Source organism: Haliotis cracherodii, unplaced genomic scaffold (genome assembly GCF_022045235.1).
Source record: "Haliotis cracherodii isolate W230 unplaced genomic scaffold, xgHalCrac1.p SCAF_12, whole genome shotgun sequence".
NCBI lineage: Eukaryota > Metazoa > Mollusca > Gastropoda > Lepetellida > Haliotidae > Haliotis > Haliotis cracherodii.
The window spans coordinates 2,504,035-2,576,123 of record NW_027266267.1 but is presented as its reverse complement, the minus strand read 5'-3'; the positions used below and the strand labels follow the sequence as shown (position 1 = coordinate 2,576,123).

The 72,089-nt window shown below is 39.3% G+C and overlaps 2 protein-coding genes across 2 annotated transcripts in view; both read left to right on the top strand.

Annotated features, from left to right (window-relative positions):
• The first annotated feature begins 40,228 nt into the window (after window positions 1–40,228).
• On the top strand, window positions 40,229–47,535 carry LOC139458122 (uncharacterized). Its single transcript, XM_071239430.1, has 6 exons — window positions 40,229–40,294; window positions 42,089–42,310; window positions 42,890–42,964; window positions 44,205–44,276; window positions 46,183–46,255; window positions 47,468–47,535. The coding sequence occupies exons 1-6, from the start codon at window positions 40,229–40,231 to the stop codon at window positions 47,533–47,535; spliced, it is 576 nt and encodes a 191-aa protein (XP_071095531.1).
• Window positions 47,536–69,915: 22,380 nt separating this feature from the next.
• LOC139458113 (zinc finger protein 646-like) overlaps window positions 69,916–72,089 on the top strand; it is a 4,170-nt gene continuing 1,996 nt past the window's right edge. The window contains exon 1 of the mRNA XM_071239421.1: window positions 69,916–72,089. This exon is cut by the window's right edge and continues 1,996 nt beyond it. Coding sequence (XP_071095522.1) covers window positions 69,916–72,089 — 2,174 coding nt within the window.

Genomic DNA, 72,089 nt, shown 5'->3' with positions numbered 1-72,089 from the left:
CTGGGCGGACCGCTGACAGGCCAAGAACAGGCACACAAGGGGAAATTCCAATATATACAAAATATACAATTTGTATATATGGTATATCCAAAAATATACAATTTTGTATATATGGTGTATCCAAAAATATACAATTGTGTATATATGGATAGATTTTACCACTGCTTCACTAAGTTTCGTCTTACTGGATTCTCACAATATGTGGTTGATGTTGAAAATATTACTAATAATACCGGACAGTATTATTGCATGTGACAAATATACTTTAAAACTATGTTCATTATGACAACTATATTTGGAGTGTTATGAAATAATTGGCATTTATTCATGTTGACAGCATTTTACATAATAAAGAAATGGAAGATTTCAGCAGACTTTTGTAACAGTTAGATATATAATACGTCCGCCTACTGTTTACAAATAAGATGATCAATACATACAAGTAGTTCAGAGTAGTTTTAAATAGTGACGGTAAAATAAATTTATCGTGAATAGCGGCAAATATGAATATATACAATTTAATATATATGTTTCTGTTATGTCATGGTATGTTGATTCTGAATTTAAAATATTGCTTGATATTGTTTGCCAAACAGTTGTATGCACTGTCCATCGTGATACTTCTACTTAAGGATATAAAAAAGGATGTTTGTTTAGACATGCGTCCATTGCACAAGGCGAAATTCCAATATATACAAAATATACAATTTTGTATATGTGGTATATCCAATAATACACAATTTTGTATATTTGGTATTTCCAAAAATATACAATTTTGTATATATGGATTGATTTTGCCTCTGCTTCATTCAGTTTCTTTACATTGCAGACATTAATGCTAACAATATGTGGTTGCTATTGAAAATATTACTAAGAATACCGGACAGTATTACTGTATGCGACAAGTGTATATTATTGTCATTATGACAACTCTATTTGGAGTGTTATGAAATAATTTGTATTTATTTATGTTGACAGCATTTTACGTAATAAAGAAATAAAACACTTGAGCAGACAGTTATATCAATAATATATATAATAAGTGCGCCATCTGTTTACAAATAAGAAGATCTATACATACAAGTCGTTCAGAGTAGTTTCAAACAATGACGGTAAAATAAATATATCATGAATATCGGCAAATATGAATATATACAATTTAATATATATGTTTCTGTTATGTCATGGTATGGTGATTCTAAATCTAAAATGTTGCTTGATATTGTTTTGACAAACAGTTGTATGCACTGTCCAATGTGATACTCCTACGTAAGTATATAAAAAAGGATGTTCGTTTAGTCAATTGACATATTAGTGGAATTAGTGTGACAGGATAACTAAGTTTGTCATCTGGTATAATGCACTTCCTCGATTAGCATAATTAGAACAGAGTTTGTAATTAGTTATATGCGGACTCCAGTTAGCTAAGGCAGCCAGCATCAGTCGAGAGTGTGAGCAGCTCGAGAAGAGGCGAGCAACTCAATGTGATTTATGAATTTGTGGAATTTTAATAAATAAACGAACGCCTGTCACAAAAATGTAGTTGAACATAGAACACACAGAATCGCAGATGTTTCTATCGTACATTTGAGGGTGAACGTGAACGAAGCCGTACAGGGTGCCCTACATCGATTTTACTTCAGAACACACAGTGAGCTCAGGTAAATTTATTAATGATATTTTCATTCATTCGTGCAATAGATATGGCAATCCTGAGCGCTGACTCTGTATGTGTTTGCAGTAGAACATTTGGAAGAAATAAAAACATGACTTACAAGTCTAGTACACAACAAAGCCATTAAGAGAATGAATTGATTCACAATGAGACAACATCTTATCCAAAATTTGTTTAATGCAACAGGTTTAAAGCATTCAGAATTGTACAATCATTATTATAAAAAACAGCATCTTTATATATATATGTGTCGCTACCTCTCTCATGTTAAATACATAAATGTATAAAAATGTTTTAATATAGTTTAATATTACTATTAGTTTTACATTATAAGTAACATTATGGACCCTAGCATGTCGAGCCAAGAAACAATTGTATATATTATTCACCTTGGAATGTCTGTTTACTGTGTTTGCGGCGGGGTCCAGGCAATTCCCTAAGTGGACAATTCTAACTACCACTGCGTAAAATATTAATGGCGATTTGGAGAAAATTACCAAATGGATGAAAGCAAGTAAAGTATAATCCAAAGAAAACAGAAACTATTCAATTTCACGTTAAAGTCAATTTAAATGCAATACCTAACCGTAAAATGAAAAGCTTTTTTATCAATGACTTTTGGTTAAATGTTTCAGTCAGATTGTTAATAGCATTCTGATATTGTGGATTAGTTAAAAAGATTGTGGGTATATGTGTAGGTAATTCTCTCACGCTAGTGGCAGAATGTCACTCAACCAGTTCATGTATTCTACGTCAAAGAAGATCAGAACCCGTGTATAATTACAACATCCTCAGAATACCAATAACAACGAAATGTAGAAAGTAACAAACATGACCAACATTATTATTTTATGTTAATCTTTGTGCCATGCATGTAGCTAGATAAACATATGTATACTTTTTCAGTCTGTGTGAAGTCGTGCATAAATACAGTTGATTTTTTAGGGTGTGTTTTTGTACTGTCATCCCTAAACAAAAGTTTCACTTTTATCCTCAAAAGCGCAATAATATTCATGTTATAACCTTTTAACTTTTGATTTAATACGAATTACGTAACATTCATGTTACTTTGATTTTATAATGTTGTTACAGACCCATGGACTGACGGTTACAGGCCGGCAAAGCCACATTTCGAAAATAGATAGCCCAAATTGATGTGGCTCTCGCGGCAATGGTTATGGTTGCGTGATTGTATAATGTGGCTCTCGCGGCTATGCTGTCAAAACATGCTTTGTGATTCTAACAGGTTACCGTATATAACAAAACAAGTCTTGTTTTCTCATTTATCATTCAACAAGGATAACATATTCATCAAAACTTTACATTGATGAATATGAATAGCATATGAATATCACAATGGATTTAATGCCATTACTGCATTACTGCAATACCTGCATCGATTGCCTTGTACTTCTTTCTTCGTGAAGGTTCTCACCGCTGGTGAGAGAGTCTCAGGACTGCAACCTCTTTGAGTGACTGCTCTCGCTGAAATAGCTTCACTACCTCGTAGATGTTCGGGTGGCACTTCCTGGCAAGTTTCTTTATCTTGTTGTGCCACCCTTCCATGGGATTGTTGGTACGGTGGCCTTGGTTTTCGAAATGGTTCCAAATCTCTGGCATGAAGGCCCCTCCTTGAACCCAACTGGTTGTCACGTAGTCGATGAAGGCAGTCACTTTAGGGCCTGCAGGAGAGTCAGCAATGGCATCAAGCCACACATCATCCACTTTGTCACGAGGTACTAGAGGGAGGGCAGCAGTTCTTCTCACCAGCTTCTTCACCTCCTCATCTTCCTTATAGTCCATCACCAGACCTTCTTTCTACACCCTCCTCCAGATACATTGGGTGAAGTGAAAGAAACACCCTCTAACTAATGTCCCAGGAAATACATCAGTCACGTGAGCTGCACGTTCAAAGTCCAACTGAATTGTAAGTGGGGCAAACTCTAGACCTCCTCTACTAGCAAAATCGCATAGGTACTGAAACATGTTGACATAACACTATTTTGTTCGATTGGACAACAAACAGTAAACTAATGGAAACATATGGCCAAACACCTCAGCATGTAAACAATAAATCTGATCAAACAACTTGGGACAGGCATAAAATATACCATCACAAAATACAATGTCTGCAGTACACAAATGTTCAATGTTCTTGCCTGTAGTGAAGATGAGGATGTCGTCACTAACACGGTGTAGGAACTGGTCGCCTCCCTCAGTCTGGGAGTATTAAATTAGGAGTATAATTAAAATGTGGGACACTCATATACAGGTATCGGTAATCGGATTAATTAATTACCCGCTAGAATAGGTGAAATGCACTCAACTGAAAATGTGGCTCTACCGGCAATAGCCATTTCTGAAATGTGGCTCTCCCGGCTAGACACCGAATTAAGGTTCATTAAGTATCATAAAATTGCCGGGACATAATATGGTGGCGATACATTCTCTAATTAACACCTGTCAAAAAGGGACAGGTCATTTGGGTTTGTGCTCTGTGTTACGCAATATGTGTATTCACGAAATAACATTCAACGAACTATGTACTCAGTCCTGTGATGTTGGTGTCTTTTGACATTAATGAACATGTAAGTAGATACAACGCGGGCGGATTGATGCATTCGTACTTGGTATGAATAAATGAATTACACTTCGTTCTTAATTGTGTGCGAAATACGCATAATGTCTGAAAGCGCAAGTTAAATTCCCAATTACTGACTTCGTTCTTAAATAAATCACAACCATTTATAGTTGTATCACTGTGTAGATTCTATTTTAACGATGTAAATCACGCCACATTTAATGTAAAATACGTCAACCAGTCCATGTACTCAACCATTTCCACTAGTATTTTCACAAAAGATCAAAGCTTAAAAACAGTTATCAAGATATATTGTACAAATCTTTAGAAATACATAATCTTTAAAAGGAAACTGCCATCTTGATCTACTATTCTGTATTGTATGACATTGGATATATGCTCATGTACCGCCGCTGGTGGTTTAATGTATGACAAATAAACATAATTTGGTTTGAACCCAACCATGCGTGTGCTGAATTATACAGCGCCAAGCGTTCTGAGCGCCAACGAAGTTTTTCAAAGTAGAAATTAAGCAAAACGAATATTTATCAAACTTCTTATTGCTAGATCATATGTATGAACAACAAGTACTATAATCGGAAATATATTACATGTTATATAGGCACCCGGATGCTCAAAATCACAATACATTGCTAATATCCAATATTTGTGTTCCAGCGAGTGAATACCAAATAGACAAGGACCAAACCAGCTCTACAGACACAAACTCTCTCAAAGGCAGCAAGGTGCATTATACAGTTAAATGAAAATTGGTCTGTATCGCATCCGCTCGTGACTTGATAAAAATGTCAGATAACTATAACATACATAAAGGTGTCTCGTCTGTTATTTCAAAAGACATGATTTTATTCTACCAAAACGTAATATGTCAGTTGTGATGCATCTTATTCGTGGCAGGCTATATAATGCAGGCACGCTTTAAGGCCCTTTATGTATTATTCCATCTTTAAAAGAGGCGATTAATAAAATACGAAACGAGCCATAATACCATGTTTTATGAACCTAGCAAAACCAAACAGTTGATACCAAACTGTTCACTCGTTTCCTAGAAATGGTACGGCACGGGGGATCATTTAGTATCCTATTTACGAAATGAGCGATACTGTTGTTCTCTCATCTTTTTTAATCATACACAATATATTTCATTTAATATCTTGAAGCTGCCAATGAAAGCATGAACTCAATTGTAAGAACACCTGTATGTATTTGGGAAACAAAAACACGAGTTTTGAGCAAAGGAAAATAATTTGCCCATGGGCCAAACCTTTTTCTCGCCCATGGGCGAAACATTTCAATATCGCTATCAAATCGTTGATGGGCCATGGGCCACACTTCGCCCATAGTGGAAATATTGAGTTTTTGAACAATTTCTTTTTCATTTTTTCTTCCGTTGTATGTTCCCATGAAAACAGCATGTTTAATTTTGTAAATACCTTCGACCGAGACTGGGTAAAGACCGTAGAGTTTCTGGACTATTGGGTTTCCAGAATTAAAATGGGACGTGTTATTATATTAAGGGCTTGGCGGAAGGGAAGACATTATGGTTCAAGGACTGTGAGGGGCGGTCGGGTAGCCTAGTGGTTAAAGCGTTCGCTCGTCACGCCGAAGACCCGGGTTCGATTCCCGACATGGGTACAATGTGTGAAGCCCATTTCTGGTGTCCCCCGCCGTGATATTGCTGGAATATTGCTAAAAGCGGCGTAAAACCATACTCACTCACTCACTCAAGGACTGTGAGACAGAAACGTTGCGAGTTTTGTTTCTTTGCTACCTTGCATGAGAAATGTTTTTTTATTTGATATATTTTGTTTTACGATTATTGAAGAGTTTGATTTGATGAAGTAAAAATCGCCGATTATGCCCCATATTTTCCCATTGTGAAATGGTGGTTTAGCGGAATTATTGAACGCCCGGTATCCTTAACAATGGTGTTTAATGATAGGGTCTGTCATTGGTTCCGATATTTGGCCTCTGGATTTTATTCACATGAAAATCCATTTATTTGACATTTGTTTTCTTATTACACAATGAAATTAATCATAAATATATCTAATAATTTTAGGGGGCACGGGTGGCCCAGTCGTCTAAGGCGCCGCGATTCGCGTCCCTTGGGCACGCCAGAAACCTATGATTGTGGGTTCGAATCCCGGTTCGCCCCGATTATGTTTCTAGGTTTGTCAGCACCATACCCGTGCTCGTGGGTTTCACCGAAGTGGTAAACGTCTTAGACCTGCATCACTTCGGGCTTTCCTCCCACATTAAGCTGACACGGCGTGATATAACTGGAATACTGTTAAAAGCGGCGTTAAACCCAACTCACTCACTCACTCTAATAATTTTGGAATCATATTGGATTAATTTCAGTCTAGTGTTTCTGAACTAGATCTATGTGTGTTCTTGTTAAAATGTCTGGTCTGAATGGGATAATAATAAATAATATGATCATAATTGATTTGGTACAATGGCATACACATCCATGAGTATTCTATATGATGCAATATAGCCACTGGGGAATCCGTGTACAGAACAACATAAAGAACTGTTCATACCATTATTATTGAAAAATAGTTATGATTATAATCAGCATGTTAGATGAAATATCTGTGTACGAAATTATCTACAAATAAACGACTCAATAAAAAAAGTTAAGTTACATTATTGTTCAAGCTAAGGACAAAAACCCACTATGATCATAAAGGACCACTCGCTAATTAGGTTCTTGTTTACTTAAGAGCAGAGTTGGCCTTGTTAGATGATTAAACCAAAATCCAGGCGCTCCGGCGGGGGACTAACTGGTCTTGTTATTGTGTGGTATGAGCTGTGACGTAGACCCAAGAGAATAATGTAAAAAATGAGACCAACTCAAGTCTATAATGATTGGGAAAGTCTAGATTTCAACAGCTCAAGTCTGAAATTAAGAATGGTTCTGGGCTCCTTTTTAATTGCATCATTTTCATTTTGTAGACATGGATAGACCAACCAGGAAAGAAATTGATGGAATATTAATATAACATGTACATTACGTACAGCATCTTTAAGGGTGTTAAATTAGGAAAAAGTACACTCTTTAAAATATTTACCGTACTTAAATAATGATGACTCCTTGAATAGAATCCGACCGCGGCCATGTCAGATAAATCTATTTTATGAACAGGAGGGTTTGGTCTTTCCCGCATATTCTCACAATTTGCTCGTCGATCATCTGTACCTTTTCTCCCAATACCGATTGTCATATCGCTCTCACTTTCGAATGTGATTGTTTGGGCACTGCGTTTGTCTACCTTCACCAGTTACATCTATTGTAAACAACTCACTAGATTTATACCTTTCAAAAAAAGGTCAAATTTACGCTCAAATTTAGTCGGCGCTGTCTGAGGCTCCAGGTAAATAAACATCGTGGTTTTATGACGGGAGATCAGACGAACCGTGAACCAGGGGCATGCGACGTAATTACACCTAAAGGTGGTAGAACCAGGGTATTGTCTCTTAACTGACTAATTGACCGTATTCGTTTTGACCCCCGTGTTTTATACGCACCCCGGCTCATAAGCAGAATACAGACAAATGAGGCCCCGTGATCAGCGGAGCGTGAACAAAATGGATGCCGCCCTTCGGCCGTACCGAACAGTCAAGCTGCGATCTCGGAACTGCTCGCCCGATTGAATCATATTGCAAGCGGAGACAAGATTTCTTCCCTTACCCGAACATGATCGTTGCTCAAATCTATCTTCAGTAAATCATGAAATTAATGCGAGCATGACATTTATGCGAAAAATGCGATCGTCAGTCCCTCTGATTATTTTAATATGTTTCATTTCATCATGATAAAAAAGTTAGTCACTTATAAGGTTACCACGTTGAAAATGGAAACGATCGTTAACAAAAACAACAAAATGTATTCTCTCATCACTCAGACTAACAGTGATATAACTGCAAATTAAACAATCAAGAGCGCTAAAGTATTACACATGGTGGGTGGAGGACCAGGGGCACTTTGAATTTGACAGGTGTCATCAACTGGTCAAGTAACATCACGGTTTGTATATTCACGTTGATTGGACAGTCTAGACTGGCGCCAACTAATCATGACGGCGTCTTTAGAACAGAACAGAACTTTATTTCTCCCAGGTTTAGGCTTTTAGTGATGGCACATTTGTAATTCAATCTAATATACTTTTCTTGATTGATTATATGACTGCGGTCGTAGATCCGGATGTATCTAAATATGCTCAGTAAATACACAGGATTTATTGTGATACTATTAGGATTAATAGATACAATTGAGTATTTATACCCTTGATCATAAAGTTAGTCACTACTTTTATTTTCACATTTTCGATTTGTATGATTTGGGTTATGATTAAATTGACAAAATAAGAAATCATTCCGTGTATATGGGTATTATATACTGTACCCCAATACGTAATTTAATTGTGTATAAATAAGGACACTAGGTTAATCACTGTAACTGATTATTTGATAAACATATTCACCTTTAGTTGAGTAATATGTCACAGAGGTAAAGCTAATTCACAACAACTAATTGCCCTATTTATTTGGCTTCTATCTTTTATGGTGATAAACTTCATTGGCAATAGACGTAGCATATAATTGTCCGCATGAACAGTCTACTCTGTTCCAGATATGTTTATTCATTTTGTCAGCATTTAAATCGTTGCATTCCTGGCTCAATGATTCATTTGACGAAATCTTGTTCCCTGTTTTGAATTACCGTCAGATAGTTCCAGACGAATTATAAAATTTCCAGCCCTATGTGTTGCGCATAATTCCGAGATAATTCGAAGTTCATATTCTTGTACGAACACTTATCAAAATTCATTTATACCTAGTACTATTATGTACATATGCATATTAGTTCAACTTATAATAATGAGGCTTCTATTCTCGAAACGGTCTTTGTTCTACGACAACCGTAAGTCGGTATGGGAAAACAAAATATTTGTATAATTGTTCAAAGTTCATAGTCCATGTCATATGATTATAGACAAGGAAGATAAGAAATTAAATATAAAGAGTAGCCACTTTAAATTACGGAAATTCTTTTAGTTAAATTTGCTCATGATTTGGTCTTTTCGTGGTAAATAGTGCCAAAATACTCTTAATTATTTACTTTCATGTCATTACTAATCTCACATAAGGTCAAAAGTTGTACAACGTTTAACAGATATGATTATGACATGTTGTATCCAAACATATCCAAACATATCCAAACAAATCCAAACAAATCCAAGCTTGGAAATGTGACCTTGACAAATTGTGGAATGGTCACATTTCCATTTGGAATGATTGTATTTCCAAGTTTTGGATTGTTTGGAATGGATCATATTTTGTCCAGTGCTTGCAAGTCTAAGGGTCCAACAGGAGTTATTTCTGCGACACGCTATTTCAAAACCCAAAATTCAGAGTGATATTTATGATTTTAGTCAGTGACACATCTCTTGGGGTAGAAGTTCATCTGTCACCATTCTATGGTATTTCTGGAAAGGAAAGTTAACTTACAAAGTTGTAATATACGTGAAAGGCTTAATGTTGCTGATTAAGCACAAAGATATAAACTCTAACTGACTGCTCAGTAACATTCATGTAATATTAGTAATATTCAAATAAGTGTACTTGTTCTAGGTGTGTGTGTGTGTGACGTGGATACACATATCTAAGCGTATAGAAGAAACGTCAACAAACTTGTAACTCTGTATAAAATAATAAATAAGCCATGTCCTTCATATGTAACTGATCTTATACCACCAGCTGTGTCACAGAAGGTCAATTATAATCTCAGAAACCGCCATGATTTTGTAGTCCCATTTGCACGGGCATCTCCGTTTAAAAGGTCTTATATTATAGATACATTAGGCCAATGGAATAATCTATCATCAGGAATCAGGGATAGTCCGTCAATATCTTATTTTAAAGCTGTCGCATCTGAGCAGCGTACATCACCACCTATGCACTATAATTGCGGTGAGAGATCTACAAACATATTGCACACTAGATTAAGACACAATTGTAGCACACTAAATTCCAACCTGTTTCGTGTTAATTTATCTGATACTATTTCCTGTAAATGCGGAGCTCCTTGTGAAAATTCATTCCATTTCTTCTTCGAATGTACCTTATATGATGATATTAGGGAGACATTACTGACAGCTATCGATAATCTTGGAGGACAAAAAACTCTACACAGTATTCTTTTTGGTGATCCAAACTTAGATGTTTTCCTGAATACAAAAATATTCTTGTCTGTACACAAATTTATAGAAACGACTAACAGATTCAGTAGCTAGCATATTATTGTTTCCAAGCTGTTAATCATTAATATTGTTAAATCTATATACAACACTAACATGTACATGTATAATATTAGCATATGTATGAGATGCACACTGTCTTCACTTTCCAGCACATTGTGCATATCCTTCATATGAGCACTGTATATAAATTTATATTGCGCACTATGTTTCCACAATGTGATGCTTCAACTGTAAATTGTTTATTTTCAAGACTTCAAGAGTTTAAGACTCTTTTATTGTGTAATAAAGGCCTCCAGCCCAGAGTACATGTGTATATAATCAAGTCACAACAATTTTAAGTTACAAACAACAATTACAATCATTAAGAAGAGATCTACTATAATCAAGAGGAGGTGAAGCATTCGTAAACTGTATATAGAGTTGTCTCCCTTTAACCTATGAGATAAACTTGCCTTGCCTGCGTGCATTTAACAATATAAAGTGCTAAAGATTCTGACAAAGAATTATCTGTCATAACTTTCTCAAATTTGTCGAGAGTACAAAGATTACTAGTACAAATACTTGGCAAAAGCATATTTCTGAATTTGTTATACAAGTAACATGATGTAATAAAATGAACTTCATCCTCCACAATTGATACACTCAGATTATCAAAACAATATTTACATACTCTATCCTCTCTAGCAACACCTCCCCACCGCCCGATTTCAACAGCCAGTTTGTGGTTACCACATCTGAATCGACTAAGAACAATTCTTAATTTTTTACTCTCCATATTGTGCAAATACCTTTCAGGCTCCAACACTGATTTGATAATAGAATAATTATAAAGCTTACTTGTTTCACTTATAGATAGTGCCCATGTTTGTTTCCAACAATCCTGCAACCTTTCCCTACAAATTCTAAGGAAATGGGTTATGTCACCAACACCCTTTTCAAACCAAACTAGACCAAATCCAAGTCTGTTCAACAGATATTTTATTCTAGTTGCCCTTGTGGCTCTACCAGCCCCATCTAACTGATATAACATCAGATAGCATGCCTTAGGATACCTATTTGTGGACATGTTTAATATTTTTAGATAATACTTAATTGAATTGAACATGGTTGTTACATGTAATGGATACCGTCCTAGCTCCCCATACAAGACTGCTGCTGGAGTGTTTGAATTAACATGGAGAACTTTTCTAAGAAATTTGCAGTGCACATTTTCTATAACTTGGACACTTTCAAATCCCCAAACACATTATGCATAACATAAGACTGGAGAAACCATCCTATCAAATAGAAACAAGGACTCTTTAATGTTAAGCTTAGACTTTTTCAAGAATCCAAACAAAATAAACAGAGCTTTTTCTCCTTGTTGTGCCAGGGTACTTCTTGCCAAACTCCATGAGAGCTTAGGGGTGAAAAACACACCAAGATACTTATAAGCGGATACTGCTTCCAGAGGAATACCATCACAGTGCCACTTTTCCTTTTTTGTTACTATACCACCTCTTCGGAATACCATGACTTTCGTTTTCTCCAAATTAACCCTCATCCCATACTGATTGCAAAATCCTGCTAAACAATCTATCTGGTGCTGTAACCTTCTAACAGAATCTTCAACATTAGCAATATCATCTGCAAACATTATCAAAGTGATGTTTTCAGCATACTCAATGACAAAAATACCCTTGCAATCATTAAACCTGTAATTATCTACTAGCTCATTCAAAAACAGGGTGAATAACAGTGGGCTTATCATACACCCTTGCCTGGTTCCTAGTGTACACTCAAAGAACTCAGACAGTGAGGACTTGTTAACTAGAACACATGATTTTAGCTGACTATACAGAGATGGAATAACTGTGAAAAATTTACTTTTAACACCTTTTTGTAAAAGTACATATTTCAATAAATGGTGCTAGACGCTGTCGAATGCCTTCGAAAAGTCTATGAATAAACAATAGCAGCGCCCTTTTGACTTGGAGAGGTATTTCTGAATAACCGATTGTAATACAAATATATTGTCTATGGTGCTATATCCATTTTCATTATGCAATATTATGTATAACTGTATATAGGGAGAAGGCGGTAATAAGTGCTGCCCAAACCCTTTGTCTTTTTGGACAATACAATATGTTTAATAATAATAATAATAATAAGCAACCAATGTATTATGATCAGGGTCCATTAGTATCCCTTCAGCAAGTGCGAATCAGGTCCTAACACATCTGTTTTGTCATGCATCACGCGCTATACAGTCGAACCTCGCTTATGCGGACAATTGCTTTTTCTAAAATGTTGTCCGGATAAACGAGTTTCTGGATATCTGAATACCTTGTTAACTGACAAGAAGTCCTTACCCTACCTCAATTCTACCGAGGCATATGTGAAATGAATGGCAAAAATATGATTTATGAAGGATCGACCAATTACTAATAAAATAAATTGTGCTGTACACTAAGACAAATATTGTTATGGATGAGCAACTTCTTTATTACAATTGGGCGACGTTTCGGTGTAGATTCTAACACCGTTATCAAGCAAATGATGTTAGAATCTACACCGAAACGTCGCCCAATTGTAATAAAGCAGTTGCTCATCCTTAACAATTTTGACTTAGTTACCATTCCAACTTATAAATGCCACTCAAAGAAGTTGTGCTGTACAGACCTACGCAGCATGCTGTGACAGCGCACTGCATTATTGAAACAGTTGAAGAAATGCATATGTAGCCTAGTTTAGACTATGCACTTGTTTTGTGTACAGATGTGACGGCGGGGTTGGGGCAACCTGACACACATGAGCATTTAATAGACATGTTTACCTGTACTAGTTGAAAGCAAAGGTTGAAGTCATTCATCTGTGAAAAATGTTGTCGCGGTATCTGTACATGTTCTTTGTCGAATTGCATATTAAAGTACATCAAGATGAGACATCATATACATTCATATATATTTATTGAGCTCGAAACCTTGAAGTGTAGCCCGGACACTTCCTCGAAACTATGGGCGGCCATGTAGCTTTAATATCTTACTAAATTATATCACTGAACATAGGTCAAGGTGTATCAGTAAACAAAGATCTGAGGGGCTGTATTTCCTTCATCGAACACACGCTGCGTTCATCACAGTTTGTGACGGATTACGGGTACAAACGAACTAGCACTTGTTTGGCAGGTAGGTTTTGCTAAGGTTTGTTATCTTGTTCTCTCTCTACCCTCTACTTCCTTAATCACAATTTAAATCCCAAATAGACTTTCGGGCCTAACACTGTGGCAATTTTAGACCCTCTGTTTCTGTATTTACTTGAGCTCATTTCCCCTAATGTTTACATCATCTCATAAGACTAAGTCATCAATGATGTCAAAGCTGTCTGACATGTTTCTTTTGAAGCGTTTATGAAGCTAAACAATATCCAAGTGACTTAAGCACAAAAATACGCGCTTTCCATTTGATCGAGGTTTGTATGTGATTTTTTCCCACTCATGTATGCCCTTGTTGTTACTGTTAATCCTCTATTGTTATCATCCACTTGCTATATATATTCTACACTATGTCCCTCATTCAGTCTTGCTTGACAACGGTATAAGGATCTCTACCGAAACGTCGCCTTTTACAGTATTAAAGAAGTTGTTATCCATAAAAAATTGTGTCTATCAAGGCTCAGGTTATGAAACAATCTGAACTCACAGTCTTGAATTACTACACAATACACTGCCTGGGACCCCAGCTTCAATGGCTACACTCAATATATGCTATTTCAGTATCCAAGTATCTAAGTGGCAATAAGTATGGCACTTGTGCCCCATCCCTTTGTCTCCTTGGACAATAAAATATATTTGGAACAAATAAAAAACAACACACACATCATACCATATTGCATGTCTCTCATTCCTGTGTGTAGTATATTAGATACACTGCAAAATACACTTGTTCTGTGAACAAGTATGTGTGTAGACTTTATGGTCAAGTGCACAGAGCAGATTAATAGTGACAGTGACAAGTGGCAAGTAACAAATTCTTTATTTTTGTCTCATCGGAGATACAGGTTGTAGGCATATACGTTATTATAAAGGTACACTATAAAGTATCTCTGCCACCCACGATGTGGGTAATAAGAGACCATACATAATGCATAGTGAAAAAATTGAGTTAAAACATATAAAAAGCAGTAACATTTGTTGATGTGCACTCATGTCCTCCATTACTGAGTATCATAAGCAGCATGTAGTTGTCGTATTATAATTATCCTGATAGCCAATATGCACTTATTGTAAGGTGATATGACGTCAAACCAATGGGGCGACTACAACAGACGTCATGTTTGGCTTATTCATCATATATTTTTAAAACAAATGATATTTCATCTTTATCTGGTTATAAAATTACATAAACTCTCGACTTTATTTTTTACCGAAAACAAACCTCAAAAAGTATTCGAATAATTAAAATAGTGGCATAGATCCACATCTGATACCAAAACAAGTATTGTTGATAAATAGTGTGGGGCGGTCCGGTGGCCTAGTGGTTAAAGCGTTCGCTCGTCACGCCGAAAACCCGGGTTCGATTCCCGACATGGGAACATGTGTGAAGCCCATTTCTCGTGTCCCTCGCCGTGATATTGCTGGAATATTGCTAAAAGCGGCGTAAAACCATACTCACTCGCTATTCATGGACAACGCGTCTGTTAAAATAATATTATGTATGTCCGTTTATATACAGGATTTCTCTTTTACGATTCGTTGTCGGAAGTGACAAGATCAAAGTGGAAGCTTGCAGTCAATACATTTACTTGGTTCTCTAAAGTACAAGTAGATATCTTCAAAAAGCACTATGTACTATGGGGAACAGCGTAAAATAAATTCTCAACAGTGAGCGGGCTGTTTTTCTTTCAAACTCTTTCTCTTTCATGTTTTATTTCCTGAATGATGAGAATACTTCTCCTGCCTTTTGATTTCATAGAAGTAAGATCAACAGTTACACATGTTGTATGTAGTCTAGCATTGTCGTGTTGAAGGATAACTTGATGGAAACAACATGCGGCTGAAGAGTTACATCACAATAGCGTATGGTCGTTCAGTTGCCTGGCACTAGGTATATTCTACCTGTGTGAGAGAAATTTGCCTACATTATTTTGCTGCCAAAGCCAAATCTGTCGATCTGCCGATGTCGGTGCAACCCAGCTAACCCATATTCTCAGTGCGGCATAAATCGCTTACCCAAATGTCGCTGAACAATGTTCCATCGCTGTTTGGGACATATACTGCTTGCGGCTCAGTTGAGAATTTGAGAATTGCAAATAATGTAGCCGTATGAAGCGGACCTTGGAAGCCATTGTAACACGGGGACGCCTCGACCTGGGTCAGTCAATTGACGTGCCATGCTTTTCGTATCGATACCAGAGGAATTGATGGTGTCTTGGCACACATTTCAATATCCTGGCTACAACTGACTGCAAGTCTCCTGTTTCCAATCGACCTACAACGTTGCTCCGTTGAGCTTAGGTGAGACGTGGCACGACGTCACAGGTAAAACAGTTGGTACCAGTCAAAACCACCCCACCATGAACGTGCAGTGATCCTATTGTAATGCGGTGTTACCATTCTTACTTTTGCAATATGCATGTGGTCGTTGTTGCGCTTTGAACGATTAAAACAATGACAATTTAAATATTAAGTATGTATATGAAGACAACAAGGTATGAAATATATCATGTATATGCGGCAGAGTAATATTTTGTACAAACAAGTTAGGTTTTAATTCTATTTTAGCTATAGTTTTATACACATTCTATTTCATATTTGAATTAAGTACATAGTTTATTTACTATGTCTTACTTTTGCTATATAATTGTATTTCAACTTAAATATTAATACCATAGCTTATCTGTTTCATTCAGTCTATTATTTATCCAGCCTTGAATAACCATACCACTCCATACCATACCCCAGTACCATACCCCAGTCGCAGTTTGTACTCCAAGCTAGCAACACCTCTCCAGCCTACCAAGCCACCCAAGCCAACCAGCCACCAAGCCAACCTCACCCAGCAAAGCCTCCCAAACCAGCACAGTTTCACTGATAGCCAACGAAGGAGGTAATTATCAAAACACACACCCACATTCTCTCTTAAATCTACTCAAACCCAAGCCCGCAAATCCACAAAATCACTAAAAATCCTCATAGGTAAACAATAGGATAATCCACAACCCCTAAATAACAATCTCAAAAACCTAAACACATCTCAACAAACCTGCTCAACCAGTACCCACCACCTACTACCTAAAAACACACCTCTCACTACCAACTCACTCCACACAAACCCACTCACCACATCCACTCACCTCACCCCACTAGCCGCAAAACATGTCCGACTCCCGCAACACTACCCAGGCAGACATCCAACAAACAGAATCACCCACACCTTCGGAAGCCCACAACACTTCCGGGAGGACATCAATCCCACTCATACCTGACGGTTTCGGCTCCAAATCACCAGTAGCTTCACCCACCAATACAGCCGTATCGCCGATCCCCACAACAAACACCAAATAAAGGAAGCTGGACAGTTCCAACACGCAACCACCACCAAACATGTCGCCCGCATCCATCATCACCACATTCGCCCTTTACTTTTGCGCTACAGGCCCCATAAACGTCCTTTCTAAATGTCTCACAGCCAATAAAGTAGGAATCTGGTTCAAACAGCACAAAATTCACTACGACAAAATCAAAGAGGCTAACAAAGGTTTCCAAATAATTTTCCCACACCAGAACTCCCTAAACGCAGCCAAAAAAATCACCCAAATCTTCCAATACACAGTAACTCATCAAACCCCAAACTGGCAGCTATTCACTAGGGGCGTAATCAGAGTAAATCCTAAAGAAAAAAACGAAGACTTAGACATGTACGCACAAGACGCTAACGATAACCAAGATATGTACCCCCAACCTAAAATAACTAGCACCCGAAGAATAACTTCAAACAGAAACGGTAAAATCTCAAACACACCAATAGTCATAATCAATTTTCAAAAATCAGCTAAATATCCAGAAGCACCTAAATTTATCTCCTTCGGAGCAACCACTAAATTAGAAGTCAAACCATACATAAAACAAGTTAAACAATGCTCTAACTGTCTCCAATACAACCACACAGCCAATCAATGCAAATTCCAAAAAACTAAATGCAGGAAATGCGCCCAAACTGACTGCCCAGGGACATGCACACCTTGGTGCATACACTGTAAAAGCATACAACATTCCTCACTATCCAACCACTGCCCTCATAGACACACCCTCACACAACAGGCCAACAAACACATCAATATCGACACAGCCAAACTCCAAACAAAAAGACAACCACAGCATACAAAACAACCTCTGCTACCCACACCACAACCAAACAACACCCCACACTTGAACTCGGCATGGGATGGCATCCTGCAAAGAGTGCACCCAAAACACACATCAACAATACGTCCATCCCACAACCCTCCACCTCCACTAGCACATTCACAACATCCACACCTGCAGGCAAAACAAGCAACAATACGCCCGCCACAACCCAACCATGCAAACCACAGCCGCTATGGCAACAACAACCGATCCCAATAAACCTAAAACCGCTAGAGCCGCAGGAGGATTAATAATACTAATCAGAGAAGACATTAACTATGAAGAAATCAAAATAAACACACCAAACCTAGAATCAAATGGCATCCAAATAACTCTCAAAAACCAAAAAAATAAACATCATTAACATATACCACTGGACAGAACAAAAAATTCAAGCTGAGGACCTAAAAAATTACTCCAAATAAGCAATAAATCAATTATATTCCTAGGAGACTTTAACGCTCACCACCCCACCTGGAGCATAGATGAAAAAATAGATAATCATGGCAAACTAATCTCTGAATGGATAGAAACAAATAACCTTGTACTCTTAAACAATAACCAACCAACTAGATACGATAAGAAAACCATATGCACCCCAGATCTGGCCCAAAGTACTCAATGGGAAGTTCACGACGCCCCACTAGGTAGTGACCACTTCCCTATAAACATTACCATAGGCAATACAAACGTTCCTACCCAAACAGAAAACCTAGAACCAAAATTCAACTATAACAAAGCTAACTGGGACAAATTTCAGGATATCTGCAACCAAGCCAACCTAACCAAACTAGAAAATAAGGACCCAGAAATCTACTGCAAAAACCTAACAGACTACATAATCAACGCAGCCAAAGTATCAATACCTTATAAAACAAATAACGTAGGCAAACCCTCGGTACCATGGTGGAACGAGGAAATAGAACAAACTAGACGCAAACGTAAAACAGCATTCAATAGAGCCAAACGCGACCATAACCATATAACGGTAGCTCACGAACTAAACCACAAGGTCCAAAAACTAGTCAAAATAGCTAAAACCAAAGATTGGAAATTATTTTGTGAAGGAGTAAATAATTGCACAGATGCCAGAACAGTCTGGCGAAAAATCCACGCCATTAGAGGCTTAAAACGTCACAAAAAAAAACACCCAACATAAACAATTCAACCAACCCTACCGAAAAGGCAAATAACCTAGCAAACCACTTCTCGGCCATAAGCAGCAACAATAACTTCAGCGAAAAATTCCAACAAAAACTTAAAGCAGAAGCCAAACCTACTAAAGAACCAAATAATGATAACCTCGAAATAAACCAACTTTACTCAATGAAAGAACTCCAGTACGTACTCCAAAATAGGAAAAAGGGAACTGCCCCAGGACTAGACCTAACATCCTACCAAATAATACCCCCCCCCCCCCCCCCCATGGGGCTTCTCCCTTAACTCAGAAAAAACAACAGGAATAGTATTCAAACATAAAAACATGAAACCCGCCTCCCCAAGCCTCCAGCTAAACAACCAAACAATCAAATTTCAAAAACAAACCAAATTCTTAGGACTTATTTTCGATGAACATCTCACCTGGGATGCTCACATCCAAAACCTTACAACTAAATGCAGTAAAGACCTAAACACCCTAAGATGCCTAACTGGCTCAAACTGGGGAGCCTCCAAAGATACCCTCCTCTCACTCTACATATCACTAATTAGATCAAAACTAGACTACGGCTGCGCCATATACAACACCCTAAACAACTCTCTAACTAAAAAACTTGACTCAATACAATATCAGGCTCTCAAACTAATTACACGCACCCAACATGGCACCTCCTACACTTCACTTCAGGCCTCAACAGGAGAAATGCCACTAAGTCTACGCAGGGAACAGCTAAGCTTAAATTTCTGGGCCGCATCACAATCAAACCCTCTAATCCAAAACTTAATAAACCAAAATATCAGCCCCAAAAACCAAGCTCTAGCTCGTAAACACCCCTTACTTACCCCAATATCCCAAAGAATAACAAACTACCTAAAGGAACACCAAATTAAAAATCTTAAACAAAACTGCAAACAATCAAATATCTTCACCCCTAAACTTAAAATACCCAAAATAGACACAACTCTAGCTAGCCAAATAAATAAACAAACCGACCCAAACATAGCTAAAACCACCACACTAGCATACATACACGAAAATTGGCCAAATTGGTGTCACATTTACACGGACGGATCTTCAGATCCGACCTCCAAACACACAGGTTTCGGAGTCCATACCACACAACCAACTAAAACCACACAATCCTTCCGACTCCCAAACAACCAATCAATATTCACGGCAGAACTAATGGGCATGGCCTCAGCCCTCGATAGTCAAGAATCCAAAAACCACAATAAAATCCTAATACTTACCGACTCCCTAAGTGGACTGCAAGCCCTCCAAAATAAAAATACCAAAAACCGACCTAAATTAATAAATCTAATACTTAAAAGCTCCAACGACCTAACTAACGCAGGCAAACAAATAACCTTCTTGTGGATACCCGCCCACGTTGGAATATACGGTAATGAAAACGCCGATAAGGCAGCCAAACTATCCCTCAAAATCCCAGAAATATGCTTAAACTTACCCATCTCAAAATCAGAAATTAAAAGTGTAAATAAGCAAACAATCACAAAAAATGGCATAACCTATATCTAAACTCAAATAGCCAAATCAAAAAAAGTACTCAGCAAACCACTAACCAAACCAAAAATTATCCATCCATCAAAAGAAAATCGACAGAGTAATCACTAAACTCCAAACAGGACACACCAACCTAAATAACCACCTAAAAAAAAATTTAAAAAAACATACTACAGGTAACTGCCCACACTGCAAACAACTAGAAACCCCAGAACACGCACTCATCTACTGCACACACTACCTAACACATCGAACCGCATTACAAACCACCCTCAATCTAAACAAGGCTCTCACTCTAGAAGCAATACTAAACCCACAAAATAAACTAGAAAACTTCAAGGCCTTAGGCGTATTCTTAATCAAAACGGAACTAATAAAACGCATCTAAAAACACTATAATCCACCAAATCAAAATTACATAAACACACAAATATCCACCATACCCAGCTCCCTTAGTTCTCCTCCCCTACCCCATCGGCATCCATTCCAAATCTCAAAATTCCCAAATTCTATATAAGCAACCCCTAAAGCCCCCTCTTGGGTTGCACAGACCACTTTCGCCCCTTTCGGAAACACTGTAGCGATCAGAACTGGGATACGGCCAGAACTGGGATAAACACCGTAGAGAATTATATCTCTGGCATGCAACTATGTGTTTAATTGACAAACATTTAATAAGAGCAAAATCATCTGTACTTCTTGTGTTTTGTATTTTTACTCCGTTCTGCAAAGTGCGCCAATGGCAATGCTACTGACTCGATGTCCGACATTTGCAGCTAAATATAGCAGCGTATAAAAGTGGTAATGCGAAACTAAAGCGGAATACAATTTCTTCTTTTTATGCATATCGCTCATGACAAAATGCAATTCCTATTAAAATGGTCGTGTTGCTTATTATCTGTAATTACTGCCCATTGCCATGTTTAATTTCTAACCATGATATCACTCCCAAAAGTATTATTTAATTGTCTATCATATCATAACCTTTGTGAGGTGGTGACATGTTTAATAACAGAGTAAATTTTCTGTTAAATAGCTATCTTGGCCACTTCTGAACACAGTGTTTCCTACAAAATAGCAAAAGCCAAATGAAAATAAAATTATTCTCTAATTTATGTATTTTAAAGTTGTTATGCCACTCATTGGTGGGGATACAAGCATAATGATTACAAGTGGTAACAATTATTCAAAATCACTCGATTTGATTATTGTGTACATGATGATAAAAGCAACTATTTTCTTATATTAATGGTGGAGGTACATGTTACTGCTTCCATGCATAGCAGATGCAGGATGTGAGAAGTTTGTGCTTCATCTTAGAAGTCTGACTTAAAAAATAAAAGAAACTAATTACATATAGAAATATTAGAGTAGAAATTGTTGAAAAAGATTTCTCTTGTTAAAAAAAAGATTTCTTTAATGTTCCTTTGATCCACCCACCACCCTATTCTTTTTCTCATTGTTTTAAAGGAAAAAATACATATGTAATACCCGGTAGGACAAAATCTCCTTCCTGGTCAGTATTAAAATAACTGGGAAACTCATTGAACCATTCCTGGTAGCTTATTGACATAAACACGTTGAAGCTTTCATAACCGTTTTGCCAGCAAAATGTCCTCATATTTCTGGGGAGACCATATGGAATCTAAATGATATTATTTAATATGATTGAAATATTTAGAAAGGTTTCAAAATTACCAACTTAAGACAGATAACATATATTTAATAAACCCATTACTAATGGAGAACTGAACTTGTTATCTCATGCTCTGTCATCATTGACATTAATATTTGCAAGACAAAGCAACAGTAAGAGTTATCCTCCCTTTACAACTTGATCAAAATGGTCGTCTGGTCCTTGCTGTTGAAGGCCAAGTGGCTGAAGTTTCTAAAATAATATTTCTTTGAAAGACGAGAATGTGTAGGTAAGTCATTATACCTTTACTTTTTACCTTTTTTTTCTGTGTTTTCTATCAAGGCAGGTACAGACCTAGCACAATGTCATACATTGTGCAGTCAGTCCCTCCATGATGATCAGTTAGCCTATTACAGATGTGAAGGGGACGAAGCTTTTTTTAAAACTATGTAGTTTCATATGCAAAGCTTATTGTCAAAGCACATGTTTCACAAAGGTTGTAAATGTGAATGACAATGTTCAGAAAACAAAACTCTCAAGATTCCTTCATTCTTGAAAGCATAACATTTATGCCACTTCTGGTTGAGGGGATGTGAGTAATAATATAGTCAACAATCTCTTAACATTAGCAATATTGACCCATAGTATTCAGATTCTCCTCACAAATTTGAAATGTTATTTATTATCATCAGTGAAGAAGAAATCTTAAGCTTTCATTAATTGTAGATTTTAAAGGTGTTATCCCATTTCTGGTCAAGGTAATATGAATAATAATATAGTAAAAAAAATCTTTTAAAATTAGAAATCTTGACTCAAAGTGTTCAGGCTTTGCTCACAGGTTTAAAATGTTATTTACTGTCATCAGCCAAGAAGAAATCTTAAGATTTCATTAATTGTAGATTTTAAAGGTGTTATCCCATTTCTGGTCAAGGACAGATGAGTGATGATATAGTAATAAATCTCTTTTAAAATTAGAGGGGGCACAGGTCTATGGCGCCGCGATTCACTGTGCAGAGTTGCGTCCCTTGGATCCGCCAGCAACCTATAATGGTTGGTTCGAATTAAGACACAACGTGATATAACTGGAATAATGTTAAAAGCGGTGTTAAACCCAACTCACTTAAAAATTAGAAATATTGACCCATTGCATTCAGATTCTGCTCACAAGCTAGAAATGGGCTTTGCTATCAGCAGCCAAGAGAAAATCTTAAGATTCCATTAATTGTAGATTTTAAAGGTGTTATCCCATTTCTGGTCAAGGTTATATGAATAATAATATGGTAGAAAATCTCTTAGAATTAGAAATATTGACCCATTGCATTCAGATTCTGCAAGTTTCAAATGTTATTTACTAGTCATGAAGAAATCTTCAGATTCCGTTAACTGTAGATTTTATAGGTGTTATCTTATTTCTGGTCTAGGGGATATGAGTAATAAAATAGCAAAAAATCTTTTAAAATTAAAAATATTGGTCAATAGCATTCAGATTCTGCTCACAAATTAGAAATGTGATTTACCATCAGTAGCCAAAAGAAAATCTTAAGATTACCTTAATTGTAGAGTTTAAAGGTGTTATCCCATTTCTGGTCAAGGCAAGATAAGTAAGGATATAGTCAAAAATCTCTTAAAATTAGAAATATTGACCCAAAGCACTCAAAATCTGCTCATAAGTTTGAAATATGATTTACTATCATCAGCCAAAAGAAAATCTTAAGATTCTATTATTTGTCGAGTTTGTAGGTTTTATCCCATTTCTGGTCAAGGTTATATGAATGATAATATAAATTTTAGTAAAAAAATATCTTAAAATTAGAAATCTTGACTCATAGCCTTCAGGCTTTGCTCACAGGTTTGAAATGTGATTTACTATCATCAGCCAAGAAGTAATCTTAAGATTCCATTAATTGTAGATTTTATAGGTGTTATCCCATTTCTGGTCAAGGTCATATGAGTATTAATATAGCAGAAAATCTCTTAAACTTAGAAATATTGACCCATAGCATTCAGAATCTGCTCACAAGCTAGAAATGGGATTTACTATCCGCAGCCAAAAGAAAATCTTCAGATTCCGTTAACTGTAGATTTATAGGTGTTATCCCATTTCTGGTCGAGGGGATATGAGTAATAAAATAACAAAAAATCTCTTAAAATTAGAAATATTGACCCACAGCACTCAGGTTCTGCTCACAAGTTTGAAATGTGATTTGCTATCATCAGCCAAGAAGAAATCTTAACATTCCATTAAGTGTAGATTGTATGATGATATTGTGTATAAAATGTCCTAGGTTGATTATGACCTGTGAACATCTGTATAGATTGATGTATTACCACCTTCCATGGAAATGTGTATTTGTCTATTTCTAGACTTGCTAAAGCCAAACTGGGGAAAGTGGAAATTGATACTTTATACTGAAGGGTTCATTGGTCTGTTGAGGGCTCAAACAACTGAATACAGGCGAGCTACTGCTAGCACTGACCTGACACACTAGCCATAAACATGTCACAAGATGATTCCCTAATTACTACTGACTAGTTGTCTGTTCAGATCTCTTACTGCTCAGGAGATTGTTGATACTTGAATTCCAAGGAGGAACTATCTCTATGAAGGGTGTGAGAACCTCAGTGTAAATTTAAGCAAGGTCATTATCTCATATTGTTAATGTTGTAGCAGAAAAAAATAATTTTACTTTACTGGAATTATTTGAATTATACCTTGCTTCAAACCATCCATTCTGTCATTAGCCTTAGATATGTACGAACCCATGTAATCCTGTGACACATTAAAAGCTGCTTCTTCAGCTCTCATTCTGTTTGATAAGATATTGATATGTTGTCGTATTATGTTCACGTCACTGTCAGGGCGGCACCAAATAAATTGTGTGAGAATTCACCAATAAAAGGTAGCAATGCTGTCTTGGAGCGAGTTTGAGAACCAACAATTTGACCTTGAAGAATAATGTTTCTGATCAAAGTAACCCCTGCTAACTTGTCTTTGAAAGTGTCGTCATGTACGCGATAAGTAAAATTCAATATAGCCCTCATATTTTCATCACAGGACATATGAATCGCCTGAAGACTAATTCTTACTAATACTTTGTGCACCATGTCTGAACTCCTGAAGCAAAGACAAAAAGAAACTATTCTGCCTGACATAGATTATCAATATGTACATTTTACCTCAACATTCCAGTATATCTCTATACATTAACTATGGTAATAAGCAGTACTTCTTTGTTCTTGTTTCATTTGCCAGGTACTATACTCAACAACAAAAGTTCCTGTGACACCAATATTTTAGTGTATTTTTCAAACAAGTAAAGTTTGGTTTTCAATATTGTAGTACATGTATGGAATCTAGTCACAAAAACGCAACTGCTACAGAAAAGCATGCATTCGATGCACAAGTTGACTTTTATGCAAGCCCCATGCATTTCACTACCCAAGAATGGGTATAAAAACATGTGTGTTAACTGGATTCCATGTGCATTGTTTAGCATCGTTCTGACAACAACTACTCAGAAAAATAACATAATTACGCAATTATTCCACATTTCGAAATGCCACGCTTGTCCGAAAATGAGCGCCTGTGAGCAATTTGGTGTTTATGGCAACATTGGCAACAGGCGAATGCAGTCAGAGACCATCCTCAGAGTGGCAGGCCATGCGTAACCAATAATCGTCAAGACAACTTGATTCGAACAACACACCCACGAAATCGATTCCAGCCAGCAACAGTGACTGCAAGAAGCATCCCTGGCCTTTGACGAATATCTTCACAAACCGTACGTCACCACCTCAGATGTGCAGGGATTGTCGCCAGAAGACCCGCCAGACGTCCAATTTTGACAGGAAACCACCGTCAAGCACGTCTACAGTGGGGCAGACAGCGTCTACGCTGGACGGCCATGCAGTGGGGACAAGTTCTATTCACTGACGAGTCTCGTTTTCACCTCAGCCAAAGCGATGGACGGATTCGTGTGTACCTACGTCGAGGTGAATGTTACTTCAATCGTTGTTTTATGGAAGAAGATTGGTTCGGGGGCGGCAGCGTTATGGTATGGGGTGGGATTACAGCAAGACAGAGGACCTTTTTGATACTGGTAGAGGGAAATCTCAATGGACAGCGCTACCGCGCCGAGATCACTGGCCCTGTTGTTCTACCGTTTTGTCGTCGTCATGGCCCAGGCATTACCTTTCAACATGACAATACCCGGTCTCATATTGTTCGACTTGTTCAGGATTCTCTTCAACAAACCAACGTAATTGTCATCCCCTGGCCGGCTCGCTCCCCTGATCTCTCACCAATCAAGCACATATGGGATGAGATGGATCGACGCCTTCGACGTCAACCACATGTTCCACAGACACAGAAGGAACTTCAAACATGCTCCAGCAGATATGGACAGATATCCCACAGGACTTTGTGCGACGCCTGGTTTATTCCATGAGACGAAGACGCGTTGCTTGCATTGCAGCCAGAGGTGGACACACACACTATTCATGTGTAAATTGACATTTTGGCATGTTCATGTTTTTTTTATGAAATCCCGCATTTTCTGAAGTCAATCAATCAATCTTTATTGTATGAAGGGCCATTCGCCCATATACACATACAGATAAACAATATCATTTACAGCTGTACAGCGCATTATATAATTATTGGATAACTAATATGATGCTTGACATGTAATAGAGGTATTGTAATAACAGTGGTAATAACCACAGTGGCAGCAGTAGTTGTATAAAATACAAAAGGAATGGAATGGAAATATGAAGTTTTACGTCGTAAAGGCTTTCAGCCATAGCACGACGTTCAATACAAAAGGATCTATCAGTAATATACTCATCATGTCAAGACAGTTTGACAATTTAAATATATATGCATTTCTAGTAGAAACAAACAGACAAAAATGAAATGTAGATACTCCTGATCTAGATGCGAAAGTTTCAAAAACAACTAATTATTTCTGGACATATCGGATTTACTAAGTAATTTACTACGCACTCGTAGACTTTGATAGATGTATTGTAATATCTTAGTTAATTTTTTACTAGGGATACCATTAAAAGATAATATTTTGTTCATGGAATAGTGGTTCTTAGTGATATCAGGCATATATTTCAATCTTAGGTTGTCGTAAATTGGACATATAAACAAAAAGTGTAATTCGTTTTCAATATGGTTTTCGCAGAATGGACAAAAACGCATATCCTAAGGAATAGAGGAGAAGCGACCCCTGTTGCACATCAAACCCTAGCCTGAGTTTAATAAATGTGTCTCTAATTTTTCTCTCTGGTATAGTGTGCAGGTAAACCTCTGGTGTTAGACAATATTTAAAGGTTTTATAGACGTCGTAGCGTGTACTGTTATCTAGTGACGACCTCCAGTTTTGAGTAAACATATCAATTGCTACCTGCTTAAAAGAGCTAAGAAAATACATTTTGTCTCCAACGCTTTGATTTAGCCAAACATATCCAAATCCGTGAGAGAAGAGTAAATGCTTAATGTTTGATGCCCAGGTTACGTAACCAACACTATCACGATGGACAAGCATTTCGTAGCATTTTCTTGGGATTCGTTCCTGCGACATCTCTGTTATTTTGAGCCAGTATCTGAGTAAACGTAAATATGAACAAATATATTATGGGTATCCACCACATTCGCCATAGACCATATGACTTGGAGCTGATTCAGAAACATTTAGTATGACAAATTAAACCATTTGAACATTTACAGGAGTCTTTTATCTGTTGCAAACGGAAATTGTTTCAGATTTGGTAAAAAAACATAACTTTGCATTAAATCTTATTTAATGTCACAGGAACTTTTGTTGTTCAGTATATATTATTACTTATATGGCCTCGACCAGAAAAAGGGAGAACACCTGTAAAATGTACAGTTAATGGAATCTTAAGATTTTCTTTCACCTGATGATAGTAAATAACATTTCAAACTTGTGGACAGAATCTGAATGTAATAGGTCAATATTTCTAATTTTATGAGATTGTATACTGTATTATCATATAATGGGCAGGTTTCTCGGCAGGATAAAGCCAATGGATAAAAACAATATCCGTTGGGGTCATATGCGGATAGAGATGCAAATATCAAAGTTCAAGTTGGGACTACTTTCACTGTTTATAAACAAACATGGCATCGCCCTTGTCATTCGGCGATCAAGTCAGAATTAACCATCGGGAATCTGGAGAAATATCAATTACTATGTATCTAACAAGCCAAGGCTTGCTAAATACAATGTTTATTCCTAATACAGGATATTTACCATCCCAAAACACACTCGCGTGATAACCTCTATTTATCACTCATATCACCTCAACCATAAGTGGGAGGGATCGGGTAGCCTAGTGGTTAAAACATTGGCTTGTGACGCCGAAGACCAGGGGTTGATTCCCAATATGGGTACAATGAGTGAAGCCCATTTCTGGTGTCCCCAAATGATATTGCTGGAATATTGCTAAAAGCAGCATAAAACCATAGTCACTTACTCGCTCAACCATAAATAGAATAACACCTTTATTAAGATTTGTTCTCGGCTGATGATAATAAATAACATTTCGCACTTGTGAGCAGAATGTGAATGCAATGGGTTAATACTGTTAATTTTACAAGATTTTTGACTATATTAAGATTCATATTGCCTCGACCAAAAATGGAATAATGCCTTTAAAATCTACAATTAATGGAATCTTAAGATTTCTTCAAGACTACTGATAGTAAATTCTTGTGAGCAGAATCTGAATGCAATGGGTCAATATTTCTTATTTTAAGAGATTTTTTACTATATTATGACTCGTATCACCTTGACCAGAAATGGGATAATGCCTTTAAAATCTTCAGTTAATGGAATCTTAAGATTTCTTGTTGGCTGCAGAAAGTAAATAATAGTTCACACTTGTGAGCAGAATGTGAATGCAATTGGTCAATATTTCTAATTGTAAGAGATTTTTGACTATTTTATGATTCATATCACCTTGACCAGAAGTGGGATAATGCCTTTAAAATCTACAATTAATGGAATCTTAAGATTTCTTGTCGGTTGATGATAGTAAATAATATTTTGCTCTTGTGGACAGAATCAATGTAATGGGTCAATATTTCTAATTTTAAGAGATTTTTGACTATATCATAACTCGTATCAACTTGACCAGAAGTGGGATAATGCCTTTAAAATCTACAATTAATGGAATCTTAAGATTTCTTGTCGGTTGATGTTAGTAAATAACATTTCAAACCTATGAACAAAGGTCTAAATGTAATGGGTCAGTATTTCTAATTTAAGAGAATGTTTTGACTATATTATGACTCGTATCACCTTGACCAGAAGTGGGATAATGCCTTTAAAATCTACAATTAATGGAATCTTAAGTTTTCTTGTCGGTTGATGATAGTAAATAATATTTTGCTCTTGTGGACAGAATCAATGTAATGGGTCAATATTTCTAATTTTAAGAGATTTTTGACTATATTATAACTCGTATCAACTTGACCAGAAGTGGGATAATGCCTTTAAAATCTACAATTAATGGAATCTTAAGATTTCTTGTTGGTTGATGATAGTAAATAATATTTCGCACTTATGAGCAGAATCTTAATGTAATGGGTCAATACTGCTATTTATAAGAGACCTTTTACTATATTATCACTCATGTCCCTTTGACCAGAAATGGGATAGCCCTTTCACATGTACAAATAATGGAATACTTGTAGCTGATTTTTATTAATTATTGATTAGATATTTACCCTTGTGTTACTGTAATCAAACCGTGCAGAAACGGCATAACACCTTTAAAAATTATTAACTGTTGAATATTTATAATTAATTCTAGCTTTTGAAAGTGATTAGGACCACAAACTTAGCAAATATTGAGGGAGGCCATGATTGGTACTTTTATAGGGAATATTATACCAGTAAGTGTGTTACACAAGGAGTGTCAGAATTCAGAAATTCTTGTATTTACCCAGTGAGGGTGAAGGTAATACATGGATTCTTACATGAGTTTTGTAAAACAGAATATGTACTGTGTTTATCCACGTTTATCCATGTAATGCCAATCGCCAAGCACGGGTACTATCTTATTCTGTGTATTTTACCTTCCGCTGTCAGGGGTGCGATTGGTTAGCCTATTGGTCAAAGCGTTCGCTCGTCACGTCATGATACTCCAGGAATGCTGCTACAAGCAGTGTAAATACATATTCACCCACTTACTCACTCCTTCTGCAGACGTCTATCCACTAGACCACTAAGGCAGTTGATTTCGTGTAGAAGGGGTCCCCAGCAACACATGCTTAATTTTAATTGTCTTACTAGGTGACTTCATGGATCGGAGGTTCAGCGTCCTCCGACGTGCTGGATGTTTGCTTATAATATCAATCACTATTTTGCTCTCTGCCCATGTGGACCAACATTTTACTGCAAGAACCAGTAACAGCAAAGCTGACCATGCAGGTAACAATCCCTTGATCGGATGGGGAGTCCGGCTTAGAATCGTATAATGAGAGGCGACTAACGAGCCTCGGGTAGTCAGGTTCGTTATTTGGTTGATTGCGAGACATCGTACATGTCGGCGTGGGACGTTGTTCATACTTAAACCAATCGTTTATTTACATGTATTGATATCGGGGTACATGACACACAATTAACGAAGTCACTATACAAGCATGCCCACCCGGTCCATCGATTGTGGTGCCCGTGAAGACCCGGGGTAAAATAGGTCTTGTCAGCAATCCATGCTTGCCCTAAAAGGCGACTATGCTTTTCGTAAAAGGCAACTAACGGGATCGGGTGGTCTGGCTCACTGACTTGGTTGATGCATGTCATCGTATCCTAAATGCATGGATCGATGCTCATGATGTCTATCACTGGATTGTCCGTGTTGTCTGGTCCAGACTCGATTATTTACAGACCGCCGTCATATAGCTGGAATATTGCTCAGTGCGGCGTTAAACAACCAACCAACCAACCATCGATTGTCGCCTAACATGACAAGCGAAGCGGTGGGTATATTTTAAGCAATGCCCAACATAGACATACACAATGCACTGTCGATGGATCATCGTGATTTTAGGCTAGATATATAAATATATAATTTCGACTTGCTTCAATATATCTTTCCTTTATTTCAAATTGAAGCTGCCTGGTTCCTAAAACACTATGGAGTAACTATATACTCCTTTCTGTTAGGTCTGGTTTACCGGTGCATGCATGCATGCATGAGGAGTCATATCCGTCTTACCGCTTATATCTGTTAGTTATACATTTATATTTATACATTTATTATAAATTTGCACACCAAACTTCTGAGCTTGCATTACCTGCATCATGTATATGTGATAGGGTTAAGTTAAGGAGGTATTTGAGGTTATCACTAACTTGTATATGTGGGTAGAATGCCATTCTGAAACAATCGTCAATATCCAGCTTGGATACTTCTTAGCATGTTTCAAAGCTCACATTGGTCTGCATCTACAGCATTCTGAAGTATGTATAATATAATACATCTGATACAAACCGTCTATCGTTATCTATCGTTCTGAGTGACGTATAGTTTATATCCGATATACATACTCCCCTGCGTCTTTCATTTATAATGATGTATATAACATGTCTGATATACAACACCCCGCGTTTCATTCTGAGTAATGTATATTTTATGTCCGATGTACCTGTGTACTTCCCCGTAACTTTGTAAAGAAGAATTATAAAACACTTTCATCTTGTGTAATTTTCGCCTCAATCTTCTGGCAAACCATATACAATTAACCCATCGAACTAATTAAAAGAAATGGAAAGAGCTTGTCTAAATGCAGAGGCAAGTGAAATCATTGTTTTGAAATTATATAAATATGATTTCTCACATCTACTCATGTGTGAATTACAAGGATTCCCTTCAGCACAGTTACATTAGATAAATTAGTGAGGATACATGTTTTGCATTTCTATTCACATCGTGTGATTGGAGGAGACCACACGTTAAATTGGGCCACAAACAACAGAATACGGAAAATTGTTTACAGTTACAAACAAAACAAAATCTAAATGGAATGCATAATGTGTCGGGGCTCTTTTATTTAACGGCCACAATCCGAAATATTTCAGAGACCCCTCGAGTTACCGCTTTTACTTTTGTAATATGACCGATTCCATTACATTCTATACACTATTGTGACCACAATGTGATGTAGAAACACATCCTTGATTTCAATTATTGATCTAATTATAACATAATTTGTTAAAAGAAATATCGCACAGACACTGTGACATTTGTGCATAAATGTGAATTGCCGCACAGAAAGGCGTGTGAATATTTGTCAAGTACAAAATAACAAAATAATAATAATTACTAAAGATGTTTCCAATTTATAGTGAAGAATTTAATGTGCGTTATTTATTTGGAATGGGACATGGAAATATACAAAAGATCATATTCAGTACGGTCAGTTAGAGGGTTAGTCGTAGTATTTTTCTTGTGTGATACTTTTTATGTATTTGTGTATTTCTAATTCTTAAAGTTAGAAATAAGTTGTGCTTGTTTTATTGCTAATCAGGTTGTGTATTGAATCCACAGTTCAGTGTATTCTGGTTACGATTATTTTATATGATAAAGTATTATAAAGCAGTTTCTTTAATTGATAAATAGCTAATTTATCCTAGGCTATTATCATCTTAACTTGAACATTAACTAAATAAAACTAAACCCTAAATAAACTGTAGTAATTCTATACCTCATATCACATTAAGGTAATCGTGTTAATTGTGTATAAGAATGTATGCATATGTGTGAAAGTGCATTATTTAAGTAATTTGAACAATCCTTATTTTAAATACCTATTTTACTTATGTGTTGTGTATAATTATAGTGTAAATAGTATCTGCATTAGTTTATACTTTGTCAATGCAGATGCAACTATTACAATCGTGGAAGCCTTGGTGACACGGCACAAGTTTCATCAATGTATTGTTTATGTGTTATTCATGAATGTATAAATGTATGTATCTATATATATGCTGACGTATATCTTTTTAATTATCATGTAGTATTATACTTGTCTAGTGTTATGACAGTAGACATGGTTTATGTTTAGTTTAAACTGATTATAGGGTCATAAGCAGATATGATATATATATCATTGTGCAGGTTACCTCCTACATGAGTAACATAGGTTTCTCGCTATTTTAAGTTCATATAATTGAATGTCCATTAGATTTAAGGCCATTATGTATATTATAACAATTTCAATGTTCTATGTCTTGTATGCAGTATGTCTTATTATTTATACATTGTTGCAGGCCGTATTTATTCGCCTTTCTCTTCTGAGAGAATAAACAGCCATCAGCTCACACCCTGTAGCCGTTTGTTGTGTGTTAACCACCCCGACAACTAGATGCTACTACATATATTGTTATGGTTTGGGTAATGATGTCGCTCTGCCACTACTTTGGGTCATTTCCATAATATTATGCTCCTTGCATTTGCAATTGGCCAATCAGCCTCAGTTTCAGTTAAAAGTGTTGTCATGTCGTCACAATGTCATAACGCAATTACACAATATCGGTCTGTTGTCATACCATCATATTGTCATATGAAAATATTACTCTGTTACCATGTTGTTCTTTTGCCGTATCATCGTATCGCATGACCATATCGCTTTATGGCTTTTTGCTTCGAATTCATCGTGATAACATGTCATGTTATCACCATTACATGTCGTTCTATCCCTATGTCGTGTCACGCTATCAACTTGTCGTGTCGTACTATCGCTGCATCGTCTAATTCTTTTGTTTTGTCATTGTGTTTCGTAATATCGCTTTGTCGCGCGATATTGTGTGGACTTCTTGGAGTGATAAGGCAAGGACCCCTCTCAGTGACCATCTTCTTATAACATGTTGAACAAAATGCAGGAGTGCAAGAGAACTACCACAACAGGAATACTTCTGTCACACTTTTACGATTCGATTCCTGATCTGGCTTGAACGTTGTTGACTGCGTCGTCAAAACACTCACTCGCAGGGATGAAAAAGAACTTCCTTGAAGCCATCTGACACAAACATGAACTTTGAAACATTCTTTCTGATATATTCTCACTAACAAAACAAGGATCCTGTAAAACAAGGATGTAAAATCTTGCTGTACATGTATATGTAGGCCTTATCAGTGACGGGATGTTCTCTCCCTCAGATGCGGAATGATTTTCCCGCCAGCCATCTCTATAGACATTTAGGATCTTCATCCTTTGTTGTGATAGGAACCAGGAACAGACTATGGAGAGGATGATTTACAAGTGCTTCAGTTTGGTGGTTCTTTTGACGGTACTGCAGAGTGGCATGGGGAAGTATCTCTGTTGTGCTTTTATTACCCCAGTATCTGCAATAAAAAAACATCCTTTACCAGAGTAAATATCGTTTTGGAATTTATAGATTAACTGTATTAGTACAAAAAATGACATGCCCTTTAAATCGTCTTTTCACTCAGCATCGAATTCCACACAGTGGGGGATGTCAAGTGAGTGAGTGAGTATGGTTTTACGCCGCTTTTAGCAATATTCCAGCAATATCACGACGGGGGACACCAGAAATGGGCTCCATACATTATACCCAGTTCGGGAATCGAACCCGGATCTTCGGCGTGACGAGCCACCAGGCTACCCGACCGCCTCAGGGGACGTCAAGAAACATACGTTGGAGTTACTGTTATTAAATAAAATGGAGATGACCAGATAATTGTCAATGTAATATTTCTAACACATAACTGAATGATACGCGAATCTGCATAACTCGATTAGACTTGATTATTTGTGATTAGTATTTAATATGCATATCTTGAATCGTAACAAGTTTGCTCTCTATCTTGAAACACATTACATGTTTCTAAAAGCCGGATTTTACACCATTGAAACAAACGCAAATACAACAGGAAATGTATGCTGTGACCGGCTTTATGTGGTGTTTTAACTTTGGGCTTTTATTTGATATGGAGCTTCAACTTTGAGACATATGATCACCGTGTATTGTTGTATGCACAAGCACCATTGTCCTGAATGCTCTGACCGGATTTTCTGACATTTCCAAGGCATTAAATAAAAAGTTGATACCCCAGTAAATACTTGATCATAGAGTATTCGAATGCATTCCTTTTTATTGTAATAGGTGCTGAGCTTTCCCAGTCCTTTCTAAGTGTACTAGGGTTTGAAATATGAACGTTTCCTAAGGTGGGGAACATTTGTAAATATATAATTTGCAAATGTTTTCAAGCCTTAGAAAGTTATGTATCATTCAGGATATCAAAGGTATGTATTTGAATAGTTTATGCTCATATTCTCGGTACTAAATTAAAATGATGATACGTTTCCAACATTTTAGATATTGAGTTTACTATAATTTCACTTATACTGAAACCTTTGCCATCAAGGTTCATTAACCTTTCTGTGAAGGTTCTTGTTTAAAAAACCACTATTATGCAAGCTGAAACGTTCCCATTAGGTCATCAATTTAATCGCTTCCCTTCACCAGGTTGCCAGTTCTGTTTGACAATTGAGTGGGAGTGTGGGAGACCAGGGCTTCCGATAAATGACTGGGCCATTGAGCGTTCACTCACATGTTATAATTCACATTGGGTATCGATAGTTTGTTGCGGTATTCAGTGTATTATTACTCTCGTCCCGTCTATAGGATAATTATTAAATTTTTGCTGTGTTCATTGAAATTCCTGCATCCGATTAGCTAAATTGTTCACATGTTATTGCATTCCTTTCCCAATGAATGTACAGACTTAAGCCATGCCCACCGAGGCGGACTACTTTTATTAGTACGGAATGTCGGGGAATCCGTATATAACCGTCGAGGGAATTCCCTTTCTGCTCACGTGTATCGTCATGCACAGGACATTTAGCGACATTCATGCATATTCATTGTCCAAACTACCCTTTGAAACCGAAGGCCGAGAAGGAATGAAACAGCAAACGTGCAGGCTCGCTCGCCTGTTTTTTTTATCCCCACTGGCTTCGGTTCCACAACTTTCATGTCTTCGGGTTTCATTTCTAACTAGCATTTTTCCAACTGTGTTTTCCCGTTTTCAGGGAACATATCTATTTCTTTTGAGTGATTGAGTGATTATTGTTTAACGCCGCATCAACAATCGGCTAGCTATTTGCGTTGATTGTTCCCAAGAATTATGGCTCACATTTTACCGTACCGTTATTTTGCTGTTATGTTCACTGCAATGAAAATATCACCTTTCTCAACCTCAGAAAACTCGTTCTTGCACACTGAAGGACACTCTTCAAAAAAAAAAGAAAACGCACAGGTAGATTTTTAGTAAATTTATTGTTAAAAGAAAGTCAATATATATACTGAACCAAATTAAAAACTTCACAATCCTAAAATTTTAACATTTTGACCAGTTATCATTGTGGGCCCTTATTGTGTATTTAAACAGTAATGGCCACGTATTGTCATCAGATAACACCCGTTTTTGTGCAGGTGAATCGATCAAAATCATGTGCACAGCACTATAGTGGCAAAAGTGTTTTTTCACGTGCTACTGCACGACACAAGATAGATGCTGTAGTCCATAATTCCACACCTACTGCACGACACAAGACAGATGCTATAGTCCTATAATCTCACACCTACTGCACGACACAAGATAGATGCTATAGTCCTATAATCCCACACCTACTTCACGACACAAGATAGATGCTATAGTCCTATAATTCCACACCTACTGCACGACACAAGATAGATGCTATAGTCCTATAATCCCACACCTACTGCACGACACAAGATAGATGCTATAGTCCTATAATCTCACACCTACTGCACGACACAAGACAGATGCTATAGTCCTATAATCCCACACCTACTGCACGACACAAGATAGATGCTATAGTCCTATAATCCCACACCTACTGCACGACACAAGATAGATGCTATAGTCCTATAATCCCACACCTACTGCACGACACAAGATAGATGATATAGTCCTATAATCTCACACCTACTGCACGACACAAGACAGATGCTATAGTCCTATAATCCCACACCTACTGCACGACACAAGATAGATGCTATAGTCCTATAATCCCACACCTACTGCACGACACAAGATAGATGCTATAGTCCTATAATCCCACACCTACTTCACGACACAAGATAGATGCTATTGTCCTATAATCCCACACCTACTGCACGACACAAGATAAATGCTATAGTCCTATAATCCCACACCTACTGCACGACACATGATAGATGATATAGTCCTTTATTCCTACACCAACTGTACGACACAGCGTACATAATATTATCCTACACCTCCTGCTCGACACGCAGCTATGTTGCTACAACACCACATCTTGTACTACATTCACACATCTTGTACTACATTCACACATCTTGTACTACATTCACACGAAGTGGTGGCACGTGGTCCTATGCACAGCACACAGGTCACAAATCAGGTGAAGTTAAGCAACGTCGATCGCGGAGAGTCCTTGGTTGGATGACCACGTTTCGGCAGCTGAGCTTCGGACTTCCACACTGAAGCACACGTAACGCGTGTGGTGTCTTCTTGGGCAGGTGACTTCATTCGACATGTGCCTCTGTTCACACAGCAGTGGATGGGTACCCGGTAGGATGACACGACAACGTGGTTGTTAACCTTCTAGCACCTGTGGGCAGCATGGGTTGTATACTCCCCAGGGAGTTGAACATGATTGTTGAGTGCACATTGATCCAATGCCCGGAGTCATAACAGGGTTGTGAGCATGCCGTATCATTATAGTAACGGCCGATGGACCAATCTCTCCCAAGCTTAGATGACCGACTCCTGACCAGGCGTGTTGTAGACTCATGGCTTATATTGACCACGGAACGGCAATACGTTTAAGTAACTGTTATAGGTCCCTTTAAGCCCAATACGCAGTTATGCCAATATTTTATCAATCAATATCTCTCCTACAGAGTTGATAAGCAAAAGCTAAATCGTATACTCCGTGACAATGCAAACCCCCGTCTGACAGCGGGCAGTAGATATATAGAGATTATAGACAGTATCGCCTGCAGCAGGGTATCTACATTCCCTCGCTGCCCTGGTCCACAAGAACATAATTAAAGTCTTCCCACCAATGGAAATATTTCACCATACATCAAAGGCGTATGCCCCCCACAACCCCCCCCCCCCCCACCCCCCCACCCCCCAAACACCCCACACCCCACCCCCACCCCACCCCACCCCCCCTCCGTCGCTGTGCTTCCTATTCAAGTCTAGATATCTTTATTCTTTTATCATTGCTTCAGCTCAGGTGGTCGACAGCAAGGCAAGTCAAGATAGAGGTTTAACGTGTTTAACGGTTTAACGTTTCATTCATGCACGTGGCGACTATGCTTGTCGTAAGAGGCGACTAACGGGGTCGGGTGGTTATGCTCGCTGACTTGGTTTCTGTCTTGCGGGCATGTAATATATTACGATGAATGACATTGTCCAACTGGGTTATCGGGGTATCGTAGACTCCCCGCGTGCAGACGATTTGACTTGTCGAGTTAAAGGTCGTAAACTTGACAGCTCAGATTGATGCATGAGCTGTCCAAATTACAGTTATCATCTCGGCCGTTTTCCCCCTAGAATATCCTTTCTGTGGATTGATGCTCATGATGTCAGTCACTAAATTGTTTGGTCCAGCCTTGATTAATCACAGACCGCCGTCAAATAGCTGGAATATTGCTGAGTGTGGCGTTAAACAACAAAAAAACAAAACAAAACTTGTGGTTCGAATATTCCAAACATTTTTTAATATCTGAATATGGTAATTGTCTCAGGCATTTTTACGATAATTATGATGAGGACAGATGGGTTCCTCTTAGAACACTGCATCGTGACGTGTTGAAGCCTATGAGGTGGTGTGGTTGTGTGGTGGTGGGGTGGGGAGGTGGGATGGGGTGGTGGTGCGGTGGTGTGGTGGTGGTGTGGTGGTGGTGTGGTGGTGGTGTGGTGGTGGTGTGGTGGTGGTGTGGTGGTGGGGTGGTGTGGTGGTGTGGTGGTGTGGTGGTGGTGTGGTGGTGGGGTGGTGTGGTGGTGTGGTGGTGGTGTGGTGGTGGTGTGGTGGTGGTGTGGTGGTGGTGTGGTGGTGTGGTGGTGTGGTGGTGTGGTGGTGGTGGTGTGGTGGTGGTGTGGTGGTGGTGTGGTGGTGGTGTGGTGGTGGTGTGGTGGTGGTGTGGTGTGGTGGTGGTGTGGTGGTGGGGTGGTGTGGTGGTGTGGTGGTGTGGTGGTAGGGTGGTGTTGTGGTGACAAACTAGGATGAACCAGTGGATTCGAACCCTCATCCTGGAACCACAGAGACACGTTGTATTTGTTCTGACGTAATGCGTAATCTGCAATCTGTCGAGGTGTCGAGTGATTGTCACGTGTGTGGATAACTGTCAGTCCTAGCAACTAGAGAATGGGGAGTGAGAGGGGCCTTGAGCGACAGCAAGACTCTCCACGCTGCACGTATTACAAGGATTAACCGTTATCTTCACGCTAAGCACGCAATATATAGTCAACTGTATATCCCCATAACCAGCGCACAAGGGTCAACGCTTTGTAAACACAGCGGGTATTATCTAACTATATTCTTATATGAGTATCTATTAATATCTATTAATTACTTCGATAACACATATTACCTTCATATGTCACTTTGAGGATCTATTTATACGATGACGTTGTGGAACGGTGAAAGTATCGTTATCATGCTCGTGCGTGCGCCGTGTGTGACAGGGGAGATTGCCATTGGAGATTTGGCTTCTATTTCAGGCCGATATATGTTCTGCCGTGACGTCAGCTGTATTTGACTGTCCGTGAATCTGACTTGGATCCTAAACCTCGGCTGAACTAACACAAGTGTTGATATTTACCAGAAGCTTTGAGAGTCATGTAGGTGAGAGGGTGCGGTGAAGTCATCCTTCGGACGTCGGTGTCATGGAGGCAGACAGTTTCTCCGATGTGTGTCGCCTGGCTCTCCTGGTACTCAACGGAATAGCCATAGTGAGTAGACGTTCCACCATAGTGAGTAGACGTTCTACCATAGTGAGTAGACGTTATACCATAGTGAGTAGACGTTATATCACAGTGAGTAGACGTTATATCATAGTCAGTAGACGTTATACCATAGTGAGTAGACGTTATATCACAGTGAGTAGACGTTATATCACAGTGAGCAGAAGTTATATCATAGTGAGTAGACGTTATATCACAGTGAGTAGACGTTATATCATAGTGAGTAGACGTTATATCAAAGTGAGCAGACGTTATATCACAGTGAGTAGACGTTATATCACAGTGAGCAGACGTTATATCATAGTGAGTAGACGTTATATCATAGTGAGCAGACGTTACATCATAGTGAGCAGACGTTATATCATAGTGAGTAGACGTTATAACACAGTGAGTAGACGTTCCACCATAGTGAGTAGATGTTTTATCATAGTGAGTAGACGTTATATCATAGTGAGTAGACGTTATATCATAGTAATTAGACGTTATATCATAGTGAGTAGACGTTCCGCCATAGTGAGTAGACGTTATATCATAGTGAGTAGACTCTCCAACATAGTGAGTAGACGCTCCAACATAGTGAGTAAACGTCCTATCATAGTGAGTAAACGTCCTATCATAGTGAGTAGACGTTATATTATAGTGAGCAGACGTTCCGTCATAGTGAGTAAACGTTATATCATAGTGAGTAGACGTTCCACTAAAGTGAGTAGACGTTCTATCATAGTGAGCAGACGTTCTATCATAGTGAGTAGACGTCCTATTATAGTGGGTAGACGTTCTAGTGAGTAGACGTTCTGTCATAATGAATAGATATTCCATCACAGTGAGTAGATCTTCTTTCATAGTGAGTAGACATTCTATCATAGTGTGTAGACGTTATATCATAGTGAGTAGACGTTATATCATAGTGAGTAGACGTTATATCATAGTAAGTAGACGTTATATAAAAGTGAGTAGACGTTCCGCCATAGTGAGTAGACGTTATATCATAGTGAGTAGACGCTCCAACATAGTGAGTAGACGCTCCAACATAGTGAGTAGACGTCCTATCATAGTGAGTAAACGTCCTATCATAGTGAGTAGACGTTATATTATAGTGAGCAGACGTTCCGCCATAGTGAGTAGACGTCCTATCATAGTGAGTAGACGTTATATCATCGTGAGTAGACGTTATATCATAGTGAGTAGACGTTCCACCATAGCGAGTAGACATTCTAGCATAATGAGGAGATATTCCATGACAGTGAGTAGATCTTCTTTCATAATGAGTAGATTTTCGACTATAGTGAATAGACGTTCTACCATAATAAGTAGACGTTCTATCATAGTAAGAAGGTCTTCAACCATGTCCCCGTCGTTATGGTGGTGGTATATTGCTTAAAAGATTCCTCACCAGTTGACCAAGCATAAGAGAGTGAGGACAGGCTCTTCTTCTTGGTGTTCACGAGATTCATGAACCTCCCATATTTGAGCTCCCTTAAGATCCGGGTTAGAATTATTCTTCAGTAGCCTGTTTTTCGTAATAATTGAAATATGGGAATGGGTGGTTTGGCTCGCTGACAAGGATGATGCATGTCAAATAATTCCAATTGCCTAGATCCTTGCTCGTGGTGCCAATCACTGGATTATCTTGTCCAGGAACAATTATCTACATACTTGGTTGATGCATGTCATCGTATCCCAAATGCGTAGATCAATGCTCATGACGTCAGTCACTGGACTCTCTGGTCCAGACTCGATTATTTCCAGACAGGTTATAGCTGGGTTGATGCCGTGCTGCAGGTGAAGAGCGTCGACTTCATCATCATGGGGTCGTTGATGTCCACCTTGGAGCCCCTCCTCGACTTCTCCATGACGAAGCTGGACGCTGCTGACGTGGCCAGGGCGAGAGAGCTGTACGCGGACACCAGTCTGTTTCTCCTGATCGCCGGACCGGTCACCCTCCTGGTCAGCTTGTTTGGCTTCTTCGGCGCCCGACAGAGTAAACGCATATCCCTGGCCTTGGTAAGTTGGGAAATGGCGTGTAACGTCGACCCCCGGATTATTGTACTTACATAGCGTGTGAAAGATGTCTATAGCAGTTGCTGGTAAATTGTATATAAGATATGCAACAACAACAACAACAACAACAACAACAACAGCAACACCATATTTCATTAGATCGTATAAGTGCTTCGTGGGGAGGCATGGCATCATTGACCTTCAGGGTCCAATCTGACCTTCCTCCACCACGCCTTTAATGGTAGACTCTTCATATTTCATAAAGGGGTGGCGTCTGAGTGATAATCACCTCTGTTTGCACGTTACTCCTGGTGTGTGCAGGTAACACATTAGATTTGCCTGCAACTTAATAGTTATTGTACAGTGTATGATAATTGTAGATCTATCTGCTGTGAAATCAATGTATTTCAGTATTATTTTATGAATTGTTGTTTTTCCAAACAGATTTTCAGCATGATGAATTGCTGAGGACGTAAACCAGGAGGCGTACAGCTGATCGTGGCGGAAATATTGCCGAAGTCCATCCAGATTGCAACAGCTGAGACTTCTCTTGTGTCACTGATGACGTCATTTCTGTTTCAGTACATCCTGCTACAGGTTATCCTTATCATCGTCGTCGTTGTCTACAGCATCGTCCGCATGCCGACCCCCTTCCAGGTAGGTCTTACTGTCACACGGTGTTGTAGGTGATGACGTCTGTACTGTCACATGGTGTTGTAGGTGATGACGTCTGTACTGTCACACAGTGTTGTAGGTGATGACGTCTGTACTGTCACACGGTGTTGTAGGTGATGACGTCTGTACTGTCACACGGTGTTGTAGGTGATGACGTCTGTACTGTCACACGGTGTTGTAGGTGATGACGTCTGTACTGTCACACGGTGTTGTAGATGATGACGTCTGTACTGTCACACGGTGTTGTAGGTGATGACGTCTGTACTGTCACATGGTGTTGTAGGTGATGACGTCTGTACTGTCACACGGTGTTGTAGGTGATGACGTCTGTACTGTCACACGGTGTTGTAGGTGATGACGTCTGTACTGTCACATGGTGTTGTAGGTGATGACGTCTGTACTGTCACACAGTGTTGTAGGTGATTACGTCTGTACTGTCACATGGTGTTGTAGGTGATGACGTCTCTACTGTTACACGGTGTTGTAGGTGATGACGTCTCTACTGTATCACACGATGTTGTAGGTGATGACGTCTGTACTGTCACACGGTGTTGTAGGTGATGACGTCTGTACTGTCACACAGTTTTGTAGGTGATGACGTCTGTACTGTCACACAGTGTTGTAGGTGATGACGTCTGTACTGTCACACAGTGTTGTAGGTGATGACGTCTGTACTGTTACACGGTGTTGTAGGTGATGACGTCTGTACTGTCAGATGCTGTTGTAGGTGATGACGTCTGTACTGTCACACGGTGTTGTAAGTGATGACGTCTGTACTGTCTGTCACACGGTGTTGTAGGTGATGACGTTTGTACTGTCACATGGTGATGTAGGTGATGACGTTTGTACTGTCACATGGTGATGTAGGTGATGACGTCTGTACTGGCACACGGTGTTGTAGGTGATGACGTCTCTACTGTCACACATCGTTAATACGGACTTCTGTTAAATGTACTGTCCGGATTCTGGTATTTCACTGCATAAATGTTCATAGGAATGCTCCAACGATTCATATAGCCGGCTTCAATGTCGCTTTGTTTCCGCAGTAAAATGATTGCACAGTCGTCATACTAGCTACATCAGGCCATAACAGATAGAACATACAATACAATACAATTGTGCAGGTATATCTTAGATGAATTCACTCAAAGAACTAAAGTGCAGGTTTTAAAGATGAAGTGTAGTCTCGCTTACATGGAGGCATTTTGTTTCTTTGGAACAGAACCCGGACAACAAGTGGCAGCAACTCTCCAGCTTCCTGCTCGCCTCCATCATTCTGGTGTGTGCAATACAGGTAAACACTTCACTCCTGGTGTGTGCAATACAGGTAAACACTTCACTCCTGGTGTGTGCAATACAGGTAAACACTTCACTCCTGGTGTGTGCAATACAGGTAAACACTTCACTCCTGGTGTGTGCAATACAGGTAAACACGTCACTGCTGGTGTGTGCAATACAGGTAAACACGTCACTCCTGGTGTGTGCAATACAGGTAAACACGTCACTCCTGGTGTGTGCAATACAGGTAAACACTTCACTGCTGATGTGTGCAATACAGGTAAACACGTCACTCCTGGTGTGTGCAATACAGGTGAACACGTCACTGCTGGTGTGTGCAATACAGGTAATCACGTCACTCCTGGTGTGTGCAATACAGGTAAACACGTCACTCCTGGTGTGTGCAATACAGGTAAACACTTCACTGCTGGTGTGTGCAATACAGGTAAACACGTCACTCCTGGTGTGTGCAATACAGGTAAACACGTCACTGCTGGTGTGTGCAATACAGGTAAACACGTCACTGCTGGTGTGTGCATGTAACACGTCACTGCTGGTGTGTGCAATACAGGTAAACACGTCACTGCTGGTGTGTACAATACAGGTGAACACGTCACTGCTGGTGTGTGCAATACAGGTAAACACGTCACTGCTGGTGTGTGCAATACAGGTAAACACGTCACTGCTGGTGTGTGAAATACAGGTAAAAACGTCACCCCTGGTGTGTGCAATACAGGTAAACACATCACTGCTGGTGTCCAATACAGGTAAACACTTCACTGCTGGTGTGTGCAATGCACGTAAACACGTCACTCCTGGTGTGTGCAATACAGGTAAACACGTCACTGCTGGTGTGTGCAATACAGGTAAACACGTCACTGCTGGTGTGTGCAATACAGGTAAACACGTCACTGCTGATGTGTGAAGGTAAAAACCTCAATGAGTGAGTATCATTTTACGCCGCCTTTAGCAATTATCCAGCAATATCACGGCGGGGACACCAGAAATGGGCTTCAGACATTGCAACAATGAACCGGGATTCGAACCCACGATCACAGGTTTCTGTCGTGCACAAGGGGCGCAACTTTGTACAGAGAATGTGGGTGCCTTAGAAGACAGGGCAGCCCGTGCCCGAGAACTCCGAGGGACAACTGCTAGTTTTGTCGTCGCCAGCTGAAGGACAACACTGTTCTAAATATACGGCTGACGTTACTTCTGGTACTTTCTTACCTTTTATTCATTTACCTTTCTGTTTAATGTGTGTTTTGTACACGTGGACATATGCCTTAATAATGATGGGATGTGAAGTTGTAAGTCAATCGAGCGTTGCCCGGGATGCGAGAACAGTATGTGTTATACATTGATTTATCTTAATTTTGCAACAGTAATTTGTAGGGATTGTATACTCGCCACCAAAAGAAACGCGAATCATAGAAACATACTGAGAAGTATGTACACTAAGAAGAGATGTTTCCAACGTGTACCACTTAATGGCAAAAGTGACAATCATTCAAGTGTTACCACCGTATCTTTATTCTTATCAGGATATGCTGTACGTGATTTCCAAACCTTTACACGTTAATCCTGCACGAGACAAATTGTACATCTCGATTCAAGGTTCTATGACGTCACATGTGATGTGTTCATGAGCATCGGTTCACACAACATACCAGTATGTTCGTTTGTGCATCGAACCAATCTAATATCTCTTGAATATGAGTCAGACTTTCTTATATTAACCAACATGTGTGGTATTCGCGTTTCTTTTGGCGGTGCGCACACCCGTACTTATTTAACATATGTCCTCACAGGCCGTATTGCCGGATACCTCAAGAAGACGCTATCGTTTTAAACAATGATTAAACTGTTTAATGGATTGCTTACACGATGAGCAGGTGTCGCACTGATTATACATGTTTCAGGGCATAACCGTCTTCCTGTCCGTTGTGGTCATCTCGTCCCTGCGCGAGCATGAGAAGGTTCACCCAACACCACGTGAGTATGTAGAACAATAGCTCGTGGCTTTGTAGCTCGCCAACAGCAGTTTCTTACTGGTCGTACACACTAAAATAACCAGCAGTTGTTACCTTGTGAGCACATTATTCATCAACGCAAGCTACAACACTTCCAAATTTGACGCATAAGTGACAAAAATGATGTCCGATGCAATTCCGTATTTTGACTTGTACTAAATGTTCCCATATTTTTTCGGGAGAACAATTGACTTGCCTTTGCATGTGTTGGTGACGGGTGCCACCGGTTGGGCAGGATACGCTCACCTTTTCACCAACACCTGGTGTCATTACTATTTGCTAGTGATTCATAAACACATGCTCATGATGTGGTCGGAATTGTACAATCCACTCAATTTACAAATACAAATACTAGCACAAATCACGTGCTTTTATTATGGATATATTTGGATTCCGGTTTCTCGTAGGACATTTTTTGCCGGACAATTTACATTGATGAACGTTTTGTAATATCTTATACGTATGTACACTGTGTGACACCGTCATTAAATAATCTTCTTCTTCACCATTGTTGATGTAGGGGCATCAGTGCCGTTCTTCAGTGTTCTTTGCGAGGTATGCGTTGTGAGCTCGTATTATTAGCTATGGTGTCTTTAGTTGCCATATACAGTGTCATATTAGGATCCCAATATTTATTACTGCTAACCTAATATGACACGTATACGGCAACTAAAGACACCACAACGAATTTATTAGGCCGAAAAGTTTACACTTTCTGATATCAATATCGCGCGTGTCATGTCAAAATGGAAACTTGACACTTACAACCGTACGTTGACGTTTAGGGTCAAAGGGAGACTACTCTTCAAACTTTAGAGGCCAAACCGTGTTGACAATTTTAACTATAATCTTTATCAATAAAGTCACGAACGTGACTTAAAAAAGTAGTTTAATGTCCTTGCACATCACAAATAATGATAGTAAAGCACACAACAGTGTCAAATAAATAATTTCAGTACCCGAATGTTCATGTGAAATATGTGAGGTGGGTGTTGGAAAACCCAAGATGGCTGTTACTGACGGTATTCGGTCTCCTGTGGGGTCAGTAGTTCTGCTCCCTGATTGGTCAATCTCACTTTGAGGCAAAATACTAGTATCTATAGTGTCTTTAGTTGCCGTATACGGTGTCATATTTGGTTAGCAGATTGTAAATGTTGTTGTTTGTGTACACCAGGTGACGGTAACGTGACAGAGAGATCTCAGCGGCCCCCGCCAAGCTTCAGACGGAACAGCTACCAGTAGCCGCCATGAGCTGGGAGCACACTTCACTTCATCAACAAGTCCACGGAATCAGATATGACGCATCTTCCCGAGGCATGGGCGTTAACTGACTGTAAAAGTCCAGTTTCAACCCTTGCCGAACAAGGCTGCAATTATGGAGTTATATTTTGGCTTGACTAACGAGTCTATGCATAGTCCAATCAAAATCGCGTAACGAAGTCGACAAGCGGTTCGTAAACAACATGGATTTCAAAGTCCAGATTTCGGTCGCCTGCAGGATTTGCAATTGGTGTGTAGCGTCAACTTGGCGACAATCTCATTAAAATCAGATCTAATAAGTTCTCGCTGCCGCTTAAAAAAAGATCTGAGGACATCCCATAACGGGTCACGTTAAACGATCTTTTGCGAACTTTGACCGACCACTGAAACGCATAACAAGAAGTCGATATCAGCCAATGAGAAAGCAGCTTTCTCGAGCTTTACGGCATTCGTTTCAACCTTTCGACTTCCATTTCAGACTACGCTTGAAAAATATGTTGACACAGTTCTCGATTAAAATTTTGAAAACTGAACAAACGAACACTCCGGAATGTCTACTATATGTTTGCGTTTGTATGGCAGAGCTTCCCACGTACTGTGCAACGCCTCCTTCGTTCACATGTGCAGTGTATCCCACGGAAGCGAGAGATAGAGGTTTAACGTTTTCGAGGTTGTATGATTAGAAAACACATTCTGACTGTCACTTTCATGATCTGGTAAGCGACGCTTTGATTGGTCGGATGAAAATGTCGTTCTTACGTGACCCGAAATGGGATGTCCTTAGATCTTTGTTTGCGACAGCGAGAACTCAGATTTGATTTTAATGAGATTGACTGGGCGATGACATATATTTTCCAAATTTTTAATGAAGGTGCTCACGTGATTTGATGCACTTCGTGGGGTAAGACTCGTTAAATTACAAAGTATATCTTAATCATCGCGTCTTAACTTGACCGCCATGTTGTTTTAAGCAAAAGCAAGTGACATGAGAGGTGGAATCTAATAATTGGTCAATAGTAGGGAATAGAAGTCACTGGTGGCGCTACGATCAAGCCCAGAAATTCCAGCCTAGTTCGGCAAGGGTGGAAACTGGACTTCAGTTAACTCCCTTGCCTCGGGAAGATGGATATGGCTGGAATGAAATCACGTGTTATTCACATTGTGTCAGTGTTATGAGTTATTTGAGTCTGTTATTAGAAGACTGCACGGGGTTTTCGAGCTGAATGGACATATGTGGACCGCGAGGCCGAAGGTGTATCAGATCAAAATGTTAAGTACTATTTTCGGTTCTATATATTTATTTGTGCGTGACACAGGTTTATCCTCTGACCGCAAGGACTCTCACTGTCGTTGTGAAGTGCTAACTAGGTCAACTGTGACGTCACATGCTGATTGCATTGTTTCTCTGTTGTGTGTATTCCGAATGTGTATCCAAATTTGACGGATCAGTGACAAAAATAATGTTTGATGCAATTCTTTATTTTAACTAGTGCCATCAATTATGTTCCCGTATTTTTTCAGACCAACACATGATTTGCCTTTGCGTGTATTTGCGACAGGTGTCACCGGTGGAGCAGGGTACGCTCACATTTTCGCCTGGTATTATCACTATTGACAGTGATTCATAAACACATGCTTATGATATAGTCAGATTCGTTCCGTGGATTCTGTTTAAGTTGAGATTTCTAATGATTATGGAATTATTTTTGTCGCTTTTATTTATATCTAACTGGCAAATGGATAGTTTTAAGCGCGTTTGAACACGTTACTGCACCAGCGTCACGTGGCAAATTGTACAGCGAGAGGTGAGGTGAGGTGAAATGGGGTTTAACGTCGCGTCCAACATTATTGCACCTGTATAGCGACGTGCATGCACGTGTATGTGTGTGTGGCTGCTTGTACTAGTCCGGACTCATGCCAATTTATAGTGCTAGCCCACTGAGATACCATGCCGCAGTTTAACATGAATACCCCACTCAGACACAGTATACTCACTCCGAGCCGACCAGTCCTTGTTTTAGCCCCTTAATGCCGAGCGCCAGACAGGGTAACAACAAGTACCATCATTTAACGTCTTTTGGTTTGACGCGGCTGGGGATCGAAACCCGGATCTTCCGCTCTCCGGGCGGACGCTCTACCATTAGACCACAGAGGCGGTCTGTACAGTGAGAACTGGTCCTTCACATCATTTCTGGATTCCCTGTTTGGCCTGGGAATGCAGCACGTGTGTATTTTATAAATATAGATTACTTGACACTCTCACTTGCGTGAACGATTGAATATTGTTTTACATCGCAAGCACCATTATCACGGATCGTGTGTTGACAAGACAGACCAGTGATTGATAGCATGAGCACAATATCCTGTACACACTGAAGCAGATGACGCAGTGTGACCACGTGATCCGCACACGTGATCCGCACACTGCCTGCCTCGCAATTCCCAGCGAGACACAGACAACGGAATGACGGATGACACGCAAACATGAACACTACCGACGAAATGTAGTTCGGAGATTTTTCCGAAAACTCGACATGAGTCAACACATTGTCACGACTACCAGCCAGGACACATACGGTTCGAGGGGGCACGGGTGGCCCAGTCGTCTAGGGCGCCGCGATTCGCTGTGCAGAGTTGCGTCCCTTGGGCACGCCAGAAACCTATGATTGTGGGTTCGAATCCCGGTTCGCCCCGATTATGTTTCTAGGTTTGTCAGCACCATACCCGTGCTCGTGGGTCTCATCGAAGTGGTAAACGTCTGAGGCGTGCATCACTTCAGGCTTTCCTCCCACATTAAGCTGACACGCCGCGATGTAACTGGAATACTGTTAAAAGCGGCGTAAAACCCAACTCACTCACTCACTCACTTACAGTTCGCTGAATGCCAATATCAGCCACACTTACGACACTTTTAGCAATATTCCAGCAATATCCCGGCGGGGGACATCAGAAATGGGCTTCGTACCAATGTGGGAAATCAACCCCGGCCTTCGGAGTGACGATCGAACCACTTGTCTATCCTACCGCCTTTTCCTCCTAATCGGTTGATTCGAACATAACCATATCCATTGCAGTTATTCTATAACGAAACACAAATGAGGTGAGGTGAAATGCGGTCCAAGATTATTACACTTATATACATAGCGACGTGCATGCACGTGTATGTGTGTGTGGCTGCTTGTACTAGTCCGGACTGATGCCGATTTATAGTGCTTGCCTACTGAGATACCTTACCGCAGTTTAACATGAATACCCCACTCAGACACAGTATACTCACTCCGAGCCGACCAGTCCTTGTTTTAGCCCCTTAATGCCGAGCGCCAGACAAGGCAACAACAAGTACCATCTTTTAACGTCTTTTTGTATGACGTTGATTGTATGACGCGGTCGGGAATCGAACCCTGGACCTTCCGCTCTCCGGGCGGGCGTTCTACCACTAGACCACGGAGGTGGTCAAAACACAAGTGACGCTGACACGCACATTCTGGAAATGAAAAAAAGCCCACAAAAAACGACAACGTGATATTGAAATCAAACAGTTTATTTCATCACCTCCCGGCATAAATAGGATATGTAACTGTTGACCTGACGTGTTGGAAATTACTTTCAGTTTCATGTTGTTTAACGCCGCACTCACCAATATTCAAGCCATAAGACGGCGGTCTGTAAATATTCGAGTCTGGACCAGACAATCCAGTGATTGATATCATCAGCATCGATCCGCTCAACCGGGATACGATGACGTTCATCAACCAAGTCAGCGCCTGACCACCCGATCCCGTTAGTCGCCTTTTACGACAAGCATGGGCTGTCGGGGAGTTATATTCTACCCCGGATTCTTCACGGGCGGTTTGGTAATCAAGATATGTTAAGTACGTTGATTGAATTTTCCCTTATTACCAGCGGCAGTGGTATGTAAAATTACAAAAGTGCACATTGTATATATAAACAGAAGCGTTTTGCTTGTTGTAATTGGGACATTATCAACTGATGTACGAATGTGTGAATATTTGCATTGGTGCATCGCGTTTCTCATGATTTTAAAAAAAAAAAAATCGATTGAAGTTAAATAATTAATGTTCTGAAAATAGATTATAATGATAGAGTGACCAGTATTTTTTGTGATGGAAGAAAGACGGACGACGTTACGGGAAAATCTGCGATGATCGAGTGGCTGTGGAGCTTCATATATTCCACAAGTACAATATCATAGTCAGACTAGATCTAATATTAATCTGAATAAATATATATTACTTTACAAACATAGTCTACTTGAATGTTATTTATATTAGGAATACATACAGTTTTACTCACATTATGAATGAAAAAAAAAGTATAAATAGATTTCAACGTAAGATACTAATTAAAACAAACTGAAGCTGCCCCTTCGCTAAAATTGGGCGGTGCCAATGTCCAAAGTAGCACGTGAACATCACATCTCGCACGTGGTGTGAAAGTGAAAAAAACATGGCCGCTGCTTTGCGAATGTAACGTCAGACACATTGAAAAACGAGGTAATTATGAAGCCCTTTCATTGTTTTGGCCACTGGATGAGTTTTTAATGACCCTTGAAACCTTGATTCTTGATTTACCGTTAAAGTGACTGATGACATCGCTTAAATGGGGAGTTTAGTGACGGTTGATCAAACTACCGACACTCGCAGACAACTGACGGAAAGAGTTGCTTTCGTTTCCCCCGCCTGTTCGTTTTTCGTTATAAACTTGTTGAGTGCATATGGAATATAATCAAAAAGAACAGGTAGGAGGAACGAAAGGAACTCTTACGGAAGATTTTGCCGAGACAATAGCAATAGTGTGTAGTCTTCTAGGGCTGGGACGAGTCCAAATCTACTACCCGGGTAACCCCTATTACACGACCCTACCCGGGTTCCCACTGTAGGTCTCAGGAGATGTCTCAAAATGTCCGATTGGGAACATTTTTAGATACATGTATTAAACAACCTGGTCATTCATACACTGAAATTGAATCAAGTTATATCTTTATTCAACCATATCAAAAATCAGAAGGAATGGGTGCATAGTCAGAAAGAAATGCGAACATTAGTGACTTGTAGTGTAACCTTAGAGTTCTTGGTAATTTTTGTCAATAAACAATACATCACGTGACTAACCACGGGTCCGGGGAGTCCTGTGGGTACCCAGGTCCTACTCAGTACCCAACGGCCCGGGAACCCGAGTTACTCGTCCCAGCCGTATAGTCTTACTGGGCCGGGGTGTGGGGGGAGAGGAGATGCCCGAGAGGGACTCCCCCGCCTCCTATATGAACTGTCTGTGTCATCTTACGGCGTGAACCGTAGCTCATGAAGTCAACCATCCACAGGTGTGTCTGGCCCAGCCTGGAGCTGTTTACATGCTGTGTTGATACATCCTCAAAGCCACACGTTCTGGTCTTATCAACTTTACAAATATATTGGTTATGATCATTTTTGGAATATGGGACTAAGGGGAATTCAATAGATAGATTTAAATCTACATCTCCAATTAAAAAAAAATAATTATTTCATCACCGCTTATGTAAGATAGACATTATGTAATAAGATGACGCAATTTTCTTATTTCGTTAATTATTCGTCGACCCGTGAAGGTCCGTGGTAGAATAGGTCTTAAGCAACCCATGCTTGTTGTAGAAGGCGACAATGCTTGTCTTAAGAGGTGACTGTCGGGATCGGATGGTCAGGCTCGCTGACTTGGGTCTATGTCATTGTATTCCAATTGCGTAAATCGATGCTCATGACGTCAATCACTAGATTGTCTGGTTCAGACTCACTTATTTGCAGACCGCCGTCATATAGCTGTAATATTGTTGTGTGCAGTGTTAAATAACAAACAAACATAATAATCATTCATGTTAACCTGTAACCCCCAAAGTAGCGACCATATTGGTGGTCAATGCGACTTGAGTCTATGATTATGACCCGTATCAATCTACTGCTTGCCACATCACTACCTAAGTAAACTTAACTGACGACATCAACTTTTTGAGATATGAATAGACAGAAATTGGAAATGTTGTTTACAAACTCCTGTTTGCAAGACCAATGCCTACCATAGTTCATTATGAAGGTTTCAAATCATAATTAGTAGATAAACAAGCTGTGTTTTCAATGTAGATCTAGGTTACCTGGATATTTAACCGTGCTAAATTGAATATGGAACTGAACGCGCAAATATATTGAGTGAAGCGGCATGGCTTGAGTCTAGTGTTTTCAGTGGGTTGTCTCAGAATTTACGGATTCCCATCACAGCAACCTTTGAACAAAATAAAGCGATCTGTATGCTGAAGTAGTTTGTTAGCACAATAATACTTGACACACACTTATGACAGGCATTGAGAGCAAATAAGCACAGCAACTCTGTAAGATGACATGAGGTGGGCACCCCTTAAGAAAACTAAGCAGGCCTTGCAAAGATTTCGTTCTTCAATGGACGTCACTATTATTACGTCATATCGCTCATTGTGATGCAGAATGTATGGCTTCTCACTTGTATATAGAAAAGCACCAAATGGTAAGCTCTCTGTTGTCCTCAAAACTTGAAATACATTCAATTTGAAGATTTCTATTGCATTTTCTGCAATAAATGCATTGCCAAACATCCTTTGAGTATTGTATTAGCTGCAACTTTGCGTTTTGTTGCCTATAATTCTACATATGATTATTTGAATTTCCAACAATGACTGTAAAAGAAGTACTATTTTACAAATATTGATGCTGGGGCCATAAAATCAGCTGATTCATTCAGAGGGGGTTTATTGGGATTTAATACCACTGTTTGACCAGTCAAAATTGAGTATTTTCCAAGTTCATGGTGTAACATTTATTTATTTACAGTTAATACAATTGCAGGGGTTTCATTAACAGCTCAGTTATTTTGTACCCTGTTCCATTTGCATGAACTTCAGTGATATTGTTCCAACAGGAAATATTTCTGCTTGTCGTCAGAGGTGACTAGTGGGATCAGGTGGTCAGACTCGCTGACTTGGTTGATGCATGTCATCGTATCCAGACTCGATTATTTACAGACCGCCATCATATAGCTGGAATATTGCTGAGTGTAGCGTAAAACAACAAAGCATACAAAAGAACCCTTCATGTTTCAACAGTACTGAACTGACATGTTGATATGGTATGCATCCGTTTGATTTCTATGGACTGTTTCTGTTGGTGTTTCTTAGAACAGTAGAGCGGTGGAGTAGCCTAGTGGTTAAAGCGTTCGCTCATCACGCCGAAGACCCTGGTTCAATTCCCGACATGGGTACAATGTGTGAAGCCAATTTCTTGTGTCCCTCACTGTGATATTGCTGGAATATTGCTAAGTGCGGCGCAAAAACCATGCTCACTCACTCACTCGCTCACTCAGTTCTAACTATGTTTTATTTTGACTCCATTTCATGTGAAATACACAGTTCTGAATCCTAGTTCCATGGTATTGTTGTCATAGCTCAATAACTGGGGCTGGCAAAAAAGGTCGATATTCAGAATTATCATTGAAATATTAATGATTAGCGATATGAAAGTTATGTCATCAAGAGTACCTTACATAAATTATTGTGATTTACCAATATAGACTTGTGATTGTCAATAATGTTTATTTCTGTAGATGGAAAGTTACTGTTTCTGTTATATCTCAAATGTCCTCAAAGTAATCCCTGAATAAATTTGCCACAACTCACCAGTGGAGTGAAATATGTTGATTTTTTTCGGAATTTCTTCGTTCCCACTAAGACTTACTCAAAGATACTTAATCGATATTTATCGACAACTGATTAATACTTAGTTACTGATTTTCGACCTCTATAATCTGTATTGATAGCCAGCCTTATAAATAATACTCTTGTATACGGACAGACAGATTAGATAGAAATTCTCTCATCAAGTTGGACTTAGGTAACTATCAGAAGATTTGTTCTTTCAAATTTTTTGGGACCGGAGGGGATTTGTCATCATCTGATGATTCTTGTTTAAATGTTAGCAGACTGCCGCAACTGGTCACGATGCACAGGTCTTGTTTAAATCACTAATGTTAGCAGACTGCAGCAACTGCGAGCCATGAAATGGAGTTTGAGTATGAAAATTGATATGAAACATCACTAGACATGATGATTTACCATTTAAAATATACTTCCTGCTTTCCAAGGCATTGTTGTATATGCAGAGATTTGTGTATTATCTCGTAAACTAAGCCGGAAATAGCAATCAGCTGTGCACCTGTTTCCTCCCAATCTACCGGTGATTCAGTTAAAAAGTACCCAGTGATAAACTTCAAAGAATTTCGATGAAATCGTTGGAAGAAATTGTATCTGAAATAATTTTTTGATCAGGAATAATATATTCCACTATCGTGTTATTTTAGTTGCAGTTTCCATCATATATACTTAAAACTATAAGAAGCATAAGCGTAGCACTTTGGTACAGATGGTATGCAGGATATTTTTTGACGTATGGAACGATTTGACCAGTCACCGGTTGGACTTCCCGTGCTACATATATTTTGATTGCGAAAACGATATGTTGACATTCAATAATCAAACTGCCTAAAATATGACTTTTAGCAAGTCGTGGTACAGCATTTATGATATGTGTATCCATTCACTTGCAACTAAAGTTCATTTCAAGGCGTCAATAGCAGTGATCTGACTGGTTGCTGTAAATAGCGGTGAGTTCTGCGATCTACTGATCACTTCGCAGAAATATCATGATTATTGAATGAAATTTTGAATATAATTATAAATAGTATCTAAATACAAATGGCTTTAAATTATATTTGAGTCCTTTTTTTATTCATGAAGTATATTGGATATATAATAACAAAACAAACCACGCTTTGGCGTAAGAGGCGAGCATGCTTGTCATAAGAGGCGAGCATGCTTGTCATAAGACTAAGAGGCGACTATACTTGTCACAAGAAGGGACAAATAAGTTCGGGGGGTCAGGCTTGCTGATTGGTTGATGCGTGTCATTGAATCCCAATTGTGTAGATTGATGCTCTTGATGTCAATCACTTGCTTGTCTGGTCCAAACTCGATTATTGACAGACCACCGGGATATTGCTGGAATATTACTGAGTGCAGCGTTAATCAACAAACAAACAAATGACAGGCCTACATGATGCTCGTGTGTGCGCCGCTTCCTGAACAATTTTGGTTTGTGTGTTTCCAGGCATGATGTTGGTGTTTTCACTATAAACTTGACTTTTGACAGAAACACAGTATTGTCAAACAGACCCGGTATGCATCAGACTTGAACATGTATCTGCTGTTTGATCAAAAGGTATTACAAAGGATATTGTTTTTAAATATAACTTTGCTGAACTGAATAACTTAACTGAATTGTGAATATATTAACTCGGCCTCGTCGCTATATGGTTGAAATAATGCTGATGCGACAATAAATTTTGACTCACTCACCCCGTACACACACAAGACCAAATAGCGTCCATTCCAATTTGGAATGAACGTTGGAATGCTTTGGAAAGATCGCTCACTCCAAACTTTCCAAAGCTTGGAAAGATCGATCTTTCCAAAAAATCCAAAATTGGAATGGCAACATTTCCAAACATATTTCCAACACTGGAAATGTTTGGAATGACTTGGAATGACTTGGAATGGTTTGGAATGGTTTGGAAATATGGTTAGAAGGAACAAGTTAAAATATGTTTTATCAGTAATTTGAACGATAAAAAGACTATGAATTAGGGGCTTTAGGGGTTGCTTATATAGTAATTTTGAAATTTTGAGATTTGGAAAGAATGCCAAGAGTGGGTGGGGGACAAACTAAGGGAGCTGTGTGTGTTGGGTGGTTGTTAGATTAGGTTGTTTTGGTTTTATTATTTTATTTGGGGTTTAAATGGGACTAATTAGTCCTGTTTTAATTAGGTATAGGCTTTGAATTTTTCTAATTTATTTTATGGATTTAGGATTGATTCTAGTGTAAGTCCGGTTTTAAGATTTAGTGTGGTCTGTAGTGTTGTTCGGTGTGTTTGGTAGTGTGTGCAGTGGATGAGTACGTGTTCTGGTGTTTCTTGTTGTTTGCAATGTAGGCAGTTTCCTGTTGTGTGTAGTTTAGCTATTTTACGGTGATTATTTAGGTTGGTGCGGCCTGTTTGTAGTTTAGTAATTATTCTGTCGATTTTTTTGGATGGGTGTAGTATTTTTGGTTTATTTAGGTTTATTTTTGAGTACTTTCCTGATTTGGCTATTTAAGTTTTGGTATGTATTTTGCCATTTTTTGTTGATTTTTTGTTTAGTGAGACTTTGATTTCTGATTTTGAGCTGGGTAAGTTTAAGCTTATGTCTGGGAGTTAACGGGATAATTCTGCTGCTTTATCTGCCTTTTTATTTCCAAAGATTCCAAAGATGAACTCTATTTGTTTACCTGCCCTAGTTAAGTTGTTTGAGCTATTGAGTATTTGATTTATTAGTTTGGGGTGGTTTTTAGTGTTTTTTATTTTGTGTGCAACCCAAGAGGGGGCTTTTAGGGTTGCTTATATTGAATTTTGGAGATTTTTAAATTTGGATTAAATGCCGAGGTGGGTGGAGGAGGGAAATGAGGGGGCCGGGTGAGGTGGGTGTTTGTATGTTTATTGGATTTTGGATTGGTAGATTAATTAGTTTTTAGATGCGCTTAATTAGGTCTGTTTTGATTGGGAATACGCCTAGGGCCTTGAAGTTTTCTAGTTTATTTTGAGGGTTTAGTATTTCATCTAGAGTAGGAACCTTATTTAGATTGAGGGTGGTTTGTAGAGTGGTTCTGTGTGTTTGGTAGTGGGTGCAGAGGATGAGTGCATGTTCTGTGGTTTCGGGTTGTTTGCAGTGGGGGCAGTTGCCTGTGGTGTGTCTTTTAAGTTTTTTTAGGTGGTTATTTAGGTTCGTGTGTTTTGTTTGGAGTTTTGTAATTAATCTGTCAATTTTTTTAGAGGGGTGTAGGATTTTAGGTTTGGCTAGTGGTTTTCTGAGAACGTTTTTGATTTGGCTATTTGAGTTTTAATATTGATTATGCCATTTTTTTGTTATTATTTGTTTGTTTACACTTTTAATTTCTGATTTTGAGATGGGTAGGTTTAGGCTTATTTCTGGTATTTTAAGAGATAATTTAGCTGCTTTATCGGCGCTTTCGTTGGCATAAATTCCTACGTGGGCGGGGATCTACAAGAAGGTTATTTGTTTACCTGCTTTTGTTAGGTCGTTGGAGCTTTTAAGTATTTGATTTATTAATTTAGGTCGTTTTTTTGTATTTTTGTTTTGGAGGGCTTGTAGTCCACTAAGGGAGTCGGTGAGAATTAGGATTTTATTGTTGTTTTAAGATTGTTGGTTATGCAGGGCTGAGGCCATGCCCATAAGTTCGGCCGTGAATATAGATTGGTTGTTAGGGAGTCGGTAAGATTGTGTGGATATAACTGGTTGTGTGGTATGGACTCCGAAGCCTGTGTGGTTGGAGATCGGATCTGAAGATCCGTCAGTGTATATGTGACACCCATTTGGCCAATTTTTGTGTATGTATGCAAGTGTGGTGGTTTTAGCTATGTTTGGGTCGGTTTGTTTATTTATTTGGTTAGCTAGCGTTGTGTCTATTTTGGGTATTTTGAGTTTAGGGGTGAAGATATTTGATTTTTTGCAGTTTTGTTTAAGATTTTGAGTTTGGTGTTGATTGAGGTAGTTAGTTATTCTTTGGGATATTGGGGTGAGTAAGGGGTGTTTGCGAGCTAGAGTTTGGTTTCTTGAGCTTATGTTTTGGTTAATTATGAGACAACTAATAGGTCTCAAGATTAAGTATTCGGCTGGATGGCAGCTGCCATTTAATTACAAAACAGACAGTCGTCTAGACGGCTCACATGTAAGTGCGCCGACATGTGCCTAAGATCATAAAATGGACAATCTTTGGTAACGTCTAATTTATTGTTGTCTCACGCCAGAGCTGTGAATAATTCTGTTCATTGAACAATTGGAATTCAGGAAGTTATCAATAATTGTTTTACTTAACATAAGATAAGATAACTTGTTTACAACATAATATTATGATGTCAGGACGTACTACAGTGAAAACCATATATTTTAAAATCAATTTAATGACAGACTATGATTTCCAAGTCCCAATTAGCAAATCAATGAGGTATTAGTTTCACCACATGTGCACAGACCGCCTATACTTATATATATATTTTTCATGACTATTCTCCAGTTAAAGTCCTATCCTCTTATCAAAAAATCTGTGAGAGTGTTCATCATTAACGAAACTCATTCTCGTCAAAGAATACAGAACAAATGAAGAATCAGATGCATACATTTATTGCCATGCTTCATTCATCACGGAGTAGATTTACATACATTTGTGAATAGCACTTAAACTGTGATAATGAATTTTACCATTGTCCATATTATATTATAAATATTAACCATAGTATGGATTTCCGAATATATAAACGACTCCAAACGTTGATATTTCAGACAAAAACAAAGTCAGCTGTCTTTTAACGTTCAGGGGAAAAGGGTTTGCTTTCTCAATTGAACATTTGTTTTCACCAAAGGACAATCAAATCAAGCCAAAAACAGTAAAAATACACATATATGGTCAGCGACCGCCTTTATACAGCAAGGGGGAAATTCGTCTGCTCTAACTGCCTTCACAAAAACATTCCAGCCCTTAATTACCGAGGCAGCTGTGATGTAGTAGCATTACATTCGCTGCGTTTGCAACATATAAGATGTGTAATCTGTGGAGTGACTAAAGTAATATTACGGCTGAAATCTTACTTGCATGGTTGTTTTGATAGAAAACTTACGGTTTAAAAACACAATTGTTCTTATATAATGTTTTTAGGTTTGGTTTATAAATACAAGAGAAGATTTTTTATACATATAAAACTGATCGAAAATACAGCTGAACAATAGAAAAATAAAAATAGGAGTTTAATTTTAATTACATCACCATGTCAATAATTATTGATTGATTCTGTCAAACAACTGTCAAACCATTTATTGCCATGTACGCACATGTACACAGGAAGTCGGCGCTGTCGTAGGCTCCAGGTAAATAAACATCGTGGTTTTATGACGGGAGATCAGACGAACCGTGAACCAGGGGCATGCGACGTAATTACACCTAAAGGTGGTATGAACCAGGGTATTGTCTCTTGGACTGGCTAATTGACCGTACGTATAATTGGTAAATATATTCGTTTTGACACCCGTGTTTCATGCGCATCCCGGCTCATAAGCAGAATACAGACAAATGAGGCCCCGTGATCAGCGGAGCGTGAATAACATGGATGCCGCCTTTCGGCCGTACCGAACAGTCAAGCTGCGATCTCGGAACTGAATCCAATTGCAAGCGGAGACAAGATTTAATAACTTCCCTTTCCCAAACATGATCGTTGCTCAGAAATGTTCAAATCTATCTTCAGTAAATCATGAAATTAATGCGAGCATGACATTTATGCGAAAAATGCGATCGTCAGTCACTCTGATTATTTTAATATGTTTCATTTGATCATGATAAAAAAGTTAGTCACTTATAAGGTTACCACCTTGAAAATGGAAACGATCGTTAACTAAAACAACAAAATGTATTCTCTCATCATTCGGCCTAACAGTGATATAACTGCAAATTAAACAATCAAGTACGCTAAAGTATTACACATGGTGGGTGGAGGACCAGGGGCACTTTGAGTTTTACAGGTGTCATCAACTGGTCAAGTAACATCACGGTTTGTATATTCACGTTGATTGGACAGTCTAGACTGGCGCCAACTAATCATGACGGCGTCTTCAGAACAGAACAGAACTTTATTTCTCCCAGGTTTAGGCTTACGTGGATAATGAATTTTTTTTGTTTAAGTGATAGCACATTTGTAATTCAATCTAATATACTTTCCTTGATTGATTATATGGCTGCGGTCGTAGATCCGGATGTATCTAAATATGCTCAGTATATACACAGGGTTTATTGTTATACTATTAGGGTTAATAGATACAATTGAGTATTTATACCCTTGATCATAAAGTTAGTGACTACTTTCACATTTTGATTTGTATGATTTGGGTTATGATTAAATCGACAAAATAAGAAATCATTCCGTGTATATGTGTATTATATATTGTACCCCAATACGTTATTAAATTGTGTATAAATAAGGACATTAATTACAGGTTAATTACTGTAATTGATTATTTGATAAACATATTCCCATTTAGTTGTGTGATATGTCACAGAGGTAAAGCTAATTCATAACAACTAATTGTCCCATTTATTTGGTTTCTATCTTTTATATGAAATAAATGCTATAACATGGGATGATAAACTTCATTGGCAATAGACGTAGCATATAATTGTCCACATGAACAGTCTACTCTGTTCCAGATATGTTTATTCATTTTGTCAGCATTTGAATCGTTGCATTCCTGGCTAGATGATTCATTTGACGAAATCTTGTTTCCCTTTTTTGAATTACCGTCAGATAGTTCCAGAACAATTATAAAATTTTCAGCCCTATGTGTTGCGCATAATTCCGAAATAATTCGAAGTTCATATTCTTGTACGAACACTTATCAAAATTCATTTATACCTAATATTATTATGTACATATGTATATTAGTTCAAATTATAATAATGAGGCCCTCTATATTCTCGAAACTGTCTTTGTTCTACGACAACCGTAAGGCGGTAGGGGAAACAAAATATAAGTCAATGTCATATGATTATAGACAAGGAAGATAAGAAATTAAATATAAAGAGTAGCCACTTTAAATGACAGAATTTCTTTTAGTTAAATTTGCTCATGATTTGGTCTTTTCGTGGTACATAGTGCCAAAATACTCTTAATTATTTACTTTCATGTCATTACTAATCTCACATAAGGTCAAAAGTTGTACAACTTTTAACAGATATGATTATGACATGTTGTATCCAAACATTTCCAAACATATCCAAACATTTCCAAACAAATCCAAACAAATCCAAGCTTGGAAATATGACCTTTCCAAATATTGGAATGGTCATATTTCCAATTGGAATGGTGGTATTTCCAAGTTTTGGATTTTTTGGAATGGATGATATTTTGTCCAGTGACAAAGCTTATCTGGAAACTTCCCAAAGAGTTGCTGTTAGGGTTGTTTTTATTTTAGATTCATAGAGTTTAAGCAGCAACGAAAACAACAGCATATTAGAATATTTTTTTCCCATTAGGGCTGCAAAACTACAGGAAGGTTACAATACGATACGTATCTCAATACACAATGATAAAAAAAAACAACAGATAACAGTACTCCAGTCCTCCCGCATTTATTAAGTTTCAAGATTTAAAACATGTCAAGATTGGACCTTTCATGATTTTGGAACAGTCAGAATTATATTATAATGACAAGTCTACTGAAGTTGTTAAGCTTCAAAGTGGAACTTTCTGTAACTTTCCTTCAAAACAATTCAAAATCCAAAAAACAGAAAATAATTGATGTACTTTACCAGTGATACAACTTTAAAGAATTTTGATGCAATGGTCAAAGAAATTGTATCTGAAATTTTTGTTTTATCAGGAATGATATATTCCAATTTCGTGTTACTTTAGTTGCAGCTTCAACTATACATATATTAAAAATTATAAGAACCACAGGCGTAGTAGCACTTTGTACTGGTGATTGATGATGCAGGATATTTTTACGTATGGAACAATTTGACCAGTCACAGTAGGGACTTCCCGCGCTGCATGTATTTTGATTGCAAAAAGGTTATGTTGACATATATTGGCCAAATTGCCAGAAATATGAATTTTAACAAGACAAAGTATGGCATTTATTGATATATGTATCCATTCTCTAGCAACTAAAGTAGGTTTCAAGGCATCAATAGCGGTAATCTGACCATGGTTGCTGTAAATAAAGGCGAGTTGTACTATCAACCGATCCCTTCACACATGATTTGACCTAAATTATTGAAAACAATATTAAATGAAATTTTTAATAAAATTCATAAAATATATTACAAACAAAAGTCCAGATATACAATGAACACATTTTAATAACCAGATGGTATAATAATGGTATTGAATTGCGTACTTCATGTCCAGTTCGGATTTGTTGACTGGTATTTCCGGTGTTATGAGCTTGTGGTGATCAGCTGATAATGTTTTTTGAGATTGTCATTGTAAAACCTGAAGTTATTAAAAATGTAAGTATGTTTTGGGAGCCCTGCGGCACCAACTTAGCGGTTTATTGAAGAGCACAATAGCAAGGAAACGCTGTACTAGAGATTCACATTCCGTATCATGGCGTATTGATTAATGGGCCCAGGTTTATCGTATCGTGGGTCAAGTATCGCGATGCTTCGGAATGTCAGTGTATTGTTTCACCCTTAGTTCCCATTCAGATTAAATTTCTATCTTACAAGGGGGCACGGCTGGCCCAGTCGTCTTAGGCGCCGCGATTCGCTGTGCAGAGTTGCGTCCCTTGGGCATGCCCGAAACCTATGATTGTGGGTCCGAATCCCGGTTCGCCCCAATTATGTTTCTAGGTTTGTCAGCACCATATCCGTGCTCGTGGGTTTCACCGAAGTGGTAAATGTCTTAAACCTGCATCACTTCGGGCTTTCCTCCCACATTAAGCTGACACGCCGCGATATGACTGGAATACTGTTAAAAGCGACGTTAAACCCAACTCACTCACTCTATCTTACAACTTTGTAAATGAACACCTTTGGAGTTGCAGTACAATCTGAATCCTTGTGGGTTCCCAGAGTCCTATGCTGGTCGTATACAATACAAAGCCCTAATGCTGGCCACAGGCGCAGCAACAATTGTCTGGTTAGATTGGGTGGTCAGGGTGGTGTCGTGAGAGGTGTCTGATTGGATTTGGTCGTATGACTTAGTGTAGTGAGAGGTGTCTGATTGGATTTGGTCGTATGACTTAGTGTAGTGAGAGGTGTCTGATTGGACTTAATGGTCAGGGTGGTGTCGTGAAAGGTGTCTGATCGGGTTTGGTGGTCAGGGTGGTGTCGTGAAAGGTGTCTGATTCGGTTTGGTGGCCAGGGTGGTATGGTGAGAGGTGTTCGATTAGGTTTGGTGGTCAGGGTGGTGTCGTGAAAGGTGTCTGGTTGAGTTTGGTGGTCAGGGTGTTGTTGTGAAAGGTGTCCGATTATGGTTTGGTGGTCAGGAGGGTGTCATGAAAGGGGTCTGATTGGGTTTGCTTGTCAGGGTGGTACTCTGAGAGGTGTCTTGGTTTGGTGGTCAGGGTGGTGTCATGAAAGGTGTCTGGTGGGGTTTGGTGGTCAGGGTGGTGTCATGAAAGGTGTCTGTTGGGGTTTGGTGGTCAGGGTGGTGTCGTGAAAGGTGTCCAATTGGGTTTGGTGGCCAGGGTGGTGTTGTGAAAGGTGTTCGATTAGGTTTGGTGGTCAGAGTGGTGTTGTGGAAGGTGTCCGATTAGGTTTGGTGGTCAGGAGGGTGTCATGAAAGGGGTCTGATTGGGTTTGGTGGTCAGGGTGGTGTCATGAAAGGTGTTTGTTGGGGTTTGGTGGTCAGGGTGGTGTCGTGAAAGGTGTCCGATTGGGTTTGGTGGCCAGGGTGGTGTTGTGAAAGGTGTTCGATTAGGTTTGGTGGTCAGAGTGGTGTTGTGGAAGGTGTCCGATTAGGTTTGGTGGTCAGGAGGGTGTCATGAAAGGGGTCTGATTGGGTTTGGTGGTCAGGGTGGTACTATGAGAGGTGTCTTGGTGTCTTGGTTTGGTGGTCAGGGTGGTGTCATGAAAGGTGTCTGGTGGGGTTTGGTGGTCAGGGTGGTGTCATGAAAGGTGTCTGGTGGGGTTTGGTGGTCAGGGTGGTGTCATGAAACGTGTCTGAAGGGGTTTGGTGGTCAGGGTGGTGTCATGAAAGGTGTCTGGTGGGGTTTGGTGGTCAGGGTGGTGTCATGAAAAGTGTCTGATTGCGTTTGGTGGTCAGGGTGGTGTCATGAAAGGTGTCTGGTGGGGTTTGGTGGTCAGGGTGGTGACGTGAAAGGTGTCTGGTGGGGTTTGGTGGTCAGGGAGGTGTCATGGAAGGTGTCTGGTGGGGTTTGGTGGTCAGGGTGGTGTCATGAAAGGTGTCTGGTGGGGTTTGGTGGTCAGGGTGGTGTCATGAAAGGTGTCTGATTGGGTTTGGTGGTCAGGGTGGTGTCATGAAATGTGTCTGGTTAGGTTTGGTGGTCAGGGTGGTGTCGTGAAAGGTGTCTGATTGGGCTAGATGGTCAGGCTTTGTGTGGTAAGAGGTGTGTGAATGAATTGGGTCATCAAGGCTTGGTGACTCAACATTGTTCCCCCAAAGGTGTTAACCATTGCTAATAATATCAACCACTTGTCTGGTCCAGACTTGATTATAGTCAGGCTGCAGTGATATAGCGGGAATCTTGCAGATAAACACACAACCTGGGTGAACAGCACTGCAGAGTTTTTAGGACAAAGTATGGCCTGATAATTGTGGCAATGAACAGAGGACTACATTATTTTAGATGCTAAAAAACATTTTTAGATATTTACATAGTTTGTGAATATATTATACCAGAATGCATATTGAGTTGTCATTTTAGTTCAATTTCTTAAAACATATTGACGAATCACAGAACAGTTTGAACATGTGATATGTCATCCCTGACTAGATGTTTGTTGTGTAAAGCTGTAATGAGTGATGCAGAGCTCCAGATAAGCTGCGTATCTGCGTAAAATACGCATCAGACATGCAGAAATACGCAGTAAAATATAATCCAAGGGTATCAACTACGCAAGGAACATTACATTACAGATAAGCTACAAAAATATAACTTGTGTGTATCATCAAAATATATTGTGCAGTTACCCGGCGTATTCGATTAGCAAATCAGCAACTTATTTTGAAATTATAAACGGGCATTCCATCAACCTTGCCAAACTCCATGATGACAGTTACATCATGATCATTTGCCATCACACTTTCTTGTGGAAGTATCGTGGTATTTTTTAGTCCTTTAAAGCTCTCGAATCCACACGACACCAGTTTACAGGGACTAGATGAATAGTGTTTTTAAATATTTAACTTAAATACCCACATGTGTAAAACTAGTGGGTAACAGAAATTTGAATACCCAGATAGAATTACTGACAACGATTGATTTTAAAATGCATGGGTAAAATACCCACAACACCAAAAGCTTATCAGGAGCTCCGGGATGTGTTGTGACTAGATATATTCAAGCTACAGCTGCGAAACCAGGTATTGTTTTCATGAGCCTAAATTATTGTTTTTAGTTAAGTTTAGTTTTGTTTTGTTTGTTCAACGCCTCACTCAGCAATATTCCAGCTGTATGACGGCGGTATGTAAATAATCGAGTCTTGACCAGACAATCCAGTGACTGACATCAAGCAAATTGATCCAAGCAATTTGAATCAATGACATGCATCAACCAAGTCAGCGAGGCTGACCACCCGATCCCCTTAGTCGCCTTTTGCGATAAACATGGGTTGCTGAAGACCTATTCTATCCTGGATCTTCATGGGTATATTTTTTATTTAACTGTTTTTTTTTAAATACATCAAGCAACAATGTATTATTGTGCCTGACAATCTTTTTTTTTAGATACATCAAGCAACAATGTATCAATGTGTCTTTCTCTTTCAGTGTCCAACACAGGCCGCGCGATTCACGCTTCAAAAATTCAAATCGCCCCTCATAAAAAAATCAAAGCACGATCTGTCGTGCACTGTAATTTCTTGTACAGTCACTTTATCAGCTGTTTATCCCTACCTTTAGATTCAATACTCACTAAATCTTTAATCAATTAACGAAGAAAGACATTGTAAACAACTGTCGAAGACTGATCAATAACAACTGGAAGTTCGAACACGAGTGACGTCCCTTGGGTTGCTGAATAAATTATAGACAGGATTGGCATAGGAAATGAAATTTGATTTACTTTAGTAAAAAACGTATCCAAACTTTGATCAAAATTATGTTGTATTTTGTTGTTTAGTAATCAAAAACCTTTGAAAAGATGTTTAAAGACAATAAATATTCTATCTTGGATAGTTCTGAAAATATTTTTGAGTATTTTAGTTTGTTTTAGTTTTGTTTCTGAAATCACACAATATGAATCGCCGACTGTCATAGCAGAGGATCTTTTGAATAGTGAATGACCATGTCACACAAAAACAAAAGAATTACAGACTTTTATAATCAAAATAGAAAAAAGCACAAAGCATTGTTATTCATTTCAGTTCTTATTCTGATCTGTTACACTTTTATATGTATGGTGATGTTCCAGTACATAATACAAAATAAGACATTTTTGAAGAAAGCAAATTATCCCCCCCCCTACTTTTTCAAAATTCCTCCTATTTTCTACATGATGGAGGGACAAGTCCCCCCCTTGATTTTCAATTCTGGGTTGGACACTGCTCTTTTTATCCCCCGCCCAACGAAGGAGGTGGAGGATATAGAAACGGGCTCCGTCCGTCCGTACGTATGTACATACGTAGATCCGTCCGTCACGTTTCGTTTCCGGAGCATAACTTATAAACCGTTCAATATTTTTTCATCAAACTTTGCAGGTCTGTCAGGTTCATGCTGAACTGGTGCCTTTTGCTATTGAGAAATTTTTGAAATTTTTATTTTTTACGTTTCCATGGCAACAAGATGGACTTAGGTTCTGTGAGGGTAGGGTTGTTTCCGGAGCATAACTCATAAACCGTTTAATATTTTTTCATCAAACTTTGCAGGTCTGTCAGGTTCATGCTGCACTGGTGCCTTTTGCTGTTGAGAACTTTTAGAAATTTGTATTTTTTGTTTCCATGACAAGTTCCACCTCGGTTAAAAAAGGTTAGGGTTTGTTTAGATTTAATTATGTCATAAATTCTGCAACAAGGCGAGGGATATAGCCACGGTAGTGGCAAACTCTTGTTTTCTCAACAGTCTATAGCACATTTTTTCAAGATCAAAATCAATTACGTGACCTCTCTTACTTTCAGATGTGAAGACGTGGTGGCACAGAATGTTGATCCAAGAGTAAGTCCAATGTGAAACACTTGATCCAAGAATCAGTCCAATGTGAAACACTTGATCCAAGAGTCAATCCAATGTGAAACACTTGATCCAAGAGTCAGTCCAATGTGAAACACTTGATCCAAGAGTCAATCCAATGTGAAACACTTGATCCAAGAGTCAATCCAATGTGAAACACTTGATCCAAGAGTCAGTCCAATGTGTAACACTTGATCCAAGAATCAGTCCAATGTGAAACACTTGATCCAAGAGTCAATCCAATGTGAAACACTTGATCCAAGAGTCAATCCAATGTGAAACACTTGATCCAAGAGTCAATCCAATGTGAAACACTTGATCCAAGAGTCAGTTCAATGTGAAACACTTGATCCAAGAGTAAATCCAACGTGAAACACTTGATCCAAGAGTCAATCCAATGTGAAACACTTGATCCAAGAGTCAATCCAATGTGAAACACTTGATCCAAGAGTCAGTCCAATGTGAAACACTTGATCCAAGAGTCAGTCCAATGTGAAACACTTGATCCAAGAGTCAATCAAATGTGAAAATCTTGATCTAAGAGTCAGTCCAATGTGAAACACTTGATCCAAGAGTAAATCCAATGTGAAACACTTGATCCAAGAGTCACTCCAATGTGAAACACTTGATCCAAGAGTCAATCCAATGTGAAACACTTGATCCAAGAGTAAATCCAACGTGAAACACTTGATCCAAGAGTCACTCCAATGTGAAACACTTGATCACCTGAGAGTAAGAGAGTTAATCGCGCAAGACTAAGAATTGACCCTGTGGCACAATGTTGTGCCATTTGAATTAATCTGATAGTTGACACATTGGCTCACCTGAGACCAAGAGTTGATGACACAAGATTAGGAGTTAACACCTGTGTTGATCTGTGAGAGCTGATCTGAGAGTTGGTCCATGTAATGGTTTATCCATTTGACAGTTGATCCAAGAGTTGATCCATTTGACAGTTGATCCAAGAGTTGATCTGTGTGACAGTTGATCCAAGAGTTGATCCATTTGACAGTTGATCCAAGAGTTGATCTATTTGAATTTTGATCAAGGATTGATCCATTTGACAGTAATCGATTTGACAGTTGATCCAAGAGTTAATCCATTTGACAGTTGATCCAAGGGTTTATCCATTTGACAGTTGAACCAAGAGTTGATCCATTTGACAGTTGATCCAAGAGTTGATCCATTTGACAGTTGATCCAAGCATTGATCCATTTGACAGTTGATCCAATTGTTGATCCATTTGACAGTTGATCCAAGAGTTGATCCATTTGACGGTTGATCCATTTGACAGATGATCTGAGAGTTGGTATCGGAGTTCTTCCCCTAAGACTGCGAGACATGGCCCGTCTGAAGTGCCAAGAGTGTGGGCGGGCCTTCAAGTACCACCACCAGCTGCGGAAGCACCGCCGGGGCCACAGCATGATGAACAGGACCACCTACAGATGTAAAATATGCAACAAGGTCTTCAGCTTCCTCTTCAAACTGCGGGAACATCTAGGCCGTCATTTCAACTGCAAGACCGGCGAGAACATGTACATTGATGACCTGGCTATTGGAGTGACCATCGAGCCAGTCAAGGAGACGGGATATGATTGGGCAGCTTCACGGTGTGCATCGCTGCCCAATGTAGGTGGAGCTAGAGAAAGTTCGGAAGGTGAACCCTGCCACTGTGTCCCAGCTGAGGACTGTATGACTGTGTGCAATCCACGCCATATGTACAGCTGCTCAGGGTGTCCCCGCCATGCTGCTGTCCGACCTCCGTATCGGATCTGCCCTTGCCACCATCACACATCTTGTTGCTCCACCTTCCCTCCCCAGCCGGGCCTGACCTTCCCCAGATACAGCTCAACCAGACTCGTCAACCCACAGCTGGTGCTCCACCTGGACACCATGCAGGACTCTACGCTTGCCCTCCCCCCAGGTCAGCACTGTGTACTGCAGGATAACCCTTGTCACTGCCACCTACCAGGGGAACCTGGTCAGAGGTCCTGTCTCAAACAGGAACTGTCCGGATCTGTACTCGGACACAAGCTGAGCTGCTCCAACTATCGCTGCTGTGTCGCCACAGAGACCATGGGCAATGAGGACCGGTACAGAGATCATGCTACTACTGCTGCTGCTGCTGCAGATGATGATGATGATGATGACCTTGAGGAAGGTCAGTCTGATTCTGACAACACCTCACTGCATCCACAAAGCAAGATCAGTGTTCTAGAGGACCCAGGACAGAAGGCGGATTCAGGAACAAATGTGAGAAATATGTCCAACTTTACTGTTAGCGCTCCACCTGTTACTAAGAATGTGTTAGAGATGTCAGCTTGTGGTAAGACATCACAGACTGAAAGAGAAGAGTCTACGAACAAGTCTCACGGAGAGGAGCAAACTTCAGACAAAGACTGGGAAGCATGTTCAGGATGTTCACGTCCTGATGCAGAACACAGCGATGCCAGCACTATTAACTTGAAGATCCCGTCTCACAGTGCGCACGACCACAGCATGGAGGGCATGGAGGATTTTGACGACATGGCAACCTTAAACGATCTGTCAAATTTCTTTCCTGATCTAAATGACAATCCTTCAGACCAACCACCAGGCCAGGTAAATTCTGAGAGTATGCTTGACACAAGCCTTTCAAACAACCTCATCATTGGCTTGGAGCATGCTTCCAGCACCGAGCTGCATGAGAAAAGTGAGTGTGTCTGTGAGACTGACAAGCCAGGAATGTCTGATATAGAGGCATGTGTGAAGAATGGTCTGGATTCCACTGCCATCAACCCCACAGTGGTTGTCAGTGACCTTCAGGACTGTCTTGGCAGTGACCTTCAGTGCCATCGCCGGGGGAGGCGGAGAAAACGAAACAAGGACTTCCACTGTGATCTGTGTGATGTTACATATGACACCAGGATTGCTCTGGCCAACCACAAACGCTCAAAGAAACATGTACAGACAGAGTCAAATAGCCATGAAGCTGATGTTCCTGAGAATCAGAAGAGACGGAGATCGGATAGGAACTTGAATAAATGTTCCACGGATGTTGAAGAGGACAAATCAGAATCAGGCGAAGGAAGGCAGGACACCGGTACATCTGATAGGATGCTGCGTGTTTCCCCCAAACGGAGCTGTTCAAAGGTGTCAGATCGAAGAGACCATCCTGAAACCGTGTTGAGTGATGAACTGAGGTCGAAGATGGGGCGCTCTGGTTTCAAGAGTGGGAGTTATCGGAGGAGAAGCTGTGGCCCTCAGTTGAAGGCAACGGTCACCAAGTTGAACATCCAGTGCTACATCTGTGGGAAAGCATTTACCACCAAGCAACACTTCATCATTCATGCTAAGGAACACTTGAGGAAACTTGGCTACTGTGAGAAGAAGGATGATCTGTTCTACTGCACAATCTGCTTTGCTTTCTACCCTTGTGAAAATGACCTCCGAGAGCATTTGATTAACAAACATGTTGATGATGATTTAGCTGCTCTGGAGACCAGTCAGACCCAACACCCTGGATGGTATCCACA

What these genes read in the sequence shown, in the direction of transcription:
- LOC139458122 (XM_071239430.1), top strand. Translation starts at nt 40,229, where the DNA reads ATGGAGGCAGACAGTTTCTCCGATGTGTGTCGCCTGGCTCTCCTGGTA. An exon ending in TACTCAACGGAATAGCCATA is followed by an intron (nt 40,295 to 42,088) that starts GTGAGTAGACGT and finishes GCCGTGCTGCAG; the next exon opens with GTGAAGAGCGTCGACTTCAT. An exon ending in TTCTGGTGTGTGCAATACAG is followed by an intron (nt 44,277 to 46,182) that starts GTAAACACTTCA and finishes TACATGTTTCAG; the next exon opens with GGCATAACCGTCTTCCTGTC.